We start from the raw sequence: 72,089 nt of genomic DNA, 5'->3' as shown, positions 1-72,089 counted from the left end.
TACTAGTTAGACTATTATATTAATATTATGTTAAGTATAGTAGTAGGCCTACATACTATTTTTATTTTATTTTACATAGTAAACTACATGAATACTTTTATTAATAGGTGTTTGTATTAGTTTAGTACTTAATTAATAGCTAGTAATAATATAATATAATTAGCTAGATTTATTATTGGCTAGACTAATACTCTACTTTAAGTACTTTTAGTCACTAGTGACAAATTACAGATCTACAAACATTTTGTAAAACAGAAACCTTTGGCCTTTAGACTTAACTTTTGAATTTAGGCCCATACATTTTTCTTTAGACTTTCTTTTGTTTAGAAAGTTTAGGCCTAATTAGTAATTAAATTAGTAATTAGGCCCTATGTATTAATCATATTAACATAGTTAATTATAGGGCCCAAATTTAAATTAGGTCTAATTTTAGTAATAAAGACTTTGCCTTTATTCATTTTAATAAATAGCCCCCTATTTTAAATCAATGCCATATTTTTAAAAATAATTCCTTTTCCTGGTACTTTTTTTTTAGTACTAGATCTAGAAGTAGATAAACTAGATATTATTACACATGAGTAAGTGACATTAGGCTAGGCCTAATAACAGTAATTACTAATTAGTCATCTGCTTAGTAGTTAGTCCTCGTAGACATAGCTATATAGACAAGTTATAGTCACTGTTATAGTGTACCAGTATTACTAGATCAAATTCTATATCTAGTAGTAGCTCTAGAAATTCAAAATTTGATTTAAGCACAAAGTGGGCTGTGACCTACTTAGGTCTAGTCATGTTCCATTTTTAGTTTGACATTGTATAATCCCTTATATGGATTGATGGTGCAACTACCGGGGTTTTTCCACTGTCTTATTAAGGGTGTCTAGGACCCAGAAATTTTCCATCAAGATCTGATTGATTGATTCTGATCAGATGACCATCCCAACCAATGGCTACATGAGTTGAGGATAACCTCCCCTGTTGCATAAGTCTTTAACTGGATCGCACACACGCAACACGAGGCAGTCTACCTTGATCAAACGGTCTATTAAGACCAGGCCGTCCATTTTGTCCGGCAATAGATTCTGACCATTTGAACGTGAGAGAACTTAAGTCCTGAGTGTGCTATGCTTTCTTAAGCTGTTTTAGTATTCTAGTATAATATTACTTGTCGCCAAGTGATTCTTGAAGCTATAGCAGTGTTGTGTGACCTGTGGCTATTTTTATACAGTGTTAAAATCTGTGATAGTGTTTTTTCTTACACTTTGTAAGTTGGGTTTTGTTATTTTCTAAATTAAATATTTTATCTCGTTTTAACCTAGTGTTCTGCCACAACTGTGTTCGCTTATTAAAGGTTGTATGCAGATTGAATGAGTTGATAACTTCAATAGTATCACTAGTTTTCCCTAGACATCGAAGTCGAGCCCTAGTGTGTTGTTGAGTTAGTGTTCATTCATTTAGGCTTTAAGTCATTTGCATATAACCCCGAAAAAAGAATCCGGGGACGTTCACCATCTATCTGGCTGGTAGATAGGTAAACGTTACAGGGCCAAAAAATTGGATTAATCTAATAATTACTAACATAAATTAGTTTAATTTTAATAAGCTTTGTTTGGCTTTGTGTTACTGTCATTTTAATTTAACATTGAAAATTTAATTCCAAGATTTAAAAAAAAATCATCAACTTCAATTAATCTATATCGCTAAATTCTAGAAACTCATATTGCTATACAAGGCCTACTTAGTAGAAATTAAATATGCTATTAATTACAGTATTCTGCCTATATCACTCAGAATAAACAGCAGAGGCGTAGCGACCCTTCCTGGCGCCCGGGGACAAACTTTTCGATTTGCACCCCCTCCTCAAGATTTTGATTGCACCCCCCCCCTCTAACTTTTGATTTGCACCCCCTCAACCTTTCAATTTATTTTTCCAACCCAATTTGGCACCCCCTAAGGTCGGCGCCCAGGGACATATTCCCCCGCCCCCCTCGCTACGCTACTGATAAACAGATATGATTAAATAGTAGTAGGCCTAATGTATATCACATTGTTTTAGAATAATTTCTCTTGCTTTACAGTAAGCATGTATTTTAGTGTCTGTCTACACTATGTAATATTTATTTTTACTGTATCATTCCACAGATGAAGCATGTTCCACTTGTAATAATAATGTCTTGTTTCTTTGACTTAGGCTAATAAAACAGTTGTGTGGTTTACACTTAAAAGTCAGTATCTCAAGCCAGTTACCCTTAATGTACTCAAGCCCTCAAACCACTTCTCGTGATTATCAATTGTGTGCTCTACTGCTTGACCAATGAATCCCAATTTAGTATTTTTAGGTCATTGTAAAAATATATATTGATATATCCTAAATAAATCCTTTTATCAAGCATTAACATTTATTTTATTTGTATTGAGTGTTGTTTTAATACGTTCTTTGTGTGTGTGTTAGTTCAATAATTTTGAAAAGCTGTAGTGATTGAGGATACTAAACAGTGTTTAACTTGCAAATTTTATATGAAGCAAAACACACTTGCGCTAGACTGCTAACCCAACAGTATCAAGTTGAATTGAGGTTTAAGTCAGTAAAAAGTCCCTGAGTGCACCCAGCAATGAGGGGTACCTAACTCACATCATCGCTTCATATGCCAAAGTCACAGAAACAGGTGAACTCATTGCAGTCTGATCCATGAACCAACAGGCTAGAAACATGAACTTTACAACTCTCACTGTAGTTTACAATATTTTCATACACTAACAATAACATTAACAATTACAATCAATAAACAAATTCAATGATTAAGACAAGCTGAAATTTTTATTAAATAAATTAATAATTTATTAGGTATTTAAAGATAAAGGCACTTTATTTAATGTGATATTTGTCCCATAATTTCAGGACATTTAAATTTTTTCTTGCATCAAATATTGTTATTCGCGAATTGCAGACTCAGATGAAGTCTTCATTCTAAAACACATTTTGATTTCCTGTGTTTTGTTGATAGTCTTAGATAAGGTTGCCTGGAACATGTGTAGGGTACTTTCTTCTGTGTTTACTAGAGGTCTATATGCACTGATTTCATTCAGGTATTCTGAAAAATAGATTTAATTTACACACAAAATTTATACTTAAAATTTTGTCTTATAATCATAGTTTACATTTTTATACATAATAAGCATATCAAAAATATAAATAAAATTGCAATTAAAACTAACCATTAAATCTATAACCTCAGGTCAATATTGACAAATCTATTACTAAATCTAAACTCTAGATCTAATAACCATAATTCAATGCCTACAAAATAACTGGGTCTTGCTAGATTTACACATAAACTTGCTACATCTAGATTTTTAAGTAACCATATGCCTACTACTCTAGTGAGTAGCAGGCAGTAGCGTAGCTGGGGGGGCAGGGGGACATATGTCCCTGGGCGCCGACCTTAGGGGCGCCAAAATGGGATGGAAAAATAAATTGAAAGGTTGAGGGGGGTGCAAATCGAAAAGTTTGTCCCCGGGCGCCGGGAAGGGTCGCTAAGCCTCTGGTAGCAGGCTTTCTTAATCTTTAGCAGTCAACTAAACTTTAAATCTACTTCTTAAATCAAATCTAGATAGGTTCGCAGTAGCAACAGATGTCAACATTTTAATTTTATTAATATTATTATAATTATTGCCTACTAAATTACTAAACTAAATAATTCTAGATCTAGATTTCTCTAGTAACTAACTAGATTTAGCACTGTTGTTAACTAGCTGGATTAGGAAAAAAAAATTGACTCAAAGACCTACTCACTGGATCTAGAATTATAATTATTTAATAATTATCATTAGGTCCTAGTCCTAGTACTATATTATTAACATTTTAATTTATTACACTCACAATGGTGCATTAACTCTCTACTTCAGTAACTACGCTCAACTGAACTAAACTAACATCTTGAGTAGTTTAGACTTAGACGTAGTCACTACTTAGATCTAGTACTTAATTATTTAAGTAAGTACTTAAAAACTTACAATCAGATCTCTACAAACTTACAAACAAACACACTAAAATGACTAAATCTAATCACTATCATTTTTTATTTAGCTTAGAGAGGGATCGGTATAGTTAAGGAAGTAGTATAAAGAACAGATTTTAGAGATTTAGGATCAGGTAGATTGAGATCTATTACTATTAGATCTAGTTGCAATACGCTGAAGTAAAGTGTAAAGTCGAACTTGATAAACGTTTGTTTACTGTTTACCAAATCGTCCAGTAGGAGTAATGTCCCCTGGCTGGGGCTAGGGTTGCTAGGACTTACAAAACTTACATTTAACTTTTTTTTTAAATAATTAATTTACTTACCGCCACAAACATTTTCTGTCAGAATAGAATGCAAATACATTACTTTCCAACCGTACATACACAATAGACTTGAAATTTTGTTTATTTGTTGCACATTGGGAGTTCATGATGTGTTTAAAATATTGAACTTAATTGAAGCGAAGTCAAGAAACAAGCAGTCGCCATGTTTTTTTTATCAATGGGAATCATGATCACAAAAATTCATTTAGTTTGAAAAATTTAATCTCTCCCTGGCGGAAGTTTTTCCAAAACTTGGAATGGATTAATGAATTAATATTATTAATTATTTCAAAAATTATTTTCAATAGTTTATCTTGAATTAAAAAATTCAAAACACGTAAAAATCGATACTTAATATTTTGTTTTAATTTTTGACAGCTAAAACATAATTTTAGCGCTTGCCAATTAATTTATATAATTTTTTGAAAAATAGCATGTTATAAAGCAAAGTATTACTGCAACACCCTTAACCTAAATCAATGGCTAAATATATCAATACAATAGGCCAGAAATTAACTTTAAACAGGAGTGTTTGCAAGCAAGATTTACTACACGAACAGCAGCCATCTGTAAAATAGAGTGGCTTCCCCTGAATCTCACAGTATTTGTTAACCAAACAAAAAAAAAACTTAAATAAGATGGTTGATGTAGTAAATGAGGTTGGTTGCATCTGATGAAAACATCGCTAGTCTTTATTTTTTTACTGAAAATATTTAGTACAATTGTTTAAAAAACAGGTACATTAATGAAACTTTGAAACATTTTTTGTAACTTTCAAAACATAAATCCTCCTAAAAATGTGAAATAATCACTAAAATTAAAGAAGTCACCTTTTTTTCACATTACTAGTCTCGGCCGATTTTAAGTACCTAAAACGATAGGCTACCCTTTACCCATAATTCAATGGTCGGCACTTAATTCACACACACACGGGGGGGGGGGGGGGGGGGGGGGGGGGGAATTGAAAAAACACCTGAATGTGATCTATGGACAAGGGGAAATAACCAGATTATTATTTACAAATTTGGTTTCTAACCTTGGTTATTTCTTTTTTTATAACTCAAAATAATCTGGAGGAGGAGGTTGGGGAAGCTCAGAAACACCCCAAATTGGGAGGGGGGGTGGTGGTGTCTCAGTGGGTTTAGAACAATGGACAATTATTTTAAAAAAATGTCTCACCCTCCTCCACCTGGTCACCAAAACCCCTCTCTCCTGCCCTCCTCTCTCCTGCCCTCCCCCTTCTCCTGTCCTCCTCTCTCTCCTGCCCTCCCCCTCTCTCCTGCCCTCCCTCTCTCTCCTGCCCTCCCACTCCTGCCCTCTTCCTCTCTCCTGCCCTCCCCCTCTCTACTGCCCCCCCCCCTCTCTCCTGCCCTCCCCCTGTCTCCTGCCCTCCCCCCCTCTCTCCTGTCCTCCCTCTCTCTCATGCCCTCTCCCTCTCTCCTGCCCCCCTCTCTCCTGCCCTCCCCCTTCTCCTGCCCTCCCCCCTCTCTCCTGTCCTCCCTCTCTCTCATGCCCTCTCTCCCTCTCTCCTGCCCCCATCTCTCCTGCCTCCCCCTTCTCCTGCCCTCCCCTCTCTCCTGTCCTCCCCTCTCTCCTGTCCTCCCCCTCTCTCCTGCCCCCCCCCTCTCTCCTGTCCTCCCCTCTCTCCTGTCCTCCTCTCTCTCCTGCCCTCCCCCTCTCTCCTGCCCTCCCCCTTCTCCTGTCCTCCCCTCTCTCCTGCCCCCCCCCTCTCTCCTGTCCTCCCCTCTCTCCTGTCCTCCTCTCTCTCCTGCCCTCCCCCTTCTCCTGCCCTCCCCCCTCTCTCCTGTCCTCCCTCTCTCTCATGCCCTCTCCCTCTCTCCTGCCCCCATCTCTCCTGCCCTCCCCCTTCTCCTGCCCTCCCCTCTCTCCTGTCCTCCCCTCTCTCCTGTCCTCCCCTCTCTCCTGCCCCCCCCCCCCTCTCTCCTGTCCTCCCCTCTCTCCTGTCCTCCTCTCTCTCCTGCCCTCCCCCCTCTCTCCTGCCCTCCCCCCTCTCTCCTGTCCTCCCTCTCTCTCATGCCCTCTCCCTCTCTCCTGCCCCCATCTCTCCTGCCCTCCCCCTTCTCCTGCCCTCCCCTCTCTCCTGTCCTCCCCCTCTCTCCTGTCCTCCCCTCTCTCCTGCCCTCCCCCTCTCTCCTGCCCTCCCCCTTCTCCTGTCCTCCCCTCTCTCGTGCCCCCCCCCTCTCCTGTCCTCCCCTCTCTCCTGCCCTCCCCCCTCTCTCCTGCCCCCCCCTCTCTCCTGCCCTCCCATCTCTCTCCTGCCCTCCCCCTCTCTCGTGCCCCCCCCCCTCTCCTGTCCTCCCCCTCTCTCCTGTCCTCCCCTCTCTCCTGTCCTCCCCTCTCTCCTGCCCCCCCTCTCTCCTGTCCTCCCCTCCTCCTCCTGTCCTCCCCTCTCTCCTGTCCTCCCCTCTCTCCTGCCCCCCCCCTCTCTCCTGCCCTCCCCCTCTCTCCTGCCCTCCCCCCTTCTCCTGCCCTCCCCCCTCTCCTCCTGTCCTCCCTCTCTCTCATGCCCTCTCCCTCTCTCCTGCCCCCATCTCTCCTGCCCTCCCCCCTTCTCCTGTCCTCCCCCTCTCTCCTGCCCTCCCCCTTCTCCTGCCCTCCCTCTCTCCTGTCTTCCCCTTCTCCTGTCCTCCCCCTCTCCCTTGCCCTCCCCCTCTCTCCTGTCATCCCCTCTCTCCTGTCCTCCCCCTCTCTCCTGCCCTCCCCCTTCTCCTGCCCTCCTCTCTCCTGTCTTCCCCTTCTCCTGTCCTCCCCTCTCTCCTGCCCTCCTCTCTCCTGTCCTCCCCTCTCTCCTGTCCTCCCCCTCTCTCCTGTCCTCCCCTCTCTCCCTGCCCTCCCCCTCTCTCCTGTCCTCCCCTCTCTCCTGTCCTCCCCCTCTCTCCTGTCCTCCCCTCTCTCCTGTCCTCCCCTCTCTCCTGCCCTCCCCCTTCTCCTGCCCTCCTCTCTCCTGTCTTCCCCTCTCTCCTGCCCTCCCCCTCTCTCCTGTCCTCCCCTCTCTCCTGTCCTCCCCCTCTCTCCTGTCCTCCCCTCTCTCCTGTCCTCCCCTCTCTCCTGCCCTCCCCCTCTCTCCTGTCCTCCCCTCTCTCCTGTCCTCCCCTCTCTCCTGCCCTCCCCCTTCTCCTGCCCTCCTCTCTCCTGTCTTCCCCTTCTCCTGTCCTCCCCCTCTCCCTTGCCCTCCCCCTCTCTCCTGTCCTCCCCTCTCTCCTGTCCTCCCCTCTCTCCTGCCCTCCCCCTTCTCCTGCCCTCCTCTCTCCTGTCTTCCCCTTCTCCTGTCCTCCCCTCTCTCCTGCCCTCCCCCTCTCTCCTGTCCTCCCCTCTCTCCTGCCCTCCCCCTCTCTCCTGTCCTCCCCTCTCTCCTGTCCTCCTCTCTCTCCTGCCCTCCTCTCTCCTGTCCTCCCCTCTCTCCTGTCCTCCCCTCTCTCCTGCCCTCCTCCTCTATCCTGCCCCCCCCCCCCTCTATTCTGCCCCCCCCCCTCTATCCTGCCCCCCCCCCCCTCTCTCCCTCAGTCGTGACACGCCTTGTTTTGTTTGCACAAAAATCTAAAATGTGTTCATGTAAAATGTGTTCTTTGGAAAATGTGTCCTTTAGAAAACGTGTTCCATGTAAAATGTGTTCCATTGAAAATGTGTTCATGTAAAATGTGTTCTTTGGAAAATGTGTCCTTTAGAAAATGTGTTCCATGTAAAATGTGTTCCATTGAAAATGTGTTCAATGTAAAATGTGTTCCGTGTAAAATGTGTCCTTTAGAAAATGTGTTCATGTAAAATGTGTTCCATTGAAAATGTGTTCATGTAAAATGTGTCCTTTGGAAAATGTGTCCTTTAGAAAATGTGTTCATGTAAAATGTGTCCTTTAGAAAATGTGTTCATGTAAAATGTGTCCTTTAGAAAATGTGTTCCATGTAATGTGTTCCATTGAAAATGTGTTCATGTAAAATGTGTTCCATGTAAAATGTGTCCTTTAGAAAATGTGTTCCATGTAAAATGTGTTCCATTGAAAATGTGTTCAATGTAAAATGTGTTCCGTGTAAAATGTGTTCCGTGTAAAATGTGTTCTATAGAAAATGTTTCCCATTTTGTTGCCCCTAACAGTTTTTGTCTTGTTTACCAAACATCTAAAAAAGAACACAAAGACTTTTCCTACATACAAATAACTAAAGGTCTACAGCACATACAAACATAGTGATATGATATGTGTCTTTACAACACATTCAAACATATTGATATGATGTGTCTATAAATAGCCTCCCCCCCCCCCCCCCCCCGAGACCTTCTTGTGTTGAAAACTTGACCAGCGAGCAGAGGGCGGGAAACGATTGTATTTCAGCGGATGGTGTGTTGGGAGGGGGGAGGTCGGGGTAGAGGGATGGGGGAATAAGATGAGCGGGGTGGGGTGGGGCGAGAGGAGCAACTGATTTACCTCCGGCATTCTTGAAAGAAAAAAGCGCGTGGACCGTAATACAAGCTGATAATACGGAGCGTGCGCCAGATGTCGGGGTCGACCGTGGGAAAGTTAGAAGCAGCCGTTATCTTTGTTCAACATTTACACCTATCTTTGTTCAACATTTACACCTATCTTTGTTCAACATTTACATCTATCTTTGTTCAACATTTACACCTATCTTTGTTCAACATTTACACCTATCTTTGTTCAACATTTACACCTATCTTTGTTCAACATTTACACCTATCTTTGTTCAACATTTACACCTATCTTTGTTCAACATTTACACCTATCTTTGTTCAACATTTACACCTTTGTTCAACATTTACACCTATCTTTGTTCAACATTTACACCTATCTTTGTTCAACATTTACACCTATCTTTGTTCAACATTTACACCTATCTTTGTTCAACATTTACACCTATCTTTGTTCAACATTTACACTTATCTTTGTTCAACATTTACATCTATCTTTGTTCAACATTTACACCTATCTTTGTTCAACATTTACACCTATCTTTGTTCAACATTTACACCTATCTTTGTTCAACATTTACACCTATCTTTGTTCAACATTTACACCTATCTTTGTTCAACATTTACACCTATCTTTGTTCAACATTTACACCTATCTTTGTTCAACATTTACACCTATCTTTGTTCAACATTTATACCTATCTTTGTTCAACATTTACACCTATCTTTGTTCAACATTTACAATTATTTTTGTTTAACATTTACATCTTTCCCCCCCTCCACCCCCCCCCCACCCCACGACCCCATCACTCCCCCCCCCCCACCCCACGACCCCACCACTCCCCCCCCCACCCCACGACCCCACCACTCCCCCCCCCCCACCCTACGACCCCACCACTCCCCCCCCACCCCACGACCCCACCACTCCCCCCCCCCCACGACCCCACCACTCCCCCCCCCACCCCACGACCCCACCACTCCCCCCCCCCACCCCACTCCCCCCCACTCCCCCCACCCCACTCCCCCCCCCACTCCCCCCCCCCACCCCACGACCCCACCAATCCCCCCCCACCCCACGACCCCACCACTCCCCCCCCACCCCACGACCCCACCACTCCCCCCCCCCACCCCACTCCCCCCCCCACTCCCCCCCCCACCCCACTCCCCCCCCACTCCCCCCCCACCCCACGACCCCACCAATCCCCCCCCCCCACCCCACGACCCCACCACTCCCCCCCTCCCACCCCACGACCCCACCACTCCCCCCCCCCACCCCACGACCCCACCACTCCCCCCCCCCCACCCCACGACCCTATCTGCTCGTACGTTCCCACGCTCCATGCACGCGCCAGTACAGTCACGTGACCTTGAAACGAAATGATTGACAGGCGCACGCGCATCATACCAGAACAGCGTGTGTGTGTTTGACCGTTAGTGTGTGTGTGTGTGTTTGACCATTAATGTGTGTGTTTGACAATTACTGTGTGTGTGCATGTGTGTTTGACCATTAATGTGTGTGTGTTTGACCGTTAGTGTGTGTGTGTGTTTGATCATTAATGTGTGTGTTTGATCGTTAATGTGTGTGTGTGTTTGACCATTAATGTGTGTGTGTGTGTTTGACCATTAATGTGTGTGTGTATTTGACCATTATGTGTGTGTGTTTGACCATTTGTGTGTGTGTGTGTTTGACCGTTAATGTGTGTGTGTTTGATCATTAATGTGTGTGTGTGTGTTTGATCATTAATGTGTGTGTGTGTGTTTGATCATAAATGTGTGTGTGTGTGTGTGTTTGACCATTAATGTGTGTGTGTTTGACCATTAGTGTGTGGTGTGTGTGTTTGACCATTAATGTGTGTGTTTGACAATTACTGTGTGTGTGCATGTGTGTTTGACCATTAGTGTGTGTGTGTTTGACTATTAGTGTGTGTGTGTGTGTGTTTGACCATTAATGTGTGTGTGTTTGACCGTTAGTGTGTGTGTGTGTTTGACCATTAATGTGTGTGTTTGATCATTAATGTGTGTGTTTGATCATTAATGTGTGTGTGTGTTTGACCATTAATGTGTGTGTGTGTTTGACCATTAATGTGTGTGTGTATTTGACCATTATGTGTGTGTGTTTGACCATTTGTGTGTGTGTGTGTTTGATCATTAATGTGTGTGTGTTTGACCATTAATGTGTGTGTGTATGTTTGACCGTTAATGTGTGTGTGTTTGACCATTAATGTGTGTGTGTGTGTGTGTTTGATCATTAATGTGTGTGTGTTTGACCATTAATGTGTGTGTGTTTGACCATTAATGTGTGTGTGTGTTTGACCATTAATGTGTGTGTGTTTGACAATTACTGTGTGTGTGTGTTTGACCATTAATGTGTGTGTGTGTGTGTGTTTGATCATTAATGTGTGTGTGTTTGACCATTAATGTGTGTGTGTTTGACCATTAATGTGTGTGTGTGTGTTTGACCATTAATGTGTGTGTGTTTGACAATTACTGTGTGTGTGTGTTTGACCATTAATGTGTGTGTGTGTGTGTGTTTGACCATTAATGTGTGTGTGTATGTTTGACCGTTAATGTGTGTGTGTTTGACCATTAATGTGTGTGTGTGTGTGTTTGATCATTAATGTGTGTGTGTTTGACCATTAATGTGTGTGTGTTTGACCATTAATGTGTGTGTGTGTTTGACCATTAATGTGTGTGTGTTTGACAATTACTGTGTGTGTGTGTTTGACCATTAATGTGTGTGTGTGTGTGTGTGTTTGGCCATTTATGTGTGTGTGTGTTTGACCATTAATGTGTGTGTGTGTTTGATCATTAATGTGTGTGTGTTTGACCATTAATGTGTGTGTTTGACCATTAATGTGTGTGTGTTTGACCATTAATGTGTGTGTGTGTGTTTGACCATTAATGTGTGTGTGTGTTTGACTATTAATGTGTGTGTGTTTGACCATTAATATGTGTGTATGTGTTTGACCATTAATGTGTGTGTGTGTTTGACCATTAATGTGTGTGTGTGTTTGATCATTAATGTGTGTGTGTTTGACCATTAATGTGTGTGTTTGACCATTAATGTGTGTGTGTTTGACCATTAATGTGTGTGTGTGTTTGACCATTAATGTGTGTGTGTTGATCATTAATGTGTGTGTGTGTGTTTGACCATTAATGTGTGTGTGTTGATCATTAATGTGTGTGTGTGTTTGACCATTAATGTGTGTGTGTTTGACCATTAATGTGTGTGTATGTGTTTGACCGTTAGTGTGTGTGTGTTTGATCATTAATGGTTGTGTGTGTGTGTTTGATCATTAATGTGTGTGTGTGTGTGTTTGATCATTAATGTGTGTGTGTGTGTGTTTGACCATTAATGTGTGTGTGTTTGACCATTAGTGTGTGTGTGTTTGACCATTAGTGTGGTGTGTGTGTTTGACCATTAGTGTGTGTGTGTTTGACTATTAGTGTGTGTGTGTGTGTGTTTGACCATTAATGTGGTGTGTGTGTTTGACCATTAGTGTGTGTGTGTTTGACTATTAGTGTGTGTGTGTGTGTTTGACCATTAATGTGGTGTGTGTGTTTGACCATTAGTGTGTGTGTGTTTGACCATTAATGTGGTGTGTGTGTTTGACCATTAGTGTGTGTGTGTTTGACCATTAGTGTGTGTGTGTGTGTGTGTTTGACCATTAATATGTGTGTGAATGTTTGACCATTAATGTGTGTGTGTTTTTTGGACCCTTAATGTGTGTGTGTATGTGTTTGACCATTAATGTGTCTGTGTGTGTGTTTGACCATTAGTGTGTGTGTTTGCTCGACCAGGTGCATGTGGGATTATTGAGCCGGCCAGCCCGTGATTAGCGCCGGTCGATCTGTTTGCCACGTCGCGTAGTGACCAGCCATCGACCATTAGGGCGACACGACCTAGATGATAAGGAAATCGATTTGAGTTCAACGCAATCAATTCAGTAGTCATGGGAAAATGGGACAGTCAGTCAACTCGCTCAGCCCACTGAGTTGAGCTTTGACGCCCTCAAATTATGATGTCGGATATTGGCGGGGGGGGGGGGTGGTGGTGGGGTGAGGTTGCTGTTTGTCACCCCCCAGCACCCGAGGTTTGATTGACCGACTTGTACAGGGGTCGATGTTACAACTTGATTCAACGCGTGACCCCACCATGGCACCCACGTTGAGTTTAAGTAGCGCCATACACAAGGGACACGGTGGGCTACTCAAATTGTTGACTGGCTCTCACCCGGCGACCATCGGCAGCAGATGTGTTTTCTATTTCCCTACTATAGGGTGTAACTAACTTACACTCAAGACTTTCTTAAAGCACGCCCTGGGGCGTGTGGGCGGTAGTGTGGACAAACTCACTACCCAGTGTGGGCGGTAGTGTGGACAAACTCACTACCCAGTGTGGGCGGTAGTGTGGACAAACTCACTACCCAGTGTGGGCGGTAGTGTGGACAAACTCACTACCCAGTGTGGGCGTTAGTGTGGACAAACTCACTACCCAGTGTGGGCGGTAGTGTGGACAAACTCACTACCCAGTGTGGGCGGTAGTGTGGACAAACTCACTACCCAGTGTGGGCGGTAGTGTGGACAAACTCACTACCCAGTGTGGGCGGTAGTGTGGACAAACTCACTACCCAGTGTGGGCGGTAGTGTGGACAAACTCACTACCCAGTGTGGGCGGTAGTGTGGACAAACTCACTACCCAGTGTGGGCGGTAGTGTGGACAAACTCACTACCCAGTGTGGGCGGTAGTGTGGACAAACTCACTACCCAGTGTGGGCGGTAGTGTGGACAAACTCACTACCCAGTGTGGGCGGTAGTGTGGACAAACTCACTACCCAGTGTGGGCGGTAGTGTGGACAAACTCACTACCCAGTGTGGACGGTAGTGTGGACAAACTCACTACCCAGTGTGGGCGGTAGTGTGGACAAACTCACTACCCAGTGTGGACGGTAGTGTGGACAAACTCACTACCCAGTGTGGGCGGTAGTGTGGACAAACTCACTACCCAGTGTGGGCGGTAGTGTGGACAAACTCACTACCCAGTGTGGGCGGTAGTGTGGACAAACTCACTACCCAGTGTGGGCGGTAGTGTGGACAAACTCACTACCCAGTGTGGGCGGTAGTGTGGACAAACTCACTACCCAGTGTGGGCGGTAGTGTGGACAAACTCACTACCCAGTGTGGGCGGTAGTGTGGACAAACTCACTACCCAGTGTGGGCGGTAGTGTGGACAAACTCACTACCCAGTGTGGGCGGTAGTGTGGACAAACTCACTACCCAGTGTGGGCGGTAGTGTGGACAAACTCACTACCCAGTGTGGGCGGTAGTGTGGACAAACTCACTACCCAGTGTGGGCGGTAGTGTGGACAAACTCACTACCCAGTGTGGGCGGTAGTGTGGACAAACTCACTACCCAGTGTGGGCGGTAGTGTGGACAAACTCACTACCCAGTGTGGGCGGTAGTGTGGACAAACTCACTACCCAGTGTGGGCGGTAGTGTGGACAAACTCACTACCCAGTGTGGGCGGTAGTGTGGACAAACTCACTACCCAGTGTGGGCGGTAGTGTGGACAAACTCACTACCCAGTGTGGGCGGTAGTGTGGACAAACTCACTACCCAGTGTGGGCGGTAGTGTGGACAAACTCACTACCCAGTGTGGGCGGTAGTGTGGACAAACTCACTACCCAGTGTGGACAAACTCACTACCCAGTGTGGACAAACTCACTACCCAACAATATAAGGCCGGCATTGTTGACATTTAAATCACTTAAAACAACAAGCAGGGTCTAGGGAAAAAAACAACAAGCAGGGTCTAGGGAAAAAACAACAAGCAGGGTCTAGGGAAAAAACAACAAGCAGGGTCTAGGGAAAAAACAACAAGCAGGGTCTAGGGAAAAAACAACAAGCAGGGTCTAGGGAAAAAACAACAAGCAGGGTCTAGGGAAAAAACAACAAGCAGGGTCTAGGGAAAAAACAACAAGCAGGGTCTAGGGAAAAAAACAACAAGCAGGGTCTAGGGAAAAAACAACAAGCAGGGTCTAGGGAAAAAACAACAAGCAGGGTCTAGGGAAAAAACAACAAGCAGGGTCTAGGGAAAAAACAACAAGCAGGGTCTAGGGAAAAAACAACAAGCAGGGTCTAGGGAAAAAACAACAAGCAGGGTCTAGGGAAAAAACAACAAGCAGGGTCTAGGGAAAAAACAACAAGCAGGGTCTAGGGAAAAAACAACAAGCAGGGTCTAGGGAAAAAACAACAAGCAGGGTCTAGGGAAAAAAACAACAAGCAGGGTCTAGGGAAAAAACAACAAGCAGGGTCTAGGGAAAAAACAACAAGCAGGGTCTAGGGAAAAAACAACAAGCAGGGTCTAGGGAAAAAACAACAAGCAGGGTCTAGGGAAAAAACAACAAGCAGGGTCTAGGGAAAAAAACAACAAGCAGGGTCTAGGGAAAAAACAACAAGCAGGGTCTAGGGAAAAAAACAACAAGCAGGGTCTAGGGAAAAAACAACAAGCAGGGTCTAGGGAAAAAACAACAAGCAGGGTCTAGGGAAAAAACAACAAGCAGGGTCTAGGGAAAAAACAACAAGCAGGGTCTAGGGAAAAAAACAACAAGCAGGGTCTAGGGAAAAAAACAACAAGCAGGGTCTAGGGAAAAAAACAACAAGCAGGGTCTAGGGAAAAAAACAACAAGCAGGGTCTAGGGAAAAAAACAACAAGCAGGGTCTAGGGAAAAAAACAACAAGCAGGGTCTAGGGAAAAAAACAACAAGCAGGGTCTAGGGAAAAAAACAACAAGCAGGGTCTAGGGAAAAAAACAACAAGCAGGGTCTAGGGAAAAAAACAACAAGCAGGGTCTAGGGAAAAAAACAACAAGCAGGGTCTAGGGAAAAAAACAACAAGCAGGGTCTAGGGAAAAAAACAACAAGCAGGGTCTAGGGAAAAAAACAACAAGCAGGGTCTAGGGAAAAAACAACAAGCAGGGTCTAGGAAAAAAACAACAAGCAGGGTCTAGGGAAAAAAACAACAAGCAGGGTCTAGGGAAAAAAAAACAAGCAGGGTCTAGGGAAAAAAACAACAAGCAGGGTCTAGGGAAAAAACAACAAGCAGGGTCTAGGGAAAAAACAACAAGCAGGGTCTAGGGAAAAAACAACAAGCAGGGTCTAGGGAAAAAACAACAAGCAGGGTCTAGGAAAAAAACAACAAGCAGGGTCTAGGGAAAAAAACAACAAGCAGGGTCTAGGGAAAAAAAAACAAGCAGGGTCTAGGGAAAAAAACAACAAGCAGGGTCTAGGGAAAAAACAACAAGCAGGGTCTAGGAAAAAAACAACAAGCAGGGTCTAGGGAAAAAAACAACAAGCAGGGTCTAGGGAAAAAAACAACAAGCAGGGTCTAGGGAAAAAAACAACAAGCAGGGTCTAGGGAAAAAAACAACAAGCAGGGTCTAGGGAAAAAAACAACAAGCAGGGTCTAGGGAAAAAAACAACAAGCAGGGTCTAGGGAAAAAAACAACAAGCAGGGTCTAGGGAAAAAAACAACAAGCAGGGTCTAGGGAAAAAAACAACAAGCAGGGTCTAGGAAAAAAACAACAAGCAGGGTCTAGGGAAAAAAACAACAAGCAGGGTCTAGGGAAAAAAACAACAAGCAGGGTCTAGGGAAAAAAACAACAAGCAGGGTCTAGGGAAAAAAACAACAAGCAGGGTCTAGGGAAAAAAACAACAAGCAGGGTCTAGGGAAAAAAACAACAAGCAGGGTCTAGGGAAAAAAACAACAAGCAGGGTCTAGGGAAAAAAACAACAAGCAGGGTCTAGGGAAAAAACAACAAGCAGGGTCTAGGAAAAAAACAACAAGCAGGGTCTAGGGAAAAAAACAACAAGCAGGGTCTAGGGAAAAAAAAAACAAGCAGGGTCTAGGGAAAAAAACAACAAGCAGGGTCTAGGGAAAAAACAACAAGCAGGGTCTAGGGAAAAAACAACAAGCAGGGTCTAGGGAAAAAACAACAAGCAGGGTCTAGGGAAAAAACAACAAGCAGGGTCTAGGAAAAAAACAACAAGCAGGGTCTAGGGAAAAAAACAACAAGCAGGGTCTAGGGAAAAAAAAACAAGCAGGGTCTAGGGAAAAAAACAACAAGCAGGGTCTAGGGAAAAAACAACAAGCAGGGTCTAGGAAAAAAACAACAAGCAGGGTCTAGGGAAAAAAACAACAAGCAGGGTCTAGGGAAAAAAACAACAAGCAGGGTCTAGGGAAAAAAACAACAAGCAGGGTCTAGGGAAAAAACAACAAGCAGGGTCTAGGGAAAAAACAACAAGCAGGGTCTAGGGAAAAAAACAACAAGCAGGGTCTAGGGAAAAAAACAACAAGCAGGGTCTAGGGAAAAAAACAACAAGCAGGGTCTAGGGAAAAAACAACAAGCAGGGTCTAGGGAAAAAACAACAAGCAGGGTCTAGGGAAAAAAACAACAAGCAGGGTCTAGGGAAAAAACAACAAGCAGGGTCTAGGGAAAAAACAACAAGCAGGGTCTAGGGAAAAAACAACAAGCAGGGTCTAGGGAAAAAACAACAAGCAGGGTCTAGGGAAAAAACAACAAGCAGGGTCTAGGGAAAAAAACAACAAGCAGGGTCTAGGGAAAAAAACAACAAGCAGGGTCTAGGGAAAAAAACAACAAGCAGGGTCTAGGGAAAAAACAACAAGCAGGGTCTAGGGAAAAAAACAACAAGCAGGGTCTAGGGAAAAAAACAACAAGCAGGGTCTAGGGAAAAAACAACAAGCAGGGTCTAGGGAAAAAACAACAAGCAGGGTCTAGGGAAAAAACAACAAGCAGGGTCTAGGGAAAAAACAACAAGCAGGGTCTAGGGAAAAAACAACAAGCAGGGTCTAGGGAAAAAACAACAAGCAGGGTCTAGGGAAAAAAACAACAAGCAGGGTCTAGGGAAAAAACAACAAGCAGGGTCTAGGGAAAAAACAACAAGCAGGGTCTAGGGAAAAAACAACAAGCAGGGTCTAGGGAAAAAACAACAAGCAGGGTCTAGGGAAAAAAAAACAAGCAGGGTCTAGGGAAAAAACAACAAGCAGGGTCTAGGGAAAAAACAACAAGCAGGGTCTAGGGAAAAAACCACGTTTGGCAACGAGTTGCCTCACTCTAATGTCTAGGACAAGCTGTGTTTCTTCCAGACATTTGGTTAGGGGGGGGGGGGGGCACTTGATATTTTCAGCGGGGTGGGGGGCACCGTTAAAAGTATATTCTTTCTATATAAATTCCATTTCGTTCGGGGTTGGGGTGGGGTGGCTACGAGTCGGTAAAGCTTAAGGTTGCTTAACAGAAAAGTCTCGAGTTCGAACCCTCGGGCAGATGAGGCTCATTAGCTGGACACAGACACTCTTCTAGGAGAGACAACTCCAAAATCAAACAACTTCTGCCTTATAGTTTGTTCTTGGTTGGAAAAGCAGGCTGAATTAAGAGTCAATAGCCTCAATGGCGCATAACCAGTTGACACGTATCCTTAATTAATTGTGCTGGAGGGGATCCTTCCAACACTAAAATTAAGGACGTAGAAGATGGAAGAAACTCTGAGGACAAGATCGCAGCAACACACGACAAGTAAACTAGTACATACACACACACATATATATATATATATACACACATATATATATATATATATATATATATATATATATATATATATATATATATATATATATATATATATATAATATATATATATATACATATATATATATATATATATATATATATATATATATATATATATATATATATATATATATATATGAAAAAACAAACGCAATTGCGCACTCAAACAAAAACGCAAACAAATAGATAACACAATCAAACTCAAACAAAAATGCAAGCACAATGCAAACGCTAAAACAAACGCAAGCACAAAAGAAGACGCAACCTCAAATAAAAACGCAAACAAAAGCAAAATAAAAAAATGTTAGCACATCGCACACGTAAACGCAACATGCTAACACAAATACAAACGCAAAAGTAAACACAAATGCGTGCTAAGGTTAACTAAAAACACAAACGCAAACACTTTATCAAATTACGCTTCCCTGGAGGTCCGCGCTCAGAGAGCGCATTTCCCACATTCTGTAATTTAACCATCCCTTTAAATAACAGAAAAACGTTAATCTATTATAATTATGAGCCCTAGCATAATAAGAAAAGAATTACTTAAATAGCAATATTTAGCGTGAGTTGAATTTCTCTTTAAATTACCCTCCCCTCCCCCCCCCCCCTGCATTATTCTTAAACATTTTAATTGAATAGTTTTATTAGACCCTACTTTTATTAAATGAAGCCATTTCTTCTAGGGTTAGGCATATGAGCGAAAATATTATTTGACATTGATCCATTTAATGTTTTAGCAGTGTGCGTGTATTTAATATTTTCTTCACGTTCTCTTGTTGACGTATGCCAGCATGGTGCGATTTGGCGCCCAGGGCTAAACTGTGAGCACTTTGCGTGTATGTTTGCGTTTGTGTTTTCTTTGGGTTTGGGTTTGTGGTTGGGTTTTTTTGTGTTCGCGTTTGGATTTGAGCTTGTTTTCGTTTGCTTTTTTGTTTGTGTTTCGTTTGTGTTATGTTTTTTGTGTTTTTTTGGTTTTGGTTGGTTGTGGTTAGAGTTAATTCGAAAAGTAATATATTTCCTAAACCCGGACAATGCCGGGTATATGCTGATTACTAAACACACAACTCACGGTCCTTTACAGATAAGTTTTTCACAGAGGCCAGTGCAAGGCCTGGCTCGAACGGCTAGTGTATGTATATGTTACGGTCAAAACCCGAAGTCGGCCAAAGCGCGCATTGGCGAATATCGCCTCCCATCGACCGGCCAAAGTCCGAAACTTTACTTCATTTCGGCCTTTGGCCGGCCAATCCGCGGACTGGCCATGGTGGACCGGCCAGTCCGAACTTGAAAGATCATCTGGCTAGTGACGACCGGTCGAAGTCCGAATTAGAAGATCATGAGCTGATTTTTTTTATACCGTAAGAATCATAGAAATTAAGTCTTTGTTGATTATTATTTAGAATTACATTGTTATTTTTACACTTGCAGCGATTTGTTGTGCAATTGCAGCGAGTGTAGCCTTGGCCCCCAGCATACAGTTGTTTTAGAACACTGTGTTCCGTTCCTAGCTTGTACAAAGCGCCCTCGACGTTCATGACAACTGCAAAGACGCTACGTGGATCACCGCGACCTCTGTCAACATCTGGTATACGGATGCAACCAGTATCTTCCACTTCAGCTTGTTTAAATTTTGTTAGTATCTTGGCACCTTGAGTTTGCAAGGTAGTATAAGATGCTGACCTGTTGTCCATGGTTTCTTGTCTATTGTGACATATTCTGCGAGTACTGTTCCCTCCATACCCTTCGTCTGCTTCATTGTCTATTCCACATATTGCAAGGACATCGTTGCCACAGGATCCACAAGAATGGGTTGCACTACAATATTTTTCACAAACTACACAGAATCTGTTGGCTTTATTATTGTCACGCATCTAGAATGGACTTTGCACCGTGGTAAAATATGTGTTAGCTGAGGATGTCGTTGCATTTATGGCAACCTCCATTTCTTGTTCAATGTTCTCAAGATCTTCATCAGTAGCTAAATCATCGAAAGCCTCTCTTGGTAGATTTGGAGTGCTAAGTCCAACTTTTGCTTTGCACCCAAACAAGTTTTCGTATGGCGATTGTTGGATTCCTTGACGAAAATTACGGTTTTTCATAAATTGAATGAAGATTCTCAGCCCAATAAGCTGATTCATTTGTCTGCATCCTTGTCATCATCATGTTTTGAACATCTTAGTTGGCACGTTCTATTGAACATTTGCTTTGGCTATGCCTTGGTTTTCAGTGAACTAGTTTAAGTTCATGCCATATGTTCGTTAGTTCAGAAATAACTTGATTCACAAATTCCATTCCATTAGGATTTGGATTATTTTTATTTTGGCAGCCATCTGGTATGTCTGTCTCTTGATCTGACGGTCCTTTTGGTCCATGTCGCATTGCATATACAATGCTATATAAGCAAGAGCCAAACAATACCTTACTCACAATGAAACCGCATCCAGTGCGCGCATCGGCCGGCCAATGTACAAAATACGCTGTCAAGTTTAAGCGCTTCGGGCTTTGTCCAGTACGTCCTGGCCAGTGCGCGCATTGGCCGGCCAATGTACGAAATACGCTCTTAGTGCTAAGTTCTTCGGGCTTTGGCCAAGAGAGCCGGCAATTGCACAAATTGGCCGGCCAATGCGGGCTTTGACCGTAACACATATATGTCCCAGCGGACAGACTCGTGTAGGACAGCCGTACAGCAAAAAAAAACTCGACTTGATCGCCATAATTTAATATTAATAAAGCGTTTATTTTCTAAATGAATGATTTAAAAAAATTAATATGGATGGTTTTATTAAAAAAAAGTTTCATTTTCCAAACGTATCATTTTAATCAACGTCATGTAGAATAAACAAAGTCAAAGAAAATCTCTCATCCTTCATAAACATTTAAAAGTGTACAAATTATTTTACTTTGTTCACTTAATGACAGTTACTTCCCTTGATAGATAAAAAAAAAATTATTTCCCTTTAAAAACACTACATCGGGGGAAGGGTGATACTTTTTATTTGTTTTGGTGTTGGAAAAAAATAATTATATAATCAGCATATATTGATAAAGCGCAATGTCGTAGGTAAAACACAGATATTTTAAATACTGCCTTTTATTTTATACACTGAACGTACTGTTTACTAATTATTATTTTAAATCAGTAACAGTTTAGAACCAGTGCCCCATTTGTTTACTTCCGTCTTTCGGTTTGCGGACAAGCTGGGGGTATTATAGTCGTTCACTAAATTGAATCAAGCACGTTCGCCGGCGCCCCGGCAAGGGTTCGATTTTGCGCCCTTGGCTATCCTGTGAGCGCTTTAGTGAATACGTTCATTTTAAACAGTGCGATAGACTATGAATAAGAAAGATTAATACAGTATTTAACTAAATCGAATCCGGGCGTCCTCCGGCTCCCCGACAGGTTGCTTTACGTGAGCGCTATGGCGCCTACATTCGGTTAAGAGAGTTCAATATACTATGGGTATGTTAGATAGATATGCGTGGGTTGTATACATATAGAAATATTTATAGCACACATACAATATTTTCGTATAAAGTTTGTAGGTTGTAATTGTAATTCCATTTTACATATTAAATTTTATAGAATATAAAATAATGTACGCACTTTCTCGGTTTCAATCTTGTTTGTTAAATACTAACTGCGTGAAATGGCGTAAAGACGTGGTTTCTTTATAGTTATTTAAATGGTATTATATTATTAAATATTTAAAGAAAATAAATATTTTCTCCTTTTTAGTGCATTATTACGTACAGGCGTGTTATTAAAACATTTTTTATGAATTTTTTTGGTGACTTTTTTCCTACCAAAAAACTGACTTTCTACTGTGTTTATTTTTGTTGTGAGTTTTGTATTCTGTGTTTATTTTTCCTGTGACTTTTTTCCGTTGACCTCCTAGCAAGAGACTTGGTGCTCTTCATTCCATACACAACAGGGCGTCAAACTTTCCCAGAGACCTTTGTGAAAGGCTTTAGCACAATGACATTTGAATACATATTTATTCTTTCATACTTTTTTTTTTTTAAATAAAATACCGAGTAGCTGCCTTCAATAAATGATGTTCTTCTCTTCAAATATTTCAATGTGTCAGTCACAGGTAGCCTACCCCCCCCCCCCCCCCCCCACACACACACTTGCACGTATCCAGATCCCTGCCCATACCACTGAGGTTGGGCCAGCAGTGGCCGACAATGGCCCACAATGGCCACTGTTACTTGAGACAATCCGTCTGATTTGCCCGCCATTAGCTGGGCAAACATTGAGCGTGGCCGCCAACCCCTCGCCCCGGCGTCTGTTGACGCTAGCTGTTGATTGTTTGTGTCCAATACGGCGCGCCACCTCGCGGTCAGTTGGAGACTTCTGAAACATTGCAGTCAGGCTTGGGGCTACAGGCGGGCCTAGAGTTTTTAAGATTAATATGACAACCCCCCCCCCCCCACACACACCACCTCACCCATTCATTCTCCACAATAAAAGCAAACGAAAGAAATAATTCATCTGGAAAAAAAAACTTAAGCAAATCGATGACAACAATAGGGCCTTTATCTATTTTTTTTTCAATTAATAAAAATAAATTTTCGTAAAAGGAACAATAGAAGATTTTTAATACAAAGGTAAACACATAGAAGCCTAGGGAGGGTCGCTGTGTTATGTAATACTTGAGATCTATGTAGGCATCAACTGTGGAGAAACTTTTTCTCTCGTGCACAACTGAAAAAAAGGGAGATCTAGATCTAGTTTCATTTCTACTTTTCAGTTTGAATCAAAGAATCTCGACTTGCCCAGCAGTTCAGTACACAATAGATGAGGACTTCGCTGAGACATCATTCAATGATATCATGATATAAATATCATTCAATTATATGATATAAATATACAATGATATCATGATATAAATATCATTAAATGATATCATGATATAAATATCATTCAATGATATCATGATATGAATATCATTCAATGATATCATGATATAAATATTCAATTATATGATATAAATATACAATGATATCATGATATAAATATCATTCAATGACATGATATAAATATCATTCAATGATATGATATAAATATACAATGATATCATGATATAAATATCATTCAATGATATCATGATATAAATATCATTCAATGATATGATAAAAATATTCAATGATATCATGATATAAATATCATTCAATGATATCATGATATAAATATCATTCAATGATATAAATATCATTCAATGATATTTATATCATATCATTCAATGATATGATATATCATTCAATGATATCATGATATAAATATCATTCCAGCCAATTGTTTGGTCCAATATTACTTGACCTGCGTGTAAAGTTTACAGGGTATGGAGCGCAGTCAAGCAACTGACAGTTTTTTTAAGAAAAAAAAAGTCTGAAAGAAACACTGGCCACAGTGCTGACATCTGAAGTTGACCATGAGCTCAAATCAAACACCAGGTTCCCAAGAGGAAACAATGGACGGCTGTTGTAAACAATGGACGGCTGTTGTAAACAATGGACGGCTGTTGTAAACAATGGACGGCTGTTGGACAAAACAACGCGTCAAATATTGACCCAATATTCAGAGGTCATCTTTCAAGTCTTAAAATCTCAAATTCGCCTTTACATACATACATACGGCTAAACCAAGGGTCGGTAACCTGCGGCTCGCGAGCCACATGCGGCTCTTTTGATATCAAGATGCGGCTCTCCAGCTCCTTGCACAAATACTAATAATCTTAATAAAAAAAATATTTGAAATAAAAAATGTTAGTGGCTCTTTAAAACCAGGGAAATTTTGACAATTGTAACTTTTGGCTCTTCCATCTCAAAAGGTTGCCGACCCCTGGGCTAAACGAATGCACATGTCAGGCTAAGCTCACAAAAATATTGAATTATTGATAGCCTGCCAATGGCTTTGTGACATCTAGGGGGACCTGTCATTAGCTAAATGGTTTGTGACATCAATGACATCAAGATGTAGCATGTCATTAGCTGAATGGTTTGTGACATGACATCTATGACATCAAGATGTAGCATGTCATTAGCTGAATGGTTTGTGACATCTAGGGGGACCTGTCATTAGCTAAATGGTTTGTGACATATATGACATCAAGATGTAGCATGTCATTAGCTAAATGGTTAGTGACATGACATCTATGACATCTATGACATCAAGATGTAGCATGTCATTAGCTGAATGGTTTGTGACATGACATCTATGACAGCAAGATGTAGCATGGCATTAGCTAAATGGTTTGTGACATGACATCTATGACAGCAAGATGTAGCATGTCAGCTAAATGGTTTGTGACATGACATCTATGACATCAAGATGTAGCATGTCATTAGCTAAATGGTTTGTGACATGACATCTATGACATCAAGATGTAGCATGTCATTAGCTAAATGGTTTGTGACATATATGACATCAAGATGTAGCATGTCATTAGCTGAATGGTTTGTGACATGACATCTATGACAGCAAGATGTAGCATGTCATTAGCTGAATGGTTTGTGACATGACATCTATGACAGCAAGATGTAGCATGGCATTAGCTAAATGGTTTGTGACATGACATCTATGACAGCAAGATGTAGCATGTCAGCTAAATGGTTTGTGACATGACATCTATGACATCAAGATGTAGCATGTCATTAGCTAAATGGTTTGTGACATGACATCTATGACATCAAGATGTAGCATGTCATTAGCTAAATGGTTTGTGACATATATGACATCAAGATGTAGCATGTCATTAGCTAAATGGTTTGTGACATGACATCTATGACATCAAGATGTAGCATGTCATTAGCTAAATGGTTTGTGACATATATGACATCAAGATGTAGCATGCCATTAGCTAAATGGTTTGTGACATATATGACATCAAGATGTAGCATGCCATTAGCTAAATGGTTTGTGACATCTATGACATCAAGATGTAGCATGTCATTAGCTAAATGGTTTGAAGCCATACTTTCAATGGCCCAAAAGAAAGTTAAGAAAAGCATTGAAAGAAATCATGTGACCTTGTTTATTCAAGAACATCTAGAAATTGGGCTATAAATATACATAGTATTTACAATCACAGGCAATTTGGTTTTGTGTAACAAAGCAGTCAAAAATACAATGATAGTTCAAAGGAACATATGTTCTATGGCCTAATGTGTTGTCATGGCCTAATGTGTTGTGATGGCCCAATGTGTTGTGAGATGGCCCAATGTGTTGTGATGGCCCAATGTGTTGTGAGATGGCCAAACATTGAGATGGCCAAACGTGTGATAGAAAAATTGTGATGAAAACCTGTCAATCTTTTTGTTCAAAGGTTGAAGTGTAAACAGCATGTTCTGACACCCTTGACAAACCCTAACTCTCTTTGGCTAACCCAAAACTCAATGGATTACAATCCACCCTTGGATTACAATCCACCCTTGGATTACAATCCACCCTTGGATTACAATCCACCCTTGGATTCAACACATCCAGTCAGAAAGGTACAAATGAAAAAATTTGCAGATGAACACATAAATCAATCACAAAGCCAACAAGAATTTTGTACAGTATTCTACAAATAAATTCTATAAATAGATGCTGCTGGAGCTGACTAGAACAATAAATTAACCTGTACAGCCTGCTGTCCTGTACAGCCTGCTGTCCTGTACAGCCAGCTGTCCTGTACAGCCTGCTGTCCTGTACAGCCTGCTGTCAACTTCCAGTGCCCTGACAACAGCTCCCCCTGCCAGTGATGGAATGCTAGAGTTCACTGGGTTCACTGGCCAACAGAAAAATGGAATGTCTGGCTCTTTAGGAAGAAAGTTTTTGCATAAATTATTACAATGTCAAGGTCACAAAATTAAGTACAAAATTTGTTCCAGTTTGTACAAATGTCCTTTTTGTAAGGTGTACAAATGTCCTTTTTGTAAGGTGTACAAATGTCCTTTTTGTAAGGTGTACAAATGTCCTTTTTGTAAGGTGTACAAATGTCCTTTTTGTAAGGTGTACAAATGTCCTTTTTGTAAGGTGTACAAATGTCCTTTTTGTAACGTGTACAAATGTCCTTTTTGTAAGGTGTACAAATGTCCTTTTTGTAAGGTGTACAAATGTCCTTTTTTGTAAGGTGTACACATGTCCTTTTCGTAACGTGTACACATGTCCTTTTCGTAACGTGTACAAATGTCCTTTTTGTAAGGTGTACAAATGTCCTTTTTGTAAGGTGTACAAATGTCCTTTTCATAAGGTGTACAAATGTCGTTTTTGTAAGGTGTACAAATGTCCTTTTTGTAAGGTGTACAAATGTCCTTTTTGTAAGGTGTACAAATGTCCTTTTCATAAGGTGTACAAAGATTCTTTCACGAGGTGTACAAATGTCATTTTGTGACATATTCAAATGTCCAAAATTTGCCATTTGAGACAATGTGACTGTCATATTACTGGATCAAGGTCATATTACTGGATGAAGGTCAAACTTCAGTAGCCAAATAATCCTCATCATGACAAGAATAATGGTGCAACAATACTGTAGGAGGTAGGTACCCAGGAGCCTGCTCTGAATGTGGCCTCCATGTCATGTGCTCTGTATGTTGGCCTTCGCACATCGATGTGTGTTCTTTAGTAAGACTTGCACCAGTCTTTATGTCTGCATAAATACTGAAATTTAAAAAAAATGTCTGTCAAAAAACCATGTAACCAGACAACACACACCAACCATGTAACCAGTTAACACACACCAACCATGTAACCAGTTAACACACACCAACCATGTAACCAGTTAACACACACCAACCATGTAACCAGTTAACACACACCAACCATGAGAACAAATACCTTACCTTGGTAAAGAATCCACATTTAACCTTCTGTAGTCTCGAATGTCTCCTTTACACATGGCTGACCCGCACATGGCTGACCCACACATGGCTGACCCACACATGGCTGACCCGCACATTGTTGAGCCGCACACCGCTGGTCCTGACTGCTGTTTTGAACAAGCCCCGCCCCCTGTATGTTCAGGTAGCAGGTTGGAACTTTTCAATTTGTTCAAGTCCTGCTGATCCTCGTTACAGATCTTAATACTGGAGGAGTTAGAAGAGGAGGAGGGGAGGGTGGAGGGGAGGGTGGAGTCAGCGCTGCACTTGTTGTTCATGTTGTTGATGTAGTGGTGCTCTTTCTCCCTGGCCAGGTTCTCAAGGTTCTGCTGCGTGTGACGCTGGAGGTACGAGCGTTTGCGACACAGCAGGATGCTGACAGCTATGATGATGATGAGGAGGGGTATGCCCCCCCCCAGACACACCACAATCAGGAGCTGGGCCAGGGTCAGGCCAACCTCCTCCTGGGCCGAGTTGGCCGACATCTGGCCCGTAGCCGCAGTCGTGCTGGACTCGACTGTTTGATTGGGCGCCATGCCCAGCAGCAGTTGACAGCTTTTCCCCCAATATCCTTCAGGGCAGGAACAGGAAAAATCAGCAAACAAGTTGGTACATGCGCCCCCATTTAGACAGGGCTTACTGGCACAGGCGTCCAGTACCAGGCTACAGTCTTTTCCATCAAAGCCTGCTGCACACTGGCACTGAAAGTCATTGATGAGATCAGTACACACGCCACCATTAGCACAGGGACGCATCTCACAGTCATCCACGTTGATTTGACAGAGAGAGCCAACAAAGCCGGGGACACATTGACAGCGGAAGTCACTGACCAGATCCACGCAGGTGCCTTGATTCAGACATGGCTTGAGCTTGCAGTCATCAATGTTAGTCTGGCACTCGGTGCCATTGTAGCCAGCAGGACAGAAACATTTGTATCCATTGGGCTGGTCACTACAGCGGCCACCTAAGACACAAGTAGAACTGTTAGTCAAGGTGTCTACAGACAGACAAGGTGTCTACAGACCGACAGACAGACATACAAGGTGTCTACAGACAAACAGACAGACATACAAGGTGTCTACAGACAAACAGACAGACATACAAGGTGTCTACAGACAAACAGACAGACATACAAGGTGTCTACAGACAAACAAGGTGTCTACAGACAAACAGACAGACATACAAGGTGTCTACAGACAAACAGACAGACATACAAAGTGTCTACAGACAAACATACAAAGTGTCTACAGACAAACAGACAGACATACAAGGTGTCTACAGACAAACAGACAGACATACAAGGTGTCTACAGACAAACAGACAGACATACAAGGTGTCTACAGACAGACAGACATACAAGGTGTCTACAGACAAACAGACAGACATACAAGGTGTCTACAGACAGACAGACATACAAGGTGTCTACAGACAAACAAGGTGTCTACAGACAAACAGACATACAAGGTGTCTACAGACAAACAGACAGGCAGGCAGGGTGTCTACAGACAAACAGACAGACATACAAGGTGTCTACAGACAGACAGACATACAAGGTGTCTACAGACAAACAGACAGGGTGTCTACAGACAAACAGACAGACAGGGTGTCTACAGACAGACAAGGTGTCTACAGACAAACAGACAGACAAAGAAGGTGACTACAGACAAACATACAAGGTGTCTACAGACAAACAGACAGGGTGTCTACAGACAAACAGACAGACATACAAGGTGTCTACAGACAAACAGACAGACAGGGTGTCTACAGACAAACAGACAGACAGGGTGTCTACAGACAGACAGACAGACAGGGTGTCTACAGATTACAGAAAGCACAGGCTAGTTACCATTGAGACAAGGAGCGGATATGCAATCATCCACATCCACTTGGCAGTTGGGGCCGCTGTATCCAGGTGGACACAAGCACGTGTAGGAGCCAGCCCCCTCTAGACACGTACCACCATTGACACAAGGACCAGCTTTACAGGACACTGCTTGCTTCTCACACTGACGCCCATAGAATCCCTGGGGGCACTGACACTGGAAGCCAGTGCCAATATCCTGAAAAATATGGCACAGGGTTCAATGTCTAACTGGCACAGGGTTCAATGTCTAACTGGCACAGGGTTCAATGTCTAACTGGCACAGGGTTCAATGTCTAACTGGCACAGGGTTCAATGTCTAACTGGCACAGGGTTCAATGTCTAACTGGCACAGGGTTCAATGTCTAACTGGCACAGGGTTCAATGTCTAACTGGCACAGGGTTCAACCCTTCCCCCCCCCCCCCCCCCCCCCCAATATGGCAGCAGATCTAGTTTCAGTGGGGAGGAGATTTCATCTCATTAGCTACTGATATAGATACATGCAACAGACCCGTCGCTACTAGTATAACCCTAATTTACTACCCTATTACCTGTCATGTTTCTATTACATCACTATAATGCAAACAGCACTTAATGCCGTGCAGGCTAACTAGCTATAGTACAGTACAAGAATGCGCAAGATTCCCCCCCCCCCCCAAAGAAACTGACTTTTTTTTTTTTTTTTTTAAGCTTTTTAGCATTATTTTATTCTACATTTTGGACAATTGTGCTTCAGAATTAAAATTATCAATTCTTCAATTTATTTTAAGGAATAGAACAACTAAACAGATTCTATAATAAGTTAGGAGTTCAGCTATTAGATAGAATAAGCAATCAGAATCTGTTGTAGAATGGAAATTATAAAATTGTAAGGTTAGCAGGGCAAACCATGTGCTCTATACTCTATAAATAACTCGACAAAAACACTTTAAAAAACATTTGTTTCTTAACAAGTACATTTTGTGATTTGTTTTAGAATAACACAAACAACAAACTTTTTTTCAATCATTGCAAACTTAATTTGTTGGGAGTTGTCTCTCTTGTGTGCCAGGCCCTAGTGTGATTTTAAACAGATCTGGGTCACATCAGTCTTCTGACATCAATAGAGGAGAAGCACTATCCTAACCTCTAGAGACCCCTATCCTAACCTCTAGAGACCCCTATCCTAACCTCTAGAGACTTACCAGGCAGAGTCCACGATTCAAGCAGGGTTTATTCTGACAATCATCAATCTCACGCTCACAGTTGACCCCGGTGTAGCTGGCATTACATGAACACGTGTAGCTACCAGCGCCTGTGTTGGTGCACACGCCCCCATTCTTACACGGCTTGTGGTGAGTGCAGAAATTCAAATCTGAACAAATTTTTGACATGTGTAAATAAAAAATGTCAACAGCCAAAATGTGTTAGATTAGCCCATAACTTAACCATCCATTAGATTAGCCCATAACCTACCATCCATTAGATTAGCCCATAACTTAACCATCCATTAGATTAGCCCATAACCTACCATCCATTAGATTAGCCCATAACCTACCATCCATTAGATTAGCCCATAACTTAACCATCCATTAGATTAGCCCATAACCTACCATCCATTAGATTAGCCCATAACCTACCATCCATTAGATTAGCCCATAACTTAACCATCCATTAGATTAGCCCATAACTTAACCATCCATTAGATTAGCCCATAACTTAACCATCCATTAGATTAGCCCATAACCTAACCATCCATTAGATTAGCCCATAACCTAACCATCCATTAGATTAGCCCATAACCTAACCATCCGTTAGATTAGCCCATAACTTAACCATCCATTAGATTAGCCCATAACCTACCATCCATTAGATTAGCCCATAACCTACCATCCATTAGATTAGCCCATAACCTAACCATCCGTTAGATTAGCCCAACCTAACCATCCATTAGATTAGCCCAACCTACCATCCATAAGATTAGCCCATAACCTAACCATCCGTTAGATTAGCCCAACCTAACCATCCATTAGATTAGCCCAACCTACCATCCGTTAGATTAGCCCATAACCTAACCATCCGTTAGATTAGCCCAACCTACCATCCGTTAGATTAGCCCATAACCTAACCATCCGTTAGATTAGCCCAACCTACCATCCGTTAGATTAGCCCATAACCTAACCATCCGTTAGATTAGCCCAACATACCATCCGTTAGATTAGCCCAACCTACCATCCGTTAGATTAGCCCAACCTACCATCCGTTAGATTAGCCCAACCTACCATCCGTTAGATTAGCCCAACCTACCATCCGTTAGATTAGCCCAACCTACCTTGATTACAGAACAAGCCTCCCCAGCCCTCGTCACAGTTACACTGCCAAGGTTTGTCACATGACCCCCTCTGGCACCCAGGGTAGGGGATGCAGCTGTTGCAGTATTGACCCTGCCATCCCAGGCGGCAGCTGAGGTAAGAGGTGGCATGGTGAGGGTGGGTGTGATGGTAGGTGTGAGGGTAGGTGTGATGGTAGGTATGAGGGAGGGTGTGAGGGTGGGTGTGATGAGGGTGGGTGTGATGAGGGTGGGTGTGATGGTGGGTGTGAGGGTGGGTGTGATGGTAGGTGTGAGGGAGGGTGTGATGGTAGGTGTGAGGGTGAGTGTGATGGTAGGTGTGATGGTAGGTGTGATGGTAGGTGTGATGGTAGGTGTGATGGTGGGTGTGATGGTAGGTGTGAGGGTGGGTGTGATGGTGGGTGTGATGGTAGGTATGAGGGAGGGTGTGAGGGTGGGTGTGAGGGTGGGTGTGATGGTGGGTGTGAGGGTGGGTGTGATGGTAGGTGTGAGGGAGGGTGTGATGGTAGGTGTGAGGGTGGGTGTGATGGTAGGTGTGAGGGAGGGTGTGATGGTAGGTGTGAGGGTGGGTGTGATGGTGGGTGTGAGGGTGGGTGTGATGGTAGGTGTGAGGGAGGGTGTGATGGTGGGTGTGAGGGAGGGTGTGAGGGTGGGTGTGATGGTAGGTGTGAGGGTGGGTGTGATGGTAGGTGTGATGGTGGGTGTGAGGGAGGGTGTGATGGTAGGTGTGATGGTAGGTGTGAGGGTGGGTGTGATGGTAGGTGTGAGGGTGGGTGTGATGGTGGGTGTGAGGGAGGGTGTGATGGTGGGTGTGAGGGAGGGTGTGAGGGTGGGTGTGATGGTAGGTGTGATGGTAGGTGTGAGGGTGGGTGTGATGGTAGGTGTGATGGTAGGTGTGAGGGTGGGTGTGATGGTGGGTGTGATGGTGGGTGTGATGGTAGGTGGGATGGTAGGTGTGATGGTGGGGGTGATGGTAGGTGTGAGGGTGGGTGTGATGGTAGGTGTGAGGGTGGGTGTGATGGTAGGTGTGAGGGTGGGTGTGATGGTGGGTGTGATGGTAGGTGTGATGGTGGGTGTGATGGTAGGTGTGAGGGTGGGTGTGATGAGGGTGGGTGTGAGGGTGGGTGTGATGGTAGGTGTGAGGGTGGGTGTGATGGTAGGTGTGAGGGTGGGTGTGATGGTAGGTGTGAGGGTGGGTGTGAGGGTGAGTGTGATGGTGGGTGTGAGGGTGGGTGTGATGGTAGGTGTGAGGGTGGGTGTGAGGGTGGGTGTGATGGTAGGTGTGAGGGTGGGTGTGATGGTAGGTGTGAGGGTGGGTGTGAGGGAGGGTGTGATGGTGGGTGTGATGAGGGTGGGTGTGAGGGTGGGTGTGATGGTAGGTGTGATGGTAGGTGTGAGGGTGGGTGTGAGGGTGGGTGTGATGAGGGTGGGTGTGATGGTAGGTGTGAGGGTGGGTGTGAGGGTGGGTGTGATGAGGGTGGGTGTGATGGTAGGTGTGAGGGTGGGTGTGATGGTAGGTGTGATGGTAGGTGTGAGGGTGGGTGTGATGAGGGTGGGTGTGAGGGTGGGTGTGATGGTAGGTGTGAGGGTGGGTGTGAGGGTGGGTGTGATGAGGGTGGGTGTGAGGGTGGGTGTGATGGTAGGTGTGAGGGTGGGTGTGATGGTAGGTGTGAGGGTGGGTGTGAGGGTGGGTGTGAGGGTGGGTGTGATGAGGGTGGGTGTGAGGGTGGGTGTGAGGGTAGGTGTGATGGTAGGTGTGAGGGTGGGTGTGATGGTAGGTGTGAGGGGTGGGTGTGAGGGTGGGTGTGATGGTAGGTGTGAGGGTAGGTGTGATGGTATGTGTGAGGGTGGGTGTGAGGGTGGGTGTGAGGGTGAGTGTGATGGTGGGTGTGAGGGTGAGTGTGATGGTGGGTGTGATGGTAGGTGGGATGGTGGGTGGGATGGTGGGTGTGATGGTAGGTGTGAGGGTAGGTGTGATGGTATGTGTGAGGGTAGGTGTGAGGGTGGGTGTGATGAGGGTGGGTGTGATGGTAGGTGTGAGGGTGGGTGTGATGGTAGGTGTGATGGTAGGTGTGAGGGTGGGTGTGATGAGGGTGGGTGTGAGGGTGGGTGTGATGGTAGGTGTGAGGGTGGGTGTGAGGGTGGGTGTGATGAGGGTGGGTGTGAGGGTGGGTGTGATGGTAGGTGTGAGGGTGGGTGTGATGGTAGGTGTGAGGGTGGGTGTGATGGTAGGTGTGAGGGTGGGTGTGATGGTAGGTGTGAGGGTGGGTGTGAGGGTGGGTGTGATGGTAGGTGTGAGGGTGGGTGTGATGGTAGGTGTGAGGGTGGGTGTGATGGTAGGTGTGAGGGTGGGTGTGATGGTGGGTGTGAGGGTGGGTGTGAGGGTGGGTGTGATGGTAGGTGTGATGGTGGGTGTGATGGTAGGTGTGAGGGTGGGTGTGATGGTAGGTGTGAGGGTGGGTGTGATGAGGGTGGGTGTGAGGGTGGGTGTGATGGTAGGTGTGAGGGTGGGTGTGATGAGGGTGGGTGTGAGGGTGGGTGTGATGGTAGGTGTGAGGGTGGGTGTGAGGGTGGGTGTGATGGTAGGTGTGAGGGTGGGTGTGATGAGGGTGGGTGTGAGGGTGGGTGTGATGGTAGGTGTGAGGGTGGGTGTGAGGGTGGGTGTGATGAGGGTGGGTGTGAGGGTGGGTGTGATGGTAGGTGTGAGGGTGGGTGTGATGGTAGGTGTGAGGGTGGGTGTGAGGGTGGGTGTGAGGGTGGGTGTGATGAGGGTGGGTGTGAGGGTGGGTGTGAGGGTAGGTGTGATGGTAGGTGTGAGGGTGGGTGTGATGGTAGGTGTGAGGGTGGGTGTGAGGGTGGGTGTGATGGTAGGTGTGAGGGTAGGTGTGATGGTATGTGTGAGGGTGGGTGTGAGGGTGGGTGTGAGGGTGAGTGTGATGGTGGGTGTGAGGGTGAGTGTGATGGTGGGTGTGATGGTAGGTGGGATGGTGGGTGGGATGGTGGGTGTGATGGTAGGTGTGAGGGTAGGTGTGATGGTATGTGTGAGGGTAGGTGTGATGGTAGGTATGAGGGAGGGTGTGATGGTAGGTGTGATGGTGGGTGTGATGGTGGGTGTGAGGGTGATGGTCAATGATCATTACCTGCACTCATTAGGATGATCGCAGTAGCCATTATCTGGGTGGCAGCCAGGGAGGCAAATAGCTGAAAGAAACCAAACCTTGGGTTATGGTAGATCTTTACCACCAGCAACTAACTTTACTACCATCAACTAACTTTACCACCAGCAACTAACTTTACTACCAGCAACTAACTTTGACTTACCAGTCTCACAATATTCTCCGTCCCATCCATCTGTGCAAATTTTGGTGCCATTTTGACTACACGTGTAATGACCAAATTGGTCATTTCTAGCTCGACAAAAGTCTGCGCACATAGCTCCATAATAGTTGGCTTGACATTGAAACCTGAGCCCGTATCTGATCTCTGTCGTGTTGATGGTCTCTGCTGAGTCGAGCCACTGCTGACCGGACACGAGACTTTTGATGCCGGCCAGACGGGCTATCAGGGTGCTGCCATTTTCTGGGGGGGGAACCAACAGCGGCAATGGTCAAACTCATTTCCATTTGAACACAATCCAACTACAAACACACATCATATAAGAACATACACACATCATGTAAGAACATACACATCATGTAAGAACATACATCATGTAAGAACATACATCATGTAAGAACATGCACACATTATGTAAGAACATACACATCATGTAAGAACAAGCATCCATAGTAATGTGTAAGGGGATACAAAAATGAAAATAATGTGAATGGCAAACCCATTTGGTGTGTGTGGGGGGGGGGGGGGGGTACGGCTGGGGTGGACAATGGTCAGTGGGGCGACAGGTGTGGTGCCAACATCTGGCCTTGCTGTCTGACCCAGCTTTGACCTTGATAATTTCGAGGTCACATAGTTTTGAAAGTTTAACATCTGCCCAGCGGCCGAGAGAAAACAATTTCGTCATCAGACCGACATGGCGACTGGAGAAACTTTGTCGCAAAAAAAAAAAATGAAGATAAGAAAAGCATTTGGTTTGTTCAAGAGGAAGAATAAATGTGTGTATGTGTGCGCCTATCGCGGGCGTGAACGTACAGGTGACTAGCAGGTGGCACACAGCGACACTCAGTTGACACAGCCAACCAATCCCGCACCGCTTTACTGCTCCATTCATGGCCAATCAAAATCTCTTTTACAATGGGATATGTTTAGCACCAGGGGGTACCCACAACTCTAATTACAATTTTTAAAGGTCAGGGACTTACCTGATCTAGAACTATCGGCTTCATGCCAAGCCTCGATGATTAATGAAAAATCGCCCTGCAGGAAAAAAAAAAGGTCTCGCATCATCAACTGTTAGAGCAAATCAATAGACTGCAACGTGACCTAGATAACAACAGTAGACAAGAACAGACGTCCCCACCCCATGCGCCAACACAATGCGCGCCTCCCCCACCCCACCCCACCCGAGAACGTGGGAACAAAAAGGTCAGCTGGCTGGACGCACCTGCTGGCAGGGGTCAGTCGGGTCATGTCTGACCCGGGGGGGGGGGGGGGAGGCTTCTCTTCAAGGATTACCGGCGAGACATGACGTCATTGACTAGACATGACGTCATGGATTAGACATGACGTCCACTTGCTAGAATTGATACCAACTTGACCAGTGGCCACTGACCGAGCAAAGTGGGGGGGGGGGGGGGGGGGGGAGGGGGGAGGGAAGAAGGAGAGACACTAACAAGTTATGGTAGTGGGACACTAACACTACACGTTATGGTAGTGGGACACTAACAGTACAAGTTATGGTAGTGGGACACTAACAGTACAAACTATGGTAGTGGGACACTAACACTACAAGCTATGGTAGTGGGACACTAACACTACAAGCTATGGTAGTGGGACACTAACAGTACAAACTATGGTAGTGGGACACTAACACTACAAGCTATGGTAGTGGGACACTAACAGTACAAACTATGGTAGTGGGACACTAACACCTAGAAATATGACGGCTGTCTTCTACAACTTACTGGCCAAGCGAATTCCGTGACTGGGTAGCGGAAAGTGCTGCTGGTGGCGGCTGTGGTGAAGTCCATGGAGTTGTTGCCTACCACGGGAGTGCTGTAGTTGGCGAACGTGCATTTTGGATTGGTCAATGCAGCGATGTTGGACTGGTAGTGCGTCAAACAAACTTTGAAGTACGTCCGGCACTGCAAGCTGCAGACGCCGTTCTTGCGATAGCCGCTACAGCACGTACCGTTGCTGGTCAAACCCAGGTCGTTGTGGAATGATTCAATGCGCAGTTCAAAAACACCGGACGCCGAGCTCTGTCAGCAATATCCAATAGATCCATTATCCAAGTCAGTGGGTTCAAGGTAATCCAAAATATCCATCAAAGCAAAGAGCGTAACATCCAGGAATTAGAGAAAAAAATAGGTCACGTGATTAGTTTTTTAAAAATTGTTTTCTCGCACGAGCAACACACACATCAAACTACACACACAACACACACATCAAACTACACACACAACACACACATCAAACTACACACACATCAAACTACACACACATCACACACATCAAACTACACACACAACACACACATCAAACTACACACACAACACACACATCAAACTACACACACATCAAACTACACACACATCACACACATCAAACTACACACACAACACACACATCAAACTACACACACAACACACACATCAAACTACACACACATCAAACTACACACACATCACACACATCAAACTACACACACATCACACACATCAAACTACACACACATCAAACTACACACACATCAAACTACACACACATCAAACTACACACACATCAAACTACACACACATCACACACATCAAACTACACACACATCACACACATCAAACTACACACACATCACACACATCAAACTACACACACAACACACACATCAAACTACACACACAACACACACATCAAACTACACACACATCAAACTACACACACATCACACACATCAAACTACACACACAACACACACATCAAACTACACACACATCACACACATCAAACTACACACACATCAAACTACACACACATCACACACATCAAACTACACACACATCACACACATCAAACTACACACACATCAAACTACACACACATCACACACATCAAACTACACACACATCAAACTACACACACATCACACACATCAAACTACACACACATCAAACTACACACACATCAAACTACACACACATCACACACATCAAACTACACACACATCAAACTACACACACATCAAACTACACACACATCAAACTACACACACATCAAACTACACACACATCAAACTACACACACATCAAACTACACACACAAACTACACACACATCAAACAACACACACATCAAACAACACACACATCAAACTACACACACAACACACATCAAACTACACACACATCAAACTAAACACACACATCAAACTACACACACACAACACACATCAAACTACACACACACAACACACATCAAACTAAACACACATCAAACAACACACACACACACACACATCAAACTAAACACACACACAACACACACATCAAACTAAACACACACACACATCAAACAACGACACACATCAAACCACACACACACACACACCACACAAACAACACACACATCAATCAACACACACACGATTCACACACATCAACACACACCAATCAATACAAGGACGAGCCACACAGCAATCAATACAAACACAACTCGACTGAAATCGATCTATTTTCTCTATGGTGACTAGGGGGGGGGGACAGCACACTGCTGGCCGTGAGCGGATAACAAACGTCTGATGGTCAGTTCATCAGTTCTAGCTACAGCTAGGTCACCACTTCTAGCTAGACTTATCGCTACAGCTAATCTAAAGGGGCAACAAGCCACCATATTTGCTGGAACACACCTGCACAAGAAAGCGTGCCTAGAATAATCTAAGGCAAGCCTGTACCTGGCCTAGGACGCTCACAACTGGCCTGCCACAGGTATGGTGGTGAGTACCACTGCACATGCCGAGCAAACGGACGTTTCTTCTCGGTCTTAGCCGACTAGCTGGCAACAATTTATAGATAACATGCAAAACATACCTCATTCCAATATGAAAAGAAATACACGGTCCAAATAGCGGCGAAAAGTGCCGGACCCATGGTGCTACTCAGTTCTCTCAATCTTGTAGTTATCCAGTCCAGTCTCCGACTGCTCTCCTTCCTCGCTCGACAGCCCGCGCTTCAAGCTTGGCGCAGCGCTTCACTAACACTCGGCTCTAGCTCCTCCCACTTTTTCCTACGATTGACAGCAAAGTCTAAAAAAAAAAAAGTTCGCATTGAGCCAGAACGACAATAGTCGGCACGTGGGCATTTTATTTAAGGGGTCAGGAAAAAAACGAGGGGGAGGGGGAAGGGTGTGTGTGAACGAGCCCTACAACCAGACGCGTGCCGTGAGGAATGGTAAACAATATAGACGCGTCAAGACTCCAGCCCCCCCCCCCACCCTTCCAACAAAATATAGACGCGTGGTGATTTTAAGTAGCCCCCCACCCCAGCAATACACAGACGCGGCAACATTTCCACCCCACCAACAATTTGACCTTGAATTGGCTTTTGTATTCTCTCTCTCTCTCCTCCCCCCCCCCCCGTCCATGAAAGCAACTCAGACTAAGACAATGCGACAACTTGTTAGACGACATGGTACGGCGGAGACCCAACAGTTATTTGTGTGTGTGTGTGTGTGGGGGGGGGGAGCGATATGGGCGAGCCATATAGTCGTAGGATTGAAAATATTAGATCAACACAATCGGACAGACAACTGCATCTTTTGGTGGGAATCGTGCACAGTGAATTTAATTTTTTTTATAATCTGCCATTATGTCATACTCCTACCGTTTCACTTAATACTCGCCCCTGCACGTAGATTTATGGGAAATTTCCAATAACAGAAAGGGGTATTTTACCAGTGGCGGAACTTGCAAAAAAGCCCCCCCCCCCCCCAAAAAAAAAAATTGTGTGTACATGTTAATAAATAATTAAATGAATTTATATATATATATATATATATATATATATATATATATATATATATATATATATATATATATATATATATATATATATATATATTAGTATACCGCCTCACTAATTTCTAAAATCAATTATTGAAACCATTTCCTAATTTATTAATTTAACCTAATTCATTACAGAGTATATCCACCGTGAGACAACGAAGCTCACAAAAATATCCTCCAACGAATCTCGAGTCTGATGTAATCGTATTTTTAAAAAAATGTCTTTATCTCATCATTTCTACCCGCCGAAAATAGTGAAAAGCTAAATTCATATCTGGCAAGCCGATTCAAAGTATTTAAACACAAACGTTTTATTTTTATGATTTATTTTGGCATTTATATTATTAGTTTTGAATACATTCCTTTTTATAGCTGTATCATTCTTTAGTATGCCTTATTTTGAAAAAAAAAAATGAAGAGAAGAAATGTATTTTTATTTGGTTTAGTACTAAAGTATTAATTTTTTTGGACGGACCTTATGGACGATTTAAAGAGGAACAATAAAATCATGGAAGAGGTTTGAAGGTTTGCCTATCTTTGATACTACAGCTCATGAAGGTTTGCCTATCTTTGATACTACAGCTCATGAAGGTTTGCCTATCTTTGATACTACCAGGGGCGTAGCGAGGGGGGGGGGGCGGGGGGTGCGGACCGCACCGGGTGACACCATTTAGGGGGGTGACACCAAGGCAAAAAATAGCAAAATATATAGAGAAAAACTCGAGGGGGGGGGGTGCAAATCGAAAGTTTGAGGGGGGGGGTGCAAATCGAAAACTTGAGGAGGGGGGGTGCAAATCGAAAACTTGAGGGGGGGGGGGGTGCAAATCGAAAATTTGAAAGTTTGTCCCTGGGAAGGGTCTCTATGCCTCTGGGGGGGGGGGGGGTGACACCATTAAGTGCCGCACCGGGTGACACCCGACCTCGCTACGCCACTGGATACTACAGCTCATGAAGGTTTGCCTATCTTTGATACTACAGCTCATGAAGGTTTGCCTATCTTTGATACTACAGCTCATGCAAACATTTTGAACTGTTGGGCTATCGCGGCTGTATTAGATTTTTTTTTAATAAAACCACTTGTCTAACCCTAACCACCCGTCTATCAAGGTGCAAAAAATGAATAAAATATTTTGTTGTGTCAGGTCGGATTTTTTTAGTCCCCCTAAACAGCATGCCCCCTCCCCCCTCGGTCTGGCGTTATGGTAGTTCCGCCTCTGTATTTGATTATATCTCCGATTTCTCAATTCCCTTCAGAATGTGAGGATTACAAGTTTTTATTGAACTCAATTTCTCGGTCTATCGTCTGTCATGGGTGGAAACTTTCGAGCACTTCTACCGGACCGACTTCTTTCAAACTTTTCACGTAGGTCAAGATTCGATGACAAGACACAAAAGGTTACTTAATTAAATGTTTAATTAATTAAAAAACCATTAATGAATCTACCTTGATATAGTACTTTGTAATATATTTGACACACACGTCTTGTCGCATCCGGAATATTCTAGAAACACGTGGGGTTTTGCCACACACTTCTAAAGCCCGACTCTGCTGGCTATCCCAACCTTTATATTAGAGAAGAATATTAGCCCGCTTTTTTATTTGGTGTCACCCCCGAAATGGTGACACCCGATGCGGATTCCCCCCCCCCCCCCCCGCGACTCTACTGTATACATGTGAGCATATATTTGTATATATATATATATATATATATATATATATATATATATATATATATATATATATACATACATATTTATATTATATATATGTATCTAATAAACGTTAGGCCTAAGGCTATTAAAAGTTTGTACACTATCTTCAAATGCTTTAAAATGTCAGAAAGAAACCCACCTTATAGTTTGGAAAAATCGACTGGTTGAACTGCCGGCTAGAATGAACTGCCGGTAGGATCCTAGGTGAGCGAGTAATTCTCAGCCGGTGACTCGGCCGGTCAAATAGCCGGCTCTCACAGGTGCTACCCCTTTACAAAGCCGAAGAAGCCGGCAGATGGCCGGCCTGACTATATCCGCTTCCTCTAGTTCCTCTACCTAAAAAACAACAAAGAACAATTGGAAACAATTTCATCATTCTTTAATCACTCTATTACTCCTATAGTACATCAACGTAGGTCCTATAGTACATCAACGTAGGTCCTATAGGACATCACCGTAGGACTTGTAAGACATGCGCCTCTAAGACATCTAGCGGCTATAGGACATCTACTAGCGGCTATAGGACATCTACTAGCGGCTAAAGGACATCTACTAGCGGCTATAGGAATCTACTAGCGGCTATAGGACATCTACTAGCGGCTATAGGACATCAAGCGGCTATAGGACATCTACTAGCGGCTATAGGACATCAAGCGGCTATAGGACATCTACTAGCGGCTATAGGACATCAAGCGGCTATAGGACATCTACTAGCGGCTATAGGACATCAAGCGGCTATAGGACATCTACTAGCGGCTATAGGACATCTGCTAACGGCTATAGGACATCTGCTAGCGGCAATAGGACATCAAGCGGCTATAGGACATCTACTAGCGGCTATAGGACATCAAGCGGCTATAGGACATCTACTAGCGGCTATAGGACATCAAGCGGCTATAGGACATCAAGCGGCTATAGGACATCTAGCGGCTATAGGACATCAAGCGGCTATAGGACATCTAGCGGCTATAGGACATCAAGTGGCTATAGGACATCAAGCGGCTATAGGACATCTAGCGGCTATAGGACATCAAGCGGCTATAGGACATCAAGCGGCTATAGGACATCAAGCGGCTATAGGACATCTACTAGTGGCTATAGGACATCTGCTAGCGGCAATAGGACATCAAGCGGCTATAGGACATCTAGTGGCTATAGGACATCTAGCGGCTATAGGACATCAAGCGGCTATAGGACATCTACTAGCGGCTATAGGACATCTAGCGGCTATAGGACATCTAGCGGCTATAGGACATCAAGCGGCCAAAGGACATCAAGCGGCTATAGGACATCTAGCGGCTATAGGACATCTACTAGCGGCTATAGGACATCAAGCGGCTATAGGACATCTAGCGGCTATAGGACATCTACTAGCGGCAATAGGACATCAAGCGGCTATAGGACATCAAGCGGCTATAGGACATCTACTAGTGGCTATAGGACATCTAGCGGCTATAGGACATCAAGCGGCCAAAGGACATCAAGCGGCTATAGGACATCTAGCGGCTATAGGACATCTACTAGCGGCTATAGGACATCAAGCGGCTATAGGACATCTAGCGGCTATAGGACATCTGCTAGCGGCAATAGGACATCAAGCGGCTATAGGACATCTAGTGGCTATAGGACATCTAGCGGCTATAGGACATCAAGCGGCTATAGGACATCAAGCGGCTATAGGACATCTACTAGCGGCTATAGGACATCTAGCGGCTATAGGACATCTAGCGGCTATAGGACATCAAGCGGCCAAAGGACATCAAGCGGCTATAGGACATCTAGCGGCTATAGGACATCTACTAGCGGCTATAGGACATCTAGCGACTATAGGACATCTACTAGCGGCTGTAGGACATCAAGCGGCTATAGGACATCTAGCGGCTATAGGACATCTACTAGCGGCTATAGGACATCAAGCGGCTATAGGACATCTAGCGGCTATAGGACATCAAGCGGCTATAGGACATCTAGTGGCTATAGGACATCTAGCGGCTATAGGACATCAAGCGGCTATAGGACATCTACTAGCGGCTATAGGACATCAAGCGGCTATAGGACATCTAGCGGCTATAGGACATCTAGCGGCTATAGGACATCAAGCGGCTATAGGACATCTAGCGGCTATAGGACATCAAGCGGCTATAGGACATCAAGTGGCTATAGGACATCAAGCGGCTATAGGACATCTAGCGGCTATAGGACATCAAGCGGCTATAGGACATCAAGTGGCTATAGGACATCAAGCGGCTATAGGACATCTACTAGTGGCTATAGGACATCTACTAGCGGCAATAGGACATCTAGCGGCTATAGGACATCTAGCGGCTATAGGACATCTAGCGGCTATAGGACATCTAGCGGCTATAGGACATCTACTAGCGGCTATAGGACATCAAGCGGCTATAGGACATCAAGCGGCTATAGGACATCTAGTGGCTATAGGACATCTAGCGGCTATAGGACATCAAGCGGCTATAGGACATCTACTAGCGGCTATAGGACATCAAGCGGCTATAGGACATCTAGCGGCTATAGGACATCTAGCGGCTATAGGACATCAAGCGGCTATAGGACATCTAGCGGCTATAGGACATCAAGCGGCTATAGGACATCAAGTGGCTATAGGACATCAAGCGGCTATAGGACATCTAGCGGCTATAGGACATCAAGCGGCTATAGGACATCAAGTGGCTATAGGACATCAAGCGGCTATAGGACATCTACTAGTGGCTATAGGACATCTACTAGCGGCAATAGGACATCTAGCGGCTATAGGACATCTAGCGGCTATAGGACATCTAGCGGCTATAGGACATCTAGCGGCTATAGGACATCTACTAGCGGCTATAGGACATCAAGCGGCTATAGGACATCTAGCGGCTATAGGACATCAAGCGGCTATAGGACATCTAGCGGCTATAGGACATCAAGCGGCTATAGGACATCTACTAGCGGCTATAGGACATCAAGCGGCTATAGGACATCTAGTGGCTATAGGACATCAAGCGGCTATAGGACATCTAGCGGCTATAGGACATCTAGCGGCTATAGGACATCTACTAGTGGCTATAGGACATCTACTAGCGGCTATAGGACATCTAGCGGCTATAGGACATCAAGCGGCTAGATGGCGGTGACCACCTGGGCAGCCCCACCTGTCCCCTTTGTTCCCGGGTAGCCTAGATAGACCGTGTGACCCAATTGCTGTCGCGTGCCGAGGACCTGTAGAAGCCTTCCTCCCCTCCCCTCCCCCATACCTTGGAACACCTGTCCGCGCGTGTGCCGCTATTCCACCCCGCCCCACCCCCACATGTCCCGTCGACAGGTGCACCTGCTCCATCCTGCGGCCCAAACCTAAACCTATGTGACCAAACCTAAACCTATGTGACCAAACCTAAACCTATGTGACCAAACCTAAACCTATGGGACCAAACCTAAACCTATGTGACCAAACCTAAACCTATGTGACCAAACCTAAACCTATGTGACCGAACCTAAACCTATGTGACCGAACCTAAACCTATGTGACCGAACCTAAACCTATGTGACCAAACCTAAACCTATGTGACCGAACCTAAACCTATGTGACCAAACCTAAACCTATGTGACCAAACCTAAACCTATGTGACCAAACCTAAACCTATGTGACCGAACCTAAACCTATGTGACCGAACCTAAACCTATGTGACCGAACCTAAACCTATGTGACCAAACCTAAACCTATGTGACCGAACCTAAACCTATGTGACCAAACCTAAACCTATGTGACCAAACCTAAACCTATGTGACCAAACCTAAACCTATGTGACCAAACCTAAACCTATGTGACCAAACCTAAACCTATGTGACCAAACCTAAACCTATGTGACCAAACCTAAACCTATGTGACCAAACCTAAACCTATGTGACCGAACCTAAACCTATGTGACCAAACCTAAACCTATGTGACCAAACCTAAACCTATGTGACCAAACCTAAACCTATGTGACCAAACCTAAACCTATGTGACCGAACCTAAACCTATGGGACCAAACCTAAACCTATGTGACCAAACCTAAACCTATGGGACCAAACCTAAACCTATGTGACCAAACTCAGTTGATGTAATACAACTAAACACCACGGCACCTAGTAAACATCTAGACACCCTGAACTTGAAAGCGAAAGGTCACCGATAGTGTCAAGGTCACGTGTAGATACTTGTTGCATGGGTCAGCTTCTCGTCTGCTAATGATTCTCTACTGTGCCAGATCCCGCCAAATCAGCCCCTGATTTGCATATAGGTGCCCGGGCCAGCAGCGTGCCGTAACGGCGGCGCACCTGTCTGTCCTCAATTTTCTAGCTGGATCTAACGCCCACCCCACCTCACCTCGCCCCACCTCACACAATCCGACTAACAAAGGAAGGAGAGAGAAAAAACAATTAGAACATTTATCTTTCCACACTTTCCCACACCACACCTTCCACCACACCACACCACACCTTTCCCACACCACACCATCCACCACACCACACGTTACACCACACCTTTCCCACACCACACATTACACCACACCTTCCACCACACCACACCTTTCCCACACCACACATTACACCACACCTTTCCCACACCACACCACACCTTCAACCACACCACACATTACACCACACCTTTCCCACACCACACCTTTCCCACACCACACCACACCTTCCATCACATCACCAACCACACCACACCTTTCCCACACCACACCTTCAACCACACCACACCACCAACCACACCACATATTACACCACACCACACCTTCAACCACACCACACATTACCACACCTTCAACCACACCACACCACCAACCACACCACACATTACACCACACCACACCTTCCACCACACCACACCTTTCCCACACCACACCATCCACCACACCACACATTACACCACACCTTTCCCACACCACACCTTCAACCACACCACATTACACCACACCTTTCCCACACCACACAGTACACCACACCTTTCCCAGACCACACCACACCTTCCACCACACCACACCACCAACCACACCTCACATTACACCACACCACACCTTCAACCACACCACACATTACACCACACCTTCAACCACACCACACATTACACCACACCACACATTACACCACACCACCAACCACACCACACATTACACCACACCACACCTTCAACCACACCACACATTACACCACACCACCAACCACACCACAGCTTCAACCACACCACACATTACACCACACCTTCAACCACACCACACATTACACCACACATTACACCACACCACACATTACACCACACCTTCAACCACACCACACATTACACCACACATTACACCACACCACACATTACACCACACCACCAACCACACCACAACTATCCACCACACCGTATCTGCCCCACTGTGTCTATATGTCGGGGCTGGGGGTGGGGGGCCACGACATGATTGTACAATTAGCCGCCAAGCCCATCCAGCCCCAAAGGCTTGTCCAAATGAGCTGGTGATGACGTCACAGCTTGAGCTCGTGACTAGCCTCTAGCGGCCGATCGTGTCCTTAGAATTGATCATTTCACGACCCATTGGCTCGCATGCTCAGACGGCGTCACTTTACTAGCGCCACACTGACGTCATAAGGCGTCACTCTACTAACGCCACACTGACGTCACTTTACTAACGCCACTCTGACGTCACTCTACTAACGCCACACTGACGTCATAAGACGTCACTCTACTAACGCCACACTGACGTCCCTCTACTAACGTCACTCTGACGTCACTCTACTAACGCCACACTGACGTCATAAGGCGTTACTCTAACGCCACACTGACGTCATTAGGCGTTACTCTACTAACGCCACACTGACGTCATAAGGCGATACTCTACTAACGCCACACTGACGTCATTAGGCGTTACTCTACTAACGCCACACTGACGTCATTAGGCGTTACTCTACTAACGCCACACTTACTCTACTGGATTGTAGGAAAAAAGTTAAATATATGTTAAACATAATATTAATAACATTTAATAGAATGTTCCAACGTCCTTGGTTTTCATCGGTTTTTTTTTTTAAACAAACATTAAATTACCATGAAATTGTAAGTTCATCTGACTCGCTTCCCTCAACTCATCGCAACAATAGTTAAGTTTAGTTCAACCACCTTTACTGCCCACATTTATCACGCGCCTTACAAAAGTAATAACATTACATAACAAAATTACATAACAAGGAGAGGCCGACCAGAGAATAGCCTACGGCAAAACATGCAAAACACAATGATGCGTCTAAATCTAATATATAAAGCTCAGTTCTGTATGTAACGCATATGTTTGTCGTTGGTCTTGGATGGATTTAAGTGTTAGACAATTATCGTGCGCATTTGTCTAAATTTATGAGTTAAAAAATTACTATTGAAAGTGTTGGGAAATAATTTTCATTTTTCAAATTATAGTAATAATTGTCGGCATGTTCATTAAACACAAGTTTTAAAAAAAATATCATCTTTTACAACAATTCTAATTATGTCTTTATTTAGTCCTATAGCACTTACTTCCCTTTGATAAATTAGGAAAACACAATTACTTCCCTTTATAAAACCATTGCATTTTGTGGAAAAGAATTTCCTTTTTAATTACTTTGTTTTGGTGTTGGGAAAAAAAATAATTACATAATTAGCGGGGATTGATCAAGTGCAAATGTTGTAGGTATTTTACGGATAAGCTTGGAGTATTATAATTGTTCATCAAATTGAAACAGGCGCGTTCGTTTAAGTGAGTGCAAAAGACTATGAATAAGTTGGGGTACTATAGTCGTTCATTAAGCTAAAACAGGTGATTCCGCCCCGGGCGCAGGGGCGGAACTGCAGTGCCGCCAGACCCCGCAATGCGGGGGAGCCCACGCCATTTAGGGGCCCGTAGCCGACCATAATAATTTTTTTATAGTTAAAAAAATAAATTTCTTGCATCTTTGACCTGACGGTAAAACCTTTTGTAAATAACAAACAGATCTGCTACAGTAGTGATGTTATACAGTAGCTAACACATGCTGTTGCGTAAAAAATATATATGCCTGAGCTGTAGTGTGAAAGATAGGCAAACGTTCAAAACACTTCCATGACTTATTTCCCTTTTTTAAATGGATAAATATGGATGCTCATTAGCTCCTTTTAATATATTGGTACTAAACAAATTAAAAAAGCAATTACTTCTCTCAATTTTTTTTTTAAATACACACTAAAGATTGACATAGCATAAAAATGAAATATGTTTAAAACTAATAAAATAAATACAAAAAACACATACAAATAAACATAACACGAGAAACCATTACACATACAAAGCTTTCACGCTTTATATTCTTTTGACGGGCTAAAGACTAGAGGGTAGCTCGCATTACAGCAAACAAATTGAGTAAACTATCTCTAAATCTTAAAAAATTAAATATTCAAAACTGACTAGTGCACACACACATGACATGTTGTAATTTGTTTAAATTGAGAAATTTTTTTTTTTTTTTCAAAACCCGAACAGGCCAGAAATGACTATCCAGTGTTTGTATTCTGTAAATATATATATATATATATATATATATATATATATATATATATATATATATATATATATATATATATATATATATATATATATACATACATATATAGGGGGGCCCAGAAATTTGTTTTGCGGGGTGGCCATTTTTTTCTAGTTCCGCCACTGCCCGGGCGTTTATGTTCGCGTTAGTGTTTTCTTTGTGTTTAGGTGGGTTTGAGTTAGTGGTTGCGTTTTGATTTGGTTCGTTTTTGTTCTTTCTTTTTTAGTTTTTGTTTGTGTTTTTTTGTTTGGGTTTGTATTTGTGTTTTTGGTTGGTTTTGCGTTTGGATTTGGTTTGTTTTCGTTTGCTTTTTCGTTGTTTTTTTTGTTGGTATTGGTGTTGGTGGTTGGGTTTGTTGTTAGGTTTTTGTTTTCGTTTGCTTTTTTGTTTGTTTTTTCTTTGTGTTTGTATTGGTGCTTGTGGTTGTGGTTGGGTTTGTTGTTAGGTTTTTGTTTTCGTTTGTATTTGTAATTGTGTTAGCGTTATGTTTGCGTTTTGTTGTTTTGGTTGGTTGTGGTTTGGGTGGGCAATGCCGGGTTTATGATGATTACTAAACACACAGGTAATGGTCTTTAACAGAAAGGTTTTTCACAGAAGCCAGAGCAGGGCCTGGCCGGGACGGCTAGTTTCTTTTATAATTAACTTTTCTACCGCGTATTTAACTAAGTACATAACAAAAGTTGAGATTGTTGTGTAAATTATCTATAATAATAGTTTCGCTGTCTCTCTATCTATCTATCTATCTATCTATCTATCTATCTATCTATCTATCTGTCTGACAAGAACGCTCTAGAGAAAAGACAAGCAATTTAAAAACATGCACAGTAATTCGAAAAACGAAGTATGACGTCGACACATTTAGCACAGAGTAGAAAATAATCTCAAACCCAGAGAGTGCTCACAGTTATATGACGTCATTGATTTTCGCGTTGACATTGAATAAAAAGGAAATGTTGTCTAATCTTAATGGTTTGCGTGAAGAGTTTCTTGCATACAATTCTTCGGGTAGGGGCGAAGCCCCACCCCCCGCGTAAGAACGTCTGAGCCCCCCCCCCTCCCCAACTCAAAAGAAATTTCTTCATCGATACTCTATAATAAAATTACCGCCTAATTAATGTGTCTAATCTAAAAAGTGGTTTTCTCGCAATTTCTTTAATGCAATTCTTCGCGTAGTGGCTAAGCGCGACACCAGTGTTTCTTTCAGACTTTTTCCTCCCCGGAGAGCGGTGGGGGTACTTGAAATTTTCGGGGGCGGGGGTAAAATTTTCGGGGAGGGGGCGGACACTGGAAAAAGTATATAATTATATTTCGTTGAATGGGACGGTAGACATGTTTTTTGGGGGGTGGGGGTGGGGTGGCGGTGGGTGGGGTGGGGGGGGGGGGGCTGGTGTGTGGGGTGGGTGGGGGGTGGGGGGGTGGTGTGTGTGTGTGGGGGGGGTGGGTTGGTTTTAGTTTAGAGAAAAGAGACAGCACTATCAACCTAGCGCCCGGTGTATCCTTCCTCAACGGGCCATTTTTCTCGTCTTAGAGTATTTGTACTTACATTTGTAATAAACCATAATGCTTTAAACGCCTTAAATAATTTATGCAATAAAAATTTACAACCCACAACAATAAACATACAACATTTTATAATTTTCAACAAATAAATCAAAATATTTCTGAAAAGATTTTTGTGACTTTTTTCTTTGACTTTATTTCTGTAACTTTTTTCATAGCAAAAACTGACTTTTTTCTGTGTTTTTTTTTTCCTGTGACTTTTTTCCGTTCACCCCATACTGACGTCCAGTGTTCCTTCCAGACTTTTTTCTCTGGAAGAGATGTCTGGAAGAAACGCTGCTGACGTCACAGGAGCAAGTTGACATGGGTGAGTTAATGTTCACAATAGTTTAAAAAAATTATTTTCAGAAACCAATTTACAAATTGATATTTTTTCCTAAAAAAAAAATGAAAAATTTTTTTTGGCGTGAACTGAAATACAAGGGAGGTAACCAAAACATATTGATACGTTTTTTTAACTAGACAATAGCCTCCCCTTCCTCTTGTCAGACACTACCCCTATCACAGGTATATACTAATCGTCCATATGCAGAGTTTCTTCCAGGCATCTCTTTGAAAAAATTCTACCGCCCCCCCCCCAACGAAATGAAATTATTTATATAATTTATATAGAAAATATATACTTTTAACAGTGTCCGCCCGTCCGCCCCCTCCCTTCGGAGAAAAAAGTTTGGAAGAAACACTGTCCATAAGCAACGTCACATGCCCGATGGTGAGGGGAGGGGGGGGGGGGGGAAGGGGAGGATGGTGAAAAAGAGAGAGCTAGAGAAAATAGGAATTTTCTCAAGATGTGTCACCAGTGGGTGGGGGGGGGGGGACGGACGGACGACACATGATAGCCTGTTTAAAAAAAAAGTAAAAATTAGCCATTTAGTCACATCTATTTTGGAATGTAAAACTGAAAGATGGTTTATGCCACTGAAAGATGGTTTATGCCACTGAAACTGCTTTGATTCATGTATTTTAGAATAACAAAGTCAATAAAAGTTCTTTCCTCTTAGCTGACAGACAGACGACTGTGGTGATCAAACCCTCCCTAGGTTTAGTCCTAGGGGCGGATAGATTATTATCAGCCACACTACAAGCTAGCAATTTCAGGACCAGTAAAGGCCAGTGGTTGATAATATATTGTTAGTGTAGGCAAGTGGTTGATAATATATTGTTAGTGTAGGCAAGTGGTTGATAATATATTGTTAGTGTAGGCAAGTGGTTGATGATATATTGTTAGTGTAGGCAAGTGGTTGATGATATATTGTTAGTGTAGGCCAGTGGTTGATGATATATTGTTAGTGTAGGCAAGTGGTTGATGATATATTGTTAGTGTAGGCAAGTGGTTGATAATATATTATTAGTGTAGGCAAGTGGTTGATAATATATTGTTAGTGTAGGCAAGTGGTTGATGATATATTGTTAGTGTAGGCAAGTGGTTGATAATATATTGTTAGTGTAGGCAAGTGGTTGATGATATATTGTTAGTGTAGGCAAGTGGTTGATGATATATTGTTAGTGTATGCCAGTGGTTGATGATATATTGTTAGTGTAGGCAAGTGGTTGATAATATATTATTAGTGTAGGCAAGTGGTTGATAATATATTGTTAGTGTATGCCAGTGGTTGATGATATATTGTTAGTGTAGGCAAGTGGTTGATAATATATTATTAGTGTAGGCAAGTGGTTGATAATATATTGTTAGTGTAGGCAAGTGGTTGATAATATATTAGTAGTGTAGGCAAGTGGTTAATAATATATTGTTAGTGTAGGCAAGTGGTTGATAATATATTTTTAGTGTAGGCCAGTGGTTGATAAATTACTAGAAACTGCTAGAAATGTCAATGATAACTTCAACTTAAAACCCTTTTGTAGGCTAGGTGAGCTGAAAAAACATCACAGGAAAAAAGTCCCAAATGTGTATTAAGAAATATTTAGATTTACTTGTAGAGAATTGTAATATTTTGGTTGTTTGTAAATATGAAAGGTGGTTTTTAGTAACATGGTTATAAATTCTAAAGCATTATGGTTTTTTTAATAATAATCTGACTTTGATCTTAACGAATTTTGTTACATTTCTTTTGTAAGGTGGTTGAATTATTATGCTGATTCAAAGTTTGCACTTTAAAAAATGATGAAAACTGAGTAGGTTGGAACATTCTACATAATTCTAAAGTGGAATTAAAACCAAAAGACTTCAGACTAAATATTTGTACATGTGTTATCATACAAATACAACATACGCACACATATATAAAATGCTTACATTATATTTAATTAATCGCAGGTTGATTTGCACTTTCTGAAAACATAAACATATTAACAACTTCCAAGCAAATACACTTTTTTCCTTTGATTTATTTCCTGTGATTTTTTCCCTCTAAAAAAATCCCATGACTCATCAGTAGAACCAGTAAATTATTAGATCTAATGACTTACTATTTAGTAGATCATTAGATCTAATGACAAAAGTTGACTAATTTGATTTTAGCTAACTGCTAAAACTTAATGCCAAGAAGAGAAACAGGTCCATACAATTACAAAAAAAATTTAATTAACAAAGTCTATAGACCCTACAAATAATAATTAATAATAACTTTAGCTTTGTCATTTGTTAATTTAATAAACTTTTAGTTGAGTTTTATTCTAAACAATCTAGTCTACTTACATAACATAAAAGAATTGCTCAATAGGCCTATTATATAAGGAAGTAGATTCTACATCCAGATCTAGAAGTAGGACCCAATCTAGATTCTGTAAATTTGATTTGATTATAATTACTTTTTTTACTATATTAATATGAATTAGAATATTTAGTATTTAGGTTCTAGATCTAGGCATATTATTAAAAAATTAAAACAATTTAAAATAAATATAGATCTAATCTATATATTAAATAAATACTCTAGCTAGTTTAGAATAGATCTAACAGCTCTTGACTTACATTCACATTGCCTTACACCTTACATTTTACAAGTTACTTATCAATCATCAATGATACATTAATGAAGTAATACTGATTATTATTAATTACTAATAATTAGTTTTTATCACTCAAAGTTAAATTAATAATTCATAACTATTAATATTATTAATTAATTGATGAATTATTAACATATTAATTTATTTAGGAGATACTAAATTAGTAAATAAAATATTGAAAGGAAATAAAACGATTGTAGGAAAAAAGTCACAGGAAAAACAGTAACAGGAAAAAAGTCACAAATATATATTTGCATAGAATTTGTTAATACTTTTATGAATTATATATTCAGAGACTGCAAATAACTTAGAATTAATTAAATGTAATGTGTGTAGGTTGTATATGCATGGTAATTTTTATAATTCATATAAAAATATTTAGTATGAAGTATGTAGATTGTAATTATGTTAAACATAATATTGATAAGATTTAATAGAATGTTCCAACGTTCTTGGTTTTCATCGTGTTGTTTTTAAAATACTAACAATAAACTACTGTGAAATGGTAAGTTCAACTGACTTGCTGCCCTCAACTCATTGCAACAATAGTTATGATTAGTTAAACCACCTTTACTGCCCACATTTATCACGCTCATTACATAACAAAGCATAGGATCAAAACAGAAAGCCGACAAAGTTCAAAGGCTGTCATTGACACATAACGTCAACAACACAAAATATGTTCGGACAATGCCTACTGAGGAGAGGCGGACGGCAAAACATATGCAACACAATGATGTGCCTAAAATTTTTGTATAATTAATTTTTCTACCGCGTGTTTAACTAAATACGTTACAAAAGTTGAGATTGTTGTGTAAATTATCTTAGAGCATTTTTAACTACAATTGTTATAAATCATAATGCTTTTAACATCTATAAATAATATATGCTATCAAAAAATACAACCCAAAACAATAAACATACACATTTTTATAATTGTCAACATATATTGACATATAAATCAAAGTATTTCTGAAAAGATTTTTTGACTTTTTTTCTGTGACTTTTTTTCCATTGTGACTGTTTTTCCTAGCAAAAACTGTGACTTTTTTTCCGTTCACCAATAAAACAGGCACCCTCAGCCATACAACTCATTCATACACATTTTTTTATTACTCTGATTCTGATTACATTATAAAAAATCATCTAGATTCTAGATCTAGATTTCTAGTTCTAGATCTAGATAGAAACTAGATCCATCTAGTAGATCTAGATATCTAGTAGCTAAATTAATAACATGAAATAAATTGACTAGTCACTCTAGTAGTCTAGCTAGACTAGACTAGAGTCAGTCTAGTCTAGATCTAGCTAGTCTAAGTCAGTCTGATTCTAGATCTAGTGTCACCTAGTGTAGTGTAGAGTGTAGAGACTAGAGAGAGACTGAGTGTTTTAACAAAAACTTACCTATTTATAAAGCTCTATCTATATTTTTTATTTTCTGTTACTATACAAGTAGAATTAGATCTAGATCTAGATCTAGATCTAATAAATTAATGACCATTTCAAATAATAAAGTAAACTAGCTTAAGACTTTAAGGCACGAGAAATTGTATAGCACTACTATTTTTCAGAGTTGCGCGCACCTGCCGGAAGTCCATAACAATATTCTCCCGCCCCCTTCCAATGTATATTTCAACTTAGAGATATTTTTATTTTTGTTAAGCAATTCTATTATTATCATTGGTCCAAGGCAAACATGAAATTTTCATTGAAAAACGCAAGTATACGCACAGAAACACTTAACACTGCGTGGTGATAAGAATAAAATTGGCTAGGTTAAATTCTACGAGAGACAGTGGCGCTTTTATAAAGAATTATTTTAAAATACCGTGGAGTGGATTGGCTTAAAGTGCAGAGTTTCTTCCAGGCATCTCTTCGGGGGGGGGGGGGGGGGGGGGGGGGGGGGGAAGGGGGGGGGGAGGCCCCCCGAAATTTTTTTACCGCCCCCCCCCCCCCGAACGAAATGAAATTTATATAATTTATATAGATAATATATTCTTTTAACAGTGTCCGCCCCACCCCCCAAAGAAAGTTTACCGCCCCCCCCACGAAGATTTCAAGTGCCCCCCCCCCCCCCGGAGAAAAAAGTCTGGAAGAAACACTGTTAAAGTGGAGTAGTGTGGAGTAGTATGGAGTAGAGTAGAGTAGAGTAGAGTAGAGTAGAGTAGAGTAGAGTAGAGTAGAGTAGAGTAGAGTAGAGTAGAGTAGAGTAGAGTAGAGTAGAGTAGAGTAGAGTAGAGTAGAGTAGAGTAGAGTAGAGTAGAGTAGAGTAGAGTAGAGTAGAGTAGAGTAGAGTAGAGTAGAGTAGAGTAGAGTAGAGTGGAGCAGAGTAGATTGCATTAAGAATGAAGTTGAACGTTGTACCTCAAATCAATCAAAAATGGACAGAAAGCAGTGAATATCTTATGTATAAAATTTCATCCACCTAAGCAGTGTTTCTTCCAGACTTTTTTTCTCCTGGGGGGGGGGGGGGCAGGACACTGTTAAAAGTATATATTTTCTATATAAATTTCATTTCGTTCGAGGGAGGGGGCGGTAGACTTGCGATGCCTGGAAGAAACTCTGCACCTAGCTGAAATAGAGTTAAGAACGACTCCTGGGTATCAAAGGTCACCCAAAAATTGAAAGCAATCCGGTTTTAGATATAATACTTACATTTGAAATTTCTTTGACCTAAATGAAACAGCAATCAAATTATCCTCACCGACATAAAAGTAATCGAATCCTCACCGACATAAAAGTAATCGAAGTCGTTCGAAGTCGTTTATCGATACCTGCTAATGCAATTTTTATTTGCCAAATTTCGTCCACCCAACTTAAATGTATACAAATTTCGCCCACCCAACTTAAATGTATACAAATTTCGCCCACCCAACTTAAATGTATACAAATTTCGCCCACCCAACTTAAATGTATACAAATTTCGCCCACCCAACTTAAATGTATACAAATTTCGCCCACCCAACTTAAGTGTATAAAAGAAAGTAAAAAAAACACGTGCATGTCAATCTCCAATACATATATCAACACATATCAACACATATCAACACATACAAACACATATCAACATATAACAACATATATCAACATATATCAACACATATCAACACATACGAACACATATCATGTAGAATGGGAGACCCTACAATTCCTAACTTCGGCCAATCTGAATGTAGAATAAAGATAATTCATCTAAAACAACTTTAGTGACTGTAAAATACAGATAATTCAACCAAAACAAGTTTAGTGACAGTAGAATAAAGATAATTCAACCAAAACAACTTGAGTGACAATAGAATACAGATAATTCAACCAAAACAACTTGAGTGACTGTAAAATACAGATAATTCAACCAAAACAACTTGAGTGACAATAGAATACAGATAATTGAACTAAAACAACTTGAGTAACAATAGAATACAGATAATTCAACCAAAACAACTTGAGTGACTGTAAAATACAGATAATTCAACCAAAACAAGTTTAGTGACAGTAGAATAAAGATAATTCAACCAAAACAACTTGAGTGACAATAGAATACAGATAATTCAACCAAAACAACTTGAGTGACTGTAAAATACAGATAATTCAACCAAAACAACTTGAGTGACAATAGAATACAGATAATTGAACTAAAACAACTTGAGTAACAATAGAATACAGATAATTCAACCAAAACAACTTGAGTGACTGTAAAATACAGATAATTCAACCAAAACAAGTTTAGTGACAGTAGAATAAAGATAATTCAACCAAAACAACTTGAGTGACAATAGAATACAGATAATTCAACCAAAAAAACTTGAGTGACAATAGAATACAGATAATTCAACTAAAACAAGTTTAGTGACAGTAGAATAAAGATAATTCAACCAAAAAAACTTGAGTGACAATAGAATACAGATAATTCAACTAAAACAACTTGAGTGACTGTAAAATACAGATAATTCAACTAAAACAACTTGAGTGACTGTAAAATACAGATAATTCAACCAAAACAACTTGAGTGACAATAGAATACAGATAATTCAACCAAAACAACTTGAGTGACTGTAAAATACAGATAATTCAACCAAAACAACTTGAGTGACAATAGAATACAGATAATTCAACCAAAACAACTTGAGTGACTGTAAAATACAGATAATTCAACCAAAACAAGTTTAGTGACTATAGAATACAGATAATTCAATCAAAACAACTTGAGTGACTATAGAATACAGATAATTCAACCAAAACAACTTGAGTGACTGTAGAATACAGATAATTCAACCAAAACAACTTGAGTGATGGTATAATTCAACTAAAACTACTTAATTGCAATCAAGTAAAGAAAGTAATGCAAAGATTGAATGAAATCTTACCTGCAGTCTGGCCTCAGGAGCGTGGGAACATTTTCTCCTGCCCCACAACACATCACTTCACCAGACAACCCACAACACATCACTTCATCAGACAACCCACAACACATCACTTCATCAGACAACCCACAACACATCACTTCATCAGACAACCCACAACACATCACTTCATCAGACAACCCACAACACATCACTTCATCAGACAACCCACAACACATCACTTTGTAAAGATCAGCACACAAAAATTAGAGGATATTGACGCCGATAAAAAGGCGATTCATGGATCTTGTAAGACAAGTTCTTCTATGTAAAACTGGAGGGGGGAGCGGACCAAGGCTATAGCCTAACGCAGTGGCGTAGCTTTCAGGCTTACAGAGCGAGAGAAAGGGGGGGGGGGGGGGGGTATATTGAAAACACAATTAAAATTGAAAGTACGAGTTAATCAAATTCCTAACTTTAGAAACTTATTTAGCAATTTTCTACATAAATACATGGCTTTAATTTTGATTGAAGATTTCTACACACACCACACACACACACACACACACACACACACACATATATATATATATATATATATATATATATATATATATATATATATATATAGGCTATATATATATATATATATATATATATATATATAGCATATATATATATATATATATATATATATATATATATATATATATATATATATATATATATATATATATATATATATATATACACACTGGCAGTATACCCGTGCTCCGCCACGGTGAACCTTTTTTTAAATGTACCAACTTAAGAACAGAACAAAAGAAAACACAGACACAAAAAAAACACAACAAAAGACACAACACAAACACAACACAAACACAACCACAACACAAACACAACACCACACAAACACAACACAACACAAACACAAAACAAACATAACACAACACAAAAACAACACAAACACAACACAAACATAAACACAAACAGAACACAAACATAAACACAACACAAACAAAACACAAACCGTGACGGCTAGTATTCTATAAAATGGTATATCTTCTTGTAGTTTGGTGCAGGTGTCTATAAAAGAGCTTTCTGATGCGACAGACCAAAACGAATTCCCCTCTGTGCTAAAAAAAAGACAGACAAAATCGAACAAAGTAATAAAAAGTAAATTCTTTTCCACCCGATGTAATGTTTTTAAAAGGGAAGTAATTGTGTTTTCCTAATATATCAAGAGGGAAGTAAATGCTTAAGGACTAAATATAAATAATTTTCAGACATCATTAGAATTTTTGTAAAAGAGGATATTTTTTAAAAAATGTTATTTAATGAACATGCCGACAATTATTACTATCAGTTTGAAAAATGAAAATTGTTTTACAACACTTTCAGTATTAATTTTTTAAACAATGCATTTAGACAAAGAGTACTTTAGATATTTAACACTTGGCGCTATAGAAGTATCGTTTTTTATTACATTCTTTTGTAATCCACGACCAACATACATTTAAAAAACATACAGAATTGAACTTTATATATTAGATATAAATCTTAGCCTGCAATGACATTTTAGATAAACTTATCTGTAAATGCTCGTGTCTTGTGTGCTAATCAAGCTGCATGTACACTTTGCCCACCAGGGTTAGGGAATAAGGTCTATGTGTAATTAGGGACGTTTTAGAAAATATAAACGCAAGCACAAATACAAACGTAAACATAAACGCGAACATAAATGCACACATAAACATACAAGCTACAATTAAACACAAGCATAAAAAAATAATGCAAACGCAAACATAAACACAAACTTGAACACAAACATAAAGCAAATGGAAAGACAAACATAAACGCAAACATAAACGTAAAAATAAAAGCAAACTTTAACACAAACATAAACGCAAACGCCAATATAAACGAAAATAATAACACAAACCTAAACGCAAATATAAACGCAAACGAAAACATAAACGCAAACATAAACGCAAAACTTAATACAAACGCAAACATAAACAAAAACGGAAACACAAACTTAACCTAAAGTAAACATGCATGCAAACAAAAACACAAACATAAACTTAAACGGAAACATAAGCTTAACAGCAAACATAAACGCAAACTTAACGCAAACATACAGAAAACACACAAACATAAACGGAAAAATAAATACAAATATAAGCGCAGACATAAACGCAAACATAAATGCACGAACATAAACACAAACAATAACGCAAACGCAACGATTAACGCAAACGTAAAAAGCAAACATCGCAAACGCAAAAAAAACAGCAAACATTAACTTAAACGCAAACATAAATGCAAACGCAAACATACACGCAAATAATAATGCAAAAATAATACAAACATCATCACCAACATGAAGGTAAACTTAAACGCAAACATAAAATCAAACAATAATGCTAACGGAAACTAGACGCAATCATAAACGCAAACATAGAGTACATTTAGGAACGGCTTCATAACTATTATAGATTAAAAATAATATTTAGTAAACAGTACATTCAAATGAAGTAGGCCTAATTGGTACAACGAAATGTAATTTGTATATTTTTCAGACAAAATTATATTTTTTGTGATGGGTAACGCCTTTAGTTTGATTTTGATTTTTTGCACTTTACGTCAGTTAAAATGTTGAAAATTTATTTTGAAATGATCAATAGTGAGTTTTCAAGACATCAATTTAGATTTTCGTACAAAAATTAATACTTGTAAAATATTACACAACGGCGATCAAGTCTAATCCTAACCCTAACTCTAACCCTAATCATAACCCTAACTTTAACTGCAGGGACGCGGGTACGGCCATTGGTTCGTTTTAATTATTAAATGTCATGAGCCACCGTGTCCCTATTGTAGTGTGCGCTTTAAAACTAATGTATGCGCTATACTACTCACAGGGAGCATGGAGTTTTTCGGGTCACTAGACTGCCGGGTCGCCGTTTGGATGCCCCTGATTTGTACGATTATAACCTTGTTTTCTAAATCTAAGTATTTAAATATAAACATATATTCGCTTTATTTCTTGGATCGTTAGGGCACGAGCCTACAATACCGCCCAGCACACACTAAGGCGTGTTGTTAGAAAGTCTTGAGATTACGTTAATCACTCTTCGTAATAGTGAGGTAGAAAGCACTTCGGCGCAGGGGCGGTACTACTGTACCGCCAGACCCCGCAATGCGTGAGGGGGGGGGGGGGGGGGGGGGGACAGCGCCATTTAGGGGCCCACAGTCGACCATAATAAATTTTTTAATAGTTAACTTTAATTTTCTTGCATTTTTGACTGATGGTTGTTTTGTAAAAAGATTACAGTAGCTGCGGTTGGAGTATCTTTATTCTATAGATACCACCCCACGCTCTTGTATATTCTTTTTCCCTGTTTTAAACCACTGTGAAAGCCGAATCTTTCTCCTACAATCAAACCTATCAAAGATAAGCAAACGATCAAACCACTTCCACGACTTATTTCCTTTTTTTTAATAGTCAGATTTGGGTGCTCATAAGATCATTTTAATACATTTGTACTAAACAATTTAAAAAGCAATTACTCCTCTTGATTATTACTGTTTTATAAAGTATTTACTAAAGAATGACATTGTATGAAAAGAAAATGTCTTTAAAATTTATAATATAAATACAAAAAAAAAAAAAACATAAAAATAAACACAACTCGAGACACCATTACTTATACAAAGCTTTCATGATTTATATTCTTTTGGCCGACTAATAGTTAAGAGGTCTTAGAGCATAGATAAAATAAAACCGATTTTCAAAACAGACTTGCTCTTACACACATGACACGTTGTTGTCATTTGTTTTAATTGAATTTTTTTTTCAAAACCCGAACAGGCCAACAAAGAGTGTCCTATGTTCGTATTTTGTGTTTGAATATATATATATATATATATATATATATATATATATATATATATATATATATATATATATATATATATATATATTGGGGGGACTAAACATTTTTTTGCGGGGTGGCCCTTTTTATCTAGTTCCGCCACTGCCCATGTTCGAAAGTCCCCGGTTACATTACCGCTTGGGCGCCACGCACGGCCACTGGTTCGGTTTTAATTACCGAAAGTCGTGTGTCACCGTGTCACTATAGTAGGGTGGAGGATACGCTTGATTTCATTTGTAAACCACTATAATACCATCGTATCCACAGCCTATCGCACTCTTTAAATCGAATGTATGCAGCATAGCGCTCATTTGATAGCCAGGGGTCCCAAATTTATATGGAAAAGATTTTAATCACTTTACCTGAAAGACAGACAGATAGACAAACAGGCAGACTTACTGACTGACTGACTGACAGAATGTCTTTTATCTCAAGCCCCTCCTACAAATGTCTTTTATCTCAAGCCCCTCCTACAAATGTCTTTTATCTCAAGCCCCTCCTACTAATGTCTTTTATCTCAAGCCCCTCCTACAAATGTCTTTTATCTCAAGCCCCTCCTACTAATGTCTTTTATCTCAAGCCCCTCCTACAAATGTCTTTTATCTCAAGCCCCTCCTACTAATGTCTTTTATCTCAAGCCCCTCCTACTAATGTCTTTTATCTCAAGCCCCTCCTACAAATGTCTTTTATTTCAAGCCCCTCCTACAAATGTCTTTTATCTCAAGCCCCTCCTACAAATGTCTTTTATTTCAAGCCCCTCCTACAAATGTCTTTTATCTCAAGATCTTCCTATGAATGTCCTATGAATGTCAAATGAATGTCCTATGAATGTCTTTGGCCATTATACACCTATGCAGTGGCGTAGCCAGGATCGTTTCAAGGGGGGGGGGTTCCAATTTTTACCCGGGGACAAACTTTCGATTTGCACCCCCCTCAAACTTTCGATTTGCACCCCCCTCAAACTTTCGATTTGCACCCCCCTCAAACTTTCGATTTGCACCCCCCCCTCTAATACTTTTTCTATATACCGAGGGTCTATGGGGGGGGGAGGTTATGACTCCCTAACCCCCCTGCCTACGCCCCTGCACTTATGACAGAATAGTATAAACACACATACACAACTATACTCACACATACACATTATAAACATACATACTAAGTATAAACACAGACAGGCAGGAAGGAAGGGCTGTGTAGTTGACATAAAACATTGTGGTCAGCACACTCGACTTACCTGTCTCATAGAGCGTGGGAAAACACTGACCCAAATAAGCCTAAGGCCAAGTGACAAGCCAGCTTCTATCCATCTTCATTCCTTGCTTCACTTCTGCTTTTGTTTGAAACAAGTTTCTAAAGCATTTAACATTGGAATGTCTCCACAAGTGGCACAACTGCCGTGCTCCAACGCCGTAATGCGCAAGGAGGAGGGTGGGGGGGGGGGGGGGGGGGCAGGGTGTTTAGGATACAAAAAATACGATCGTTTATACTCCAAAATATTTTTTGTGCACATTGATAGTGGTTAAAAAAAAAAGAAATGCATACTATCGAGGTGATTTTTTTATAGTGATAAACCCACACTGTTGCGTCAAATAATAACATATGCAAGCTATTGAAGTACTTCCTTGACTAAATTGCTATATTGCTCTTCTGTTAATAGCCTCATAGGCGGGGTGATTGGGGGGGGGGGAGGGGCATAACCATAGGCGTCCTCCCCTTACATATAGGCTAAATATAGGCCTATAAATATAGGCTTTTATGTATATTATATATACTACTATATATAAACTAATATATATATATATATATATATATATATATATATATATATATATATATATATATATATATATATATATATACATATACAAGCAGTCCCGGTCAGGCCCTGCACTGGCCGTAGTGAGAATCCTATCTGTAAAGTACCATGACTTGTGTTTAGTAATCAGCTTATACCCGGCATTGCCCACTCTAACCATAACCAAACAAAAGCAAAACGCAATAAAACGCAAACATAACACAAACACAAATACAAACGCAAACACAAACCAAACGCAAACACAAACACAAAAAACACAAACACAAACAAATAAGCAAACGAAAAGAAACCAAAAGCCAACGCAAACACAAAGAAAACAAAAATGCAAACATAAACACAAAGTGCTAACAGTCTAGCCCTGGGCGCCGAATTGCACCATGCAGGGGCACCGGCGGAACCGCCTGATTCAACTTAGTAACTCACTTAAACGAACGTAGGCGCCATAGCTAACACGGTATGGCCCGGGGCGCCAAAATATCACCCTGTTGGGGCGCCGGGGGATGCCTGGATTCAATTTAGTTGAAAGCTATAGTAACCTTTCTTATCCATAGTGTTACGTCCTGGTTAGTTTCAACTCAAGAATGACTCATATCTACGATCACTACTTTTATTCCGTCTCAAATATATACATTCCAGAGTAGCCCTCGTCCTAATCGCTACCAACTAACCGCTGACAATCATTAACTCGCGCTTTTATACCCGCATTCGACCTTGGGATAACAATACATAAACACACCGGGGCTACTACACAGTAGGGTGAACTCAACTCACACACGCACTCTCCCCTAAGTTCGAGACTATTCTAACCTATTCTAATCTGACCTCACAATGACCCGTAACACATATCTATCACACTGTTTAAAACGAAATTATGCACCATAGCGCTCACAGGATAGCCCAGGGCGCCAAATCGAACCCTGCCAGGGCGCCGGCGTACGCGCTTGATTCAATTTAGTGAACGATTAGAATACCCCTAGCTTATCTGCAAACGGAAAGATAGAAGTAAACATAAAGGACATCTAGGAGCTGACATCTTAACTGTTATTGATTTTTTTTAAATAATTAGTAAACAGTATGGTCAGTGTATAAAATAAGTAAAAGGCAGTATTTAAAATACCTACAACATTTCACTTGATCAATCCACGCTAATTATTTTATTATTTTTTCCTAACACCAAAACAAAGTAATAAAAAGTAATTTTTCCCCCCACGATGTAGTTTTTTTAATGGGAAGTAATTGTGTTTTCCTTATTTATCAAGGGGCGTAATGAGTGCTAAAGAACTAAATGTAGATAATTTTCAAACACAGAATTTTTGTGAAAGGGGATACATTTTTTAAAAAATTTTGTTTGATGGACATGCAAACAATTTTCACTTTAAGTTTGAAAAATGAAAATTGTTTTATAAACCTTCAATATTAATTGTTTAAGTCATTAATTTAGACGATAAGCACTTAGATGTATAACGATACGACGTTGAAGTCTATTATTTTCTTATATATCTTAGTAATCCGCTGTCTGTTACATGCATACATACATAATTGAACTATATATATATATATATATATATATATATATATATATATATATATATATATATATATATATATATATATATATGTATGTATATATATCTACACACATATATATACATACATATATATATATATATATATATATATATATATATATATATATATATATATATATATATATATATATATATATATATATATATATATATATATATATCCTAATATATAAAAGCCCATGTGCGCACTTCTCTCTCTCTCTCTTTCTCTCTCTCTCTCTCTCTCTCTGTCCGCAAAATATTTTCGCAGGGTATCACATCAGAATCAATAACGATATATGGAGAACTTGATACGGACTTTTGTTGAAATAATATGGTAGATGTTTTAAATGTATAACCAACATTTTATTTAAAGAAGAAAAATAAAAAATAAAGGCGTATTCGAATGTGGAAAAACAGTTTTAATTATACAACAGGAAAAGCGTTTATAGTTGTGAAAAAGAACCCATGATACAATGACGTCACTAATGTTTATACATTAACTAATGACGTCATCTGCCGAGTTTAGAATAAAAAGAAATGAACTATTTCATTCAAATTTGATTTAGATCTAGATCTACGTACGCTATGAAATGTATAAAATACAATTTTTCCGGCCTAAAGTTATAAAATTTATTTTATCTATTTGGATTCTAGATCTAGAGATTCTAGATCTAGAATAAATCTAAATCTACGCAAAAACTAGACGTAGTCGCTAAGATCTAGATTTAGACTCGGATGATTATAGATACCGGTGTTGGGTTGTTAGTAGTATTGTAATCTCGACTAATTTTATGGTTAGAAATTAGGGTTAGGCGTATGGTAGGACCAGGGCTGGGGTTAGGGTTAGGGACAGGGTTAGCATTGACATTAGCCAGCCAAGTATGTATTTAGTTAACTACCAGTAACCTAACACCCCTTCTTTTTGAAGAAGATTCCATTATCGGACACCGGTGTAAACATATTTTTCCCCCACGTTTTCTTTAACTTGCTTTCGCGTCTGTTTGTTTGTTTGTTTGCTTTTCCAATCAAATCTTGCGATCGAAATTTCGGGCACTTCCCGGTTAGCTAGCGCGCTGAAATTTTCAGGGAAGCTTTGTTTCCGATGACAATACAATATTCAATTATTATTATTACAAATTGATACATGGAAAACTTTTATTGATCATTTTAGACTCCTATTGATTTGTACCAAAAAAGGGACATAACCCAGTAATTGTAATTTGATGAAAACAAGGTTCGGTACTTTCCCTCTTCAGGCTTACTGAAGTAGCGAGCACGCGATTGGCTGAGTAGTGGTCACGCGGTGTTTGTGTACAAACCTATTCAAATCTGACTGATCAGGAAGTAGAATGTTGATGGTCGAATGGTTTGCACGCGAGGGCAAAATGGTGAAAGAAACGGCAACACAGAAGAAACGTCGATTGGAAAAGGCACGTGTTTTTTACGAGTTGTCTTCGTTAACCCCGAAAAAAAAGTGAATGCGAGAAGATAAAATCGATAGCAAGATTTGAATGCAAACAAACAGACAAAGACTAAAAAGTAGAAAATAATTATCATTAAAAAAGTTTTTAAAAACCCACGTTTTCTGATTGAACTAAAAAGTAGAAAATAAATGCTATACATCACAATAATGCAAGCGATCGCAAACTGCGTGCGCATTATGACGAAAAATGAAAAACGTGGGGCGCCGTGATTTTCTGACAGTTTTTAATACTGTTCTCTCTACAAGCTCCCTAATAAAACTCAATAGTATTATCTAATCAATAGTAATATAACTTTTACATCTTATATTAACAATGACTGATAAAAAACTTTCCTATATGTGAGTTTTGTGGTTTTGTTTCATTCATTCAAAGGGAACCTATAAGTGAGTTTTGTGGTTTTATTTGAAATATATTTTCACCTGAAATTAAAAGCAAAGTTTAATGTAGATCGCAGTTGGTTTCTTATTAAGTAGTTCGGTATTATGGCGCTGCGATTTTTCTGTTTTTAATTATTTTTAGTTCTGGTTTGTGTATGTTTGGTTTTTGTTTGTGTTTCTATTTATGTTAGGTTTTTTTTTTATGATCCCAAGCTATGTATTGTATTAAGGACTATTTCTAGTGCGTAATGATTTTGGATTACTTTTTGTTTGTCAACGTGGTTTTACTCTTTCGTATAACGTGCAGAAAATATTGAGTAAATGCACATTACTAAAATATATTAAACGAATAAATGTCAAATACTATTTTCGTTTAGATTCCTTGAAAAGTTGGATACATTTTAACAACAGTAGGGTCCAAAAAAAAAAACGAATTAATTTAAATATTTTATAATTTTGCCAGGGGAGGTAATTCAAAAAGAAATTCAACTCTCAATAATTTAAGTAGGTAGTCCAAACTGGCGAAAAAGTGCGTTTTAGGGTCAGTTTTTGCGGTTTTCAGAAAAAAAAAAATTCACTACTTCTAGTTGTCCTATAAGAATAAAAATTATATGTCAATAAAGTTTAAGTCTTTATCTGTCGTAATCTGGTATTCTATATCTGTAACACATGTTTGAATATGTTTTATATTTGTTTCAGTTACGTCGACAAATTTCACCGTTTTCACGAGTACTGATCGAACCCACACTGTTTCATTTGGTTGCGGCTTCGCGACGAAGCATCGTAGAAGCATAATCTTAATGTCATTTTAAAGAGCGAATTCTAGTCTATCGTTTGATGTATAAATTGAAAAAAATAACTTGCTTGTTTCATTTTTAAAAAATCAGTTTTTAAACTTTAAATGACGATATATACACGGAAAAAAAGGTGATTCTGTTTCAATTTTTACACCTATGTAAAGTTCACTTTTATAACTACTTTGTGTTGTAAATTCAAGTATTTCTGATTTACGGTCGCGAAGCCGTGCCCTCAATAAACATATAATCCTCGAGTCAACTTTCAGCCCCGAGTGAGTAGCTCGCCGAACGGTTTTAAAGGTTGACGACCGATGATGCTAAACGGATTTTACCCTTGCTAGAGCCTTTAAACAAGTTGTAAGTATCATTTTAAAAGTTTCATTTCCATTTTAATAAATGAATTTTAAGTTTGAATGTCAGTTTGGTTTAATTAGTACACGTTATTAACGTAAATTTGAACGCTACTAGTCCACGGTTTTTAGCGTGTGAACTACGCTTGTACACAGGGTGTGTTTAGACGTGAAGCTATTTATAATAGATTGACGATAGAAGCATGTGGTTGTATATAAAACGTTTATTGGGTCTAACTACATGATGGTACCAGCAAGAGGAAGAGGAAGTACGATATACAAGGGACATCACTCAAGATAACAATATAAATATAATACTAATACAGAAGAGTGAGTTCCCTTGACCTCACAATTATCTCAATCTATTACATCCCTTTACCCTTAGAACACAATAACACATCTCTCAATAGAACAATTGATAGTATCCTAAAATCACCAATTATATTGTAACATGAACACTATGGTAGATTCAGTGGCGGAACTAGAAAAAAAAGGCTCCCCCGCAAAGAAAAAATTAGGGCCCCCTATATATATATATATATATATATATATATATATATATATATATATATATATATATATATATATATATATATATTGTGACCTACTTAGGTCGAGTCATTTTTATTTTGACATTGTATAATTCCTTATATGGAATGATTGTGTAACACCTGGGGTTTTTCCATTGACTATTAAGGTGTTTGAGACATAGAAAATTTCCATTAAAATCTGATTGAATGATTCTGATCAGATGATTATCCCAACCAATGGCGACATGAGTTGAGGATAACCTCCCCTGTCACAGAAGTCTTTAATTGCCCTGCAAACTCGCAACACGGGGCGGTTTTTCTTGACCTGAAAGTCTACGAGGCCGTTTTACCTTAGTCAGGCAGCCGTCCATATTGTCCGGCTATAGACTCTGACCATTTGAACGTGAGAGTACTTAAGACCTGTGTGTGCTTTGCTTTCTTAAGTGATTTAATCTTCTAGTTTAATATTACTTGTCGCCAAGTTATTCTGAAGCTATTGCAGTGTTGTGTGGCCTGTGGCTGTTTTTTAGACAGTGTAGAAATCTGTGATAGTGTTTTTTCCTACATTGTGTAAGTTGGGTTTTTGATATTTTATACATTAAATATTTTATCTAGTTCATCTTTGTGTTTTGCCACATCTGAGTTCGCTGATTAAATGGTCGTATGTAGATTGGATGAGTGTTAATTACAATAGTATCACTAGCTCCCCTAGACATTAATTTCGAGCCCTAGTGGTCGTTGTGTTAAGTGTTCATCCACTTAGGCCGTAAGGCATTTGCATATGACCCCGAAAAAAGAATCCGGGGACGTTCTCCTTCTATTTGGCTGATAGAAAGGTTAACGTTACAAAGTGGGAGCTCGCCGAGATTTAATCTGTCGTTCCAGTTGTTGGTTATATCAGTGGAATACTAAGGTTAGTTGGATTTAGTTGTTTTTATATCCAGTAGCGCAGTGTTCTTACAACGCGCGCTCAGGCTAGAGTATCTAGGTCAAATAAGCAGACGTGTCACGTCCTACATTTAGAGGTCAAGTACACGGCCCAACGCTGTGTAGTAATTTAAAGAATCTAGGCTTGTTGTGATTTTCAAGTTAGAGTTATGGAGTCTTTTTTGGCTAATCCTACTGTTGAAGATGTAGAAAAGTTGAGTAGAAAAGTTTTGGTTAGTGTTGTTAAGGAATTGAAATTGGATTATTCTGTTACGCAGAAATCAGAGGTGTTGAGAGATAAAATTGTTGTTCATTTCATTAATGAAGGAGTATTTGATGAAAGTTTGTTGGCTGGTGTGTTGCTCCGAGAGGAGAAATCTCTAGAAGAGAGAGAGCTTTCATTAAAAGAAAAGGAGTTAGAGGCTAAAATTGCTTTAGATAAGAGGAGGTTGGAATTAGAGTTTGGTCAAGTTAGTGATGTCACTTCTCTGGTAGATCCAAAAAAGTTGTCGGTAGGGCAAGTGATTGCCAAATTTGGGAAATTAGTTCCTAAATTTGATGAAACAGATTTGGTCGTTTTCTTTAACTCGTTTGAGAGTTTAGCGAAGACATGTGAATGGCCCGAAACTTCCATTACTGCTTTATTGAGCTCTGTCCTTACTGGGAAAGCTGCAAAAACATACCAGGCACTCTCTCACGACGTTCAAAATAACTATAGTTTGGTCAAGACTGCCATTTTAAAGGCCTACGCACTGACGCCCGAGGCCTATCGGACAAAATTCCGAACACTCCGCAAGTTACCCACACAATCATATGTGGAATTTCTCTTTGAAAAGGAGAAAATATTTTCAAGGTGGCTACACTCTGAAGAAGTTTCTGAGTTTGAGAAACTCAGGTCACTTATCCTAAGGGAAGAATTCCTATCGTCCCTGCCTGAAGAGATACGACTACACATACTGGATAACAAGATAACTGACATCCAGAAGGCTGCTGAGTCGGCTGACACATATATGTTGGTGCATAAGAAACCACCAGTGTCAGGAAACCGCCTCAACCCCGTGCTTCCCCTTTTTGGCAGCAATCATTCTGTTGGCCAACACGTGAAGGCATTACAGTCCAGAGAGAAACCAAGATCAACTCTCAATCGTCGAGCAGTATGCCAGTTCTGCAAAAGGCCTGGTCATCTTGTCAAGGACTGTTACAAACGTCGTCAATATAACAGAGAGGTGGTGCGTACTTCCGCGCACTATGCTCTATCCCCTCAAGCAGCCAGTTCAACTATGAACTCTAGAATTCTAAAGGACTCTAACCCTAAGTGTCCGCAAGAAAGTAGTCAAGTCTCCACACATTATGTGCAGTCACATTTTGACTGTTCTCGCCACCATCCAGTTTCTTCCGAGTCTACCGATCTCGAGGGATCGAGAAAAGTTGACTTTTCATCTTTTATTGCCGAAGCCATCATTAGCAAACCAGGTGATCCGTTGTCTCAGCGGAATATCACCGTCCTAAGAGACACAGGAGCGTCACAATCACTCCTTTTGAAAAGTTCAATGGACATTACACCAGAGACGAACACCGGAAAGATTTCCATTATCCAGGGAGTGGGGACAAAATCTACTGTCGTCCCTCTACACAAGTTTGCCCTGAAACATCATCTCGTCGAAGGTGAGGTCATTTTAGGTGTGATAGATAGTATTCCTGTCCCAGGAGTACACCTACTTCTAGGGAATGACCTTGCGGGAAGCAAAGTATACCCCTGTACGGTTTCAGACCCTTTGTCAACAGTTCCAGATGATGATAATGAACTGTATCCTGCATGTGCGGTGACAAGAAGCCAGACCAAACAATTGGCTGACACAACGTCTGAACCACACCCGCCATCATCGTCAAGAAATTCGACTCCCAAACTGGAGTCTATGCTTCCAGAAAACACAAGCCTGGGCTTACCCCTGAGAATATCTCAGGAAGACATCATTAAAGCTCAACAAGTCGACGCGGAACTCAAAGCAACGGTCGAAAAATCTCTATCATCTGACGATGGAGAATACTTCTCCGAGAACGGCCTCTTCTTTCGTCGCGCTATACCGGTGAATGCCTCACCAGCCGAACCATGGTTGGGTAAAAACCAGCTGTGGGTCCCTCCACCTTATCGGCATGAAATACTTAAGCTGGCACATGACCATCCAATGTCAGCGCACCCAGGTGTCACTAAAACGACGGCGAAGATCAAAGAACTGTTCTTTTGGCCCAAAATGAGAAAAGATGTGTCGCGTTACTGTAGAAGTTGCACGAACTGTCAGTTGGCCGGAAAGCCAAACCAGACAATTCCTAAGGCCCCTTTGAGTCCGATTCCTGTATTAGAAGAACCTTTTTCTAAAATCGTCATGGACTGTGTAGGTCCCTTGCCTAAAACCAAGGCGGGCAACGAGTACCTACTTACCTTTATGT

At 41.1% G+C, this 72,089-nt stretch overlaps 1 protein-coding gene across 1 annotated transcript; it reads right to left on the bottom strand.

Annotated features, from left to right (window-relative positions):
* Positions 1–25,476: 25,476 nt before the first annotated feature.
* Positions 25,477–57,983, bottom strand: LOC131935698 (delta-like protein 1). The gene is made up of 12 exons (XM_059292241.1): positions 57,876–57,983; positions 41,522–41,718; positions 38,696–38,910; positions 36,579–36,875; positions 35,817–35,871; positions 34,819–35,076; positions 34,638–34,698; positions 31,480–31,610; positions 30,353–30,522; positions 29,153–29,366; positions 27,271–28,270; positions 25,477–27,088 (listed from the first exon to the last, which is right to left on the bottom strand). Exons 3-12 carry the CDS (start codon positions 38,753–38,755, stop codon positions 26,902–26,904), a joined length of 2,433 nt encoding a protein of 810 aa, XP_059148224.1. The 5' UTR covers positions 38,756–38,910; positions 41,522–41,718; positions 57,876–57,983; the 3' UTR covers positions 25,477–26,901.
* Positions 57,984–72,089: the final 14,106 nt, after the last annotated feature.

The sequence above is a fragment of the Physella acuta genome, unplaced genomic scaffold (assembly GCF_028476545.2).
Source record: "Physella acuta isolate Inbredline_101_S28 unplaced genomic scaffold, ASM2847654v3 ptg000155l, whole genome shotgun sequence".
In the NCBI taxonomy this organism is placed as follows: Eukaryota; Metazoa; Mollusca; class Gastropoda; family Physidae; genus Physella; species Physella acuta.
Note: the sequence above shows the minus strand (reverse complement) of the source record. Positions and strands in the feature narration are given on the sequence as shown.

Excerpts from the sequence above, each read along its gene's own strand:
- LOC131935698 (XM_059292241.1), bottom strand. The coding sequence starts at position 38,755 with ATGGGTCCGGCACTTTTCGCCGCTATTTGGACCGTGTATTTCTTTTCA. Across the intron at positions 34,699-34,818 it reads CGGAGAATATTGTGAGACTG|CTATTTGCCTCCCTGGCTGC; the intron begins GTAAGTCAAAGT and ends GGTTTCTTTCAG. Across the intron at positions 31,611-34,637 it reads GATCATCCTAATGAGTGCAG|CTGCCGCCTGGGATGGCAGG; the intron begins GTAATGATCATT and ends CTCTTACCTCAG.